This window comes from Schistocerca piceifrons, chromosome 8 (genome assembly GCF_021461385.2).
Source record: "Schistocerca piceifrons isolate TAMUIC-IGC-003096 chromosome 8, iqSchPice1.1, whole genome shotgun sequence".
In the NCBI taxonomy this organism is placed as follows: Eukaryota; Metazoa; Arthropoda; class Insecta; order Orthoptera; family Acrididae; genus Schistocerca; species Schistocerca piceifrons.
This window is the reverse complement of record NC_060145.1, coordinates 57,423,583-57,488,280: the sequence shown is the minus strand read 5'-3', so window position 1 is coordinate 57,488,280 and position 64,698 is coordinate 57,423,583. Positions and strand designations below refer to the sequence as shown.

Here is a 64,698-nt window from a genome sequence, read left to right as displayed (position 1 = left end):
TATCTAAACTAATGCAGTATAATTCACTTACAAGGGGAGACCGCCAATTGTGAAATTCAGATTTGATTCATATTGCGCATAATAAAAGCTCATGGCCAGAGGTGTAATGTGGCAAAGCACCAAGATGCACTTCTCAGCCGTTGTCGAGAAAATCGACAGTTAAAAGAGACCGTTGCGGTGAAATACTCTCTACGATTACTAATTTTCTACAGCGTCGTGGCGCAGAGGTGAGCGCTCTGGTTCGTAATCCGAAGGTCGTCGGATCGAATCTCACGCCATGCAACTTTTTTTTTTAGTATTTGTTTTTTGTAATTCAAATGTACACACACACACACACACACACACACACACACACACACATATATATATATATATATATATATATATATATATATATATATATATATATATATATTTCGCGGCAATCAGTTGCAAGAATTGTACATATAATAAGTTGTTGAAAGTCGTTTGTCGTGGAAAGACTGGCGACTTCAAACATCATTATGTTTTCCGCAGCAAAGTTGTATTTCATAAATGTTATTAATTGTCTTCATAATGTTAACCACGTATAGTTAACGGAAGACGTAGAAACGATATTCCGAAACGAATACGTATAGCGTAAGTCAAACGTTCGGATTAGAATAGAGACCCCACGAACACAAATTTGCTGTGGCAGGTATGAAATATAAACTCCGTTACTCGCTCGTTACACTTGAAGGACAGATGCTGAATGGGCCGAAACGAGCCGCCGCATAACAGCGTAGTTGCCTGCTAACTTCGAAAGAAGGTAGATGCGGTCCCTAGCGCAACTTATAACATCGTCGAAAATCAGTGCGTACATGAGAGCTTTGGTACACCCTGTTAAACAAACGGAAAAATGGAGGCGGTACAATTGGAGAGCGATCCGGGCCCTTCGCATGAAAGTGATGTGATCGAAGAAGATTCTATACACAGTGAAGTGGCGAAACCACAATTGAAAGATGCGTTCGTGTATTTTGAAAGCCTCCTTCGTAACAGTAATCGCATCGCAGCAGAACCGTCATCATCAATCAACGAAGAAGCCATGGTAATTGGGGAAGAAATGTTCCAGAATACGCTGCAAATGCTCGCCGAAAAAACCCTCGTTCATGGTGAGGAACTGATAGACAGTAATGAAATCGACGATAATAATGCCTACGAAGACGCTGAAACGAGTCCCATTGCCAACGAATCATCAGACGAATACGAGCCGGACGAGAAGAAAAAAAAAGGGTACGACTATATTTTTCTGGATTACAAAATTAGAGCTGTCAATCAGGCCAAAGAACATCCAGGCTGGAGTCTCAAAACTCTACAAAAAATGGGTGCTCTCGTTTGACAAATATGGGCTATTTATCCAGGTGAGAAGAGCAAATCAAACGTGGCGGTAGCAAATTTGATAAATATTGTACCATCGATTCATGCGTGCATGACAAAACTTCCAGCAAGTTACTACCAGAAACCTGCAGCAGTGGGCCTTGGGTGCTGCAAGTCAGTTCCCAGATTTCAACTTCAAAGCTTCAAAAACATTGGGTCACCGAATTTGGAAAGAAGCATGGGATTCGGCAACGGAAAATCACAAAATTTGTTTCCCGGAAAGAGACGGCTACCCAAGACGAAATTTTGGCCGCAGCGGACACATTTCGGATCCAGACGCGAACATTGATAACTAACTTCGACAAAGATTTCATAATTAATGCTGATCAAACAGGTACGTAAAGAGCTGTTCACAAATGTCATATGACATGATATCAGAATATGATAATCTGATATATGATAGACAAAACAGATTTCGCATTTCTTATATAAACGATATTTTTACATTTTGTTTGTCAGGGTGCCAGTACCAGTCCACGTTCAACAGAACTCTCGCCGAAAAAAGGGTCAATGGCTGTCCTGGTAACCCGACACGATATGAACAAGGTGACGCATTCGTATACGGAACAATATTCAATCACGATGTCTGGACGAGTCTTGCCTCTTATTTTCGTATGCCTCCAAGAGTCCATAGGTACGTTTGGATCCAGAGTACAGAAGACAGTCGACGAGTACGCCAAGAAGTATACCAACGTTGTTATTACATCCTCCAAATCCGGTAAACTAACAACGGGTTTCTTCATGGACTTCTTGCGTAATGCTTTGCAACCATACGTACAAAAGAAAGAATTTCTCCTTCTGATCGACTCTTGGGGTGGGCAAACGAGCCCGGCGTTATACGATGAGATGTTCCAGGACGATAAGAAGTTAGCAACGTGCACTATAAAAGTCATTCCTCCAAAGTGCACTTCTCTCGTCCAACCGTGTGACGTGTATTTTTACCGGCAGGTAAAAAATTTGATCAAGCGCCTTCAAAATTGTGCCTTTTTAATCGATCGAAACCGTGACATCAACTCCAGAGACGAATGTATAAAAATCCAATCCATCGTCCACCACCAATTGTCTTCTCCGATTTTTGCCGATATGATACGCTACGCGTGGTATGCATCAAACCTGACGAACGATAGAAAAATTTTTCAGAATGTCAATCAGGTGTGTTTCCCAACAGATAATTTAAAAAGCAATTGTTCTTGTAAAAACGCATCGTTTATCAGATGTGCTCGATGCCGTGGTGTTTTCTGCTTTCCATGTTTCTATGATAACTATCACTCTGGTTCGTGCGATACTCCAGCTACTTCTGGTCACTAATTGTTAATTATGTGCGAGTGTATACCGAACTTTTCAGTAAATTGTATCCACTTGAATATTATTTGTGATATTACTTTTTGCACGACAAAGGACTTTCAACAACTTATTATATGCATAATTGTTGCAACTGATTGCCGGGAATTATATATATTACAAAAAACAAATAATAAAAAAAAGTTGCATGGCGCGATCTTCGGATTACGAACCCGAGCGCTTACCGCTGCACCACGACGCTGCAGAAACTTATTAATCGTAGAGGGCATTTCACCGCAACGGTTCCTTTTAACTGTCGATTTTCTCGACAACGGCTGAGAAGTGCATCTTGGTGCTTTGCCACATTACATCTCTGGCCATGAGCTTTTATTATGAGCAGTATGAATCGAATCTCAATTTCACAATTGGCGGCCTTCCCTTGTTAAGGGGTAGAATGATAGTCATTTGTTCACTGTATCTACCTAGGGGCCTAAAGATGGTGGATTAAATCATCAAAACCGGTGAGAATTAAATAAAACTAATGCTCATAACTGATGATTTTACACGTAAATAAAACAGCTGTTGCCCCACTATTTATTAAAAGATGGATGTACGGAAATAAATTGTTGTTCAGAACAACAAGCCGCAGGTCCGTTCTTACTTAATTACCGCTAGCAAGCGAGGATAACTGTTCAGCATGTCTCTCCCAGCAGCGTAGGTCGTCCGTGTTGCTGGACACCACAACGAAAAACTATTACAAAACAAACAGCAAATACATTGGGAACAACAGATTCAAATTAATAAGTTATAAATAAATGAAGACTTGTTACTTTACAATATTTATTATTAATTATTTTTCATCGTACATTGGTTACAAATAAGCCCCGATTCAACTGTCTAACTAAAATAAAGACAAATATGTGCAATTACGAAAGAAGCTAAAATTAAGTCCTGTTCATCAGCACGTCCAGACGAGAGTGTCCATTAAAAAATATAGGGATAAAACAACCGCTTCTATACAGGTTCACACCAACGATTTAATTTGTTCTTGACAGGAATTATATTCATTATAACAAAAATTAAGAAAGCAAGCAAAAATTACGTAATTTATGTCGAAATTGTGAGGGTACTACATTACGTTGAAATGAAAAGGGAAACTCGCCAGTACCAGGAATGGACATCTCGAGGGTGGTTATAATTAAAGTGCAGCTACTCACAGACGTTCAATGTGGGCTGTAGCTATCGTCTGACAGCAAAACTTGGCAGATATGCTAGTGGGTTAATGCAGAGCCGATTTACGCTGAAAAAAAAGTAGCTACAGTTTTGGACTCCAGGTGCAAATATGGCACTGTGAATGCAAGAAAGTCGTACAGAAATGTTTCCGTATGTAATGGGCTGGGAACAGGACACGGGCAGAAAAGGTGAACCAACTGAGAAAGCCACAATGTTGAGTTTATTATCAGCCGCCGCTAACAGGGTTCCCTTAATGTGACGAGATGCTATACAGCGCCAGATTTGCAGCTGGTGGCCAAGAATGGAACTAATTTTTTTCAGCATAAATCGGTTCAGCACTAACGCATCAGAATATCTACCAAGGCTGACTGCCATTCGATAATTACAGCCCACACTGGACCTCCGTGAGTAGCTCCATTTTAGTAATAACCATCCGGTTGACAGATGCGAAAATTACCGAACTATCAGCTTAATAAGTCACAGCTGAAAATACTAACGCGAATTCTTTACAGACGAATGGAAAAACTGGTAGAAGCCGACCTCGGGGAAGATCAGTTTGGATTCCGTAGAAATGTTGGAACACGTGAGGCAATACTTACCCTACGACTTATCTTAGAAGAAAGATTAAGGAAAGGCAAACCTACGTTTCTAGCATTTGTAGACTTAGAGGAAGCTTTTACAATGTTGACTGGAATACTCTCTTTAAATTCTGAAGGTGGCAGGGATAAAATACAGAGAGCGAAAGACTATTTACAATTTGTACAGAAACCAGATGGCAGTTATAAGAGCCGAGGGGCATGAAAGGGAAGCAGTGGTTGGGAAGGGAGTGAGACAGGGTTGTAGACTCTCCTCGATGTTATTCAATCTGTATATTGAGCAAGCAGTAAAGGAAACGAAAGAAAAATTCGGAGTAGGTATTGAAATCCATGGAGAAGAAATAAAAACTTTGAGGTTCACCGATGACATTGCAATTCTGTCAGAGACAGCAAAGGACTTGGAAGAGCAGTTGAACGGAATGGACAGTGTCTTGAAAGGAGGGTATAAGATGAACATCAACAAAAGCAAAACGAGGATAATGGAATGTAGTCGAATTAAATCGGGTGATGGCGAGGGAATTAGACTAGGAAATGAAACAGTCACAGTAGTAAAGGAGTTTTGCTATTTCGGGAGCAAAATAACTGATGATGGTCGAAGTAGAGAAGATATAAAATGTAGACTGGCAATGGCAAGGAAAGCGTTTCTGAAGAAGAGAAATTTGTTAACATCGAGTACTGATTTAAACGTCAGGAAGTCGTTTCTGAAAGTATTTGTATGGAGTGTAGCCACGTATGGAAGTGAAACATGGACGATAAATAGTTTGGACAAGAAGAGAATAGAAGCTTTCGAAATGTGGTGCTACAGATGAATGCTGAAGATTAGATGGGTAGATCACATAACTAATGAGGAGGTATTGAATAGAATTGGGGAGAAGAGGAGTTTGTGGCACAACTTGACTAGAAGAAGGGATCTGTTGATAGGACATCTTCTGAGACATCGAGGGATCACAAATTTAGCATTGGAGGGCAGCGTGGAGGGCAAAAATCGTAGAGGGAGACCAAGAGAAGAATACACTAAGCAGGTTGAGAAGGATGTAGGTTGCAGTAGGTACTGGGAGATGAAGAAGCTTGCACAGGATAGGGTAACATGGAGAGCTGCATCAAACCAGTCTCAGGACTGAAGACCACAACAACAACAACATCCGGTACATCAAACCAACGTTATGGTTGATGACATCTCAGCTGAATAAGCTGTAGTAGATGTTGGGTAGCGTAGGTAGGGAGGCGTATTTTCTAAAGTTTTCAGCTATATTGAGAAAAACACCATAGTTACAGTTGGAGACATTGTAACAGTTTTGTCAAAATATGGCTCTCTGTGATGCCAGGTCCCGATGTCCCGGAGGAGGGTTTGCTACTGGCCGGGGCAGGCGGACCGGGCTCGGGACTGGCTGTTTCTGAACCTGGACCTCAGCGACGAGGACCTGAACGTCGCGCGCTACACCCCGACCACGGTATGCTACGATCCGAGGCGGGTCGCGTCCGCGACTCCCGATGCTTGCTGCTGCTCGTACTATCACCAGGGCCCGGACGCTTGCTGCTGCAGTTATAGTCGACCCTGGCGCTACACGGCCCCGGTCAAGTCTGGCTTCTCCAAAATCGAGCGCAGCAAGGACGGCTTCAAGGTAAGCAGCTAGACAACATCTGCGTCCCTTCAACTGTTGTTTTCAGTTTATAAGTCAACCAAAAATTATTACCTTTACTATGGAATTAGTTGATTATCCAGGGTTGCCAGATTACTTACGCTCACTAAACAAGATATTATTGATTGCCTTAAAAGAACACGCTGGTCGCTCTCGAGCGCTGTAGATGCTGCTGAACTGCTACCAGGCGACTGTGTGGCTCTTCGTCCCTCATGTAAGTCATGGCACTTAAGTAGTGTTGAATAGAACTTAAGCTCTTACCTTTCTTACGTCTCTCTCCAACCTGCTTCTAGCAAATCAATGACGAGCTCAGTGGCCAGCCGCTGCGGCAGAGCGGTTCTAGGCGCTTTAGTCCGGAACCGCGCGACTGCTACGGTCGCAGGTTCGAATCCTGCCTCGGGCATGGATGCGTGTGATGTCCTTGGATTAGTTAGGTTTAAGTAGTTCTAAGTCTAGGAGACTGATGACCTCAGATGTTAAGTCCCATAGAGATCAGAGCCATGTGAACCATTTTGACAGGCTCAGTACAGTGCTCGTTAGTCTTAACCACAGATCAAAATAACTCATATTTAATATTTAAACAAGAAAAGCCCAGAACCTGCTTTCCATAGAATATCGTCACAGTGGCACAAACAAATTAGGAATGCAGGGCTATACACTCCAAGGGGAAAAAAAATGACGCACCAAGAAGGAATTATCCAAATGGGGCCGAAACGGGCAAGTGCGATTTACATGTACAAAGAAGCAAATCATTACGATTTCAGAAAAACTGAATGATGAGTTCAAGAGAAAGAGCTTCACAAATTGGGCAAGTCAGTAACGCGTTGGTCAACCTCTGGTCATTATCCAGGCAGTTATTCGGCTTGGCACTGATTGAAGTTGTCAGATAGCCTCCTGAGAGATATTGTGCCAAATTATGTCCAATTGGCGCGTTAGAACGTTAAAACCCCGAGCTGGTTCGAGCATCCTGCCCATAATGCTCCAAACGATCTCAATTAAGAGAGAGATCTGGCGACCTTGCTGGTCAAGGTATGGTCTGAAAAACTTGAAGAAAAGAGAAACTACCACTGTGTGCAGGAAGCCACTATCTTGCTGAACATACGCCCAGGATAGCCTGCCATGAAGGGCAACTAAATGGGGAGTAGAATATTGACGATGTACCGCTGTGTTGCGAGGAAGCCTTGATGAAAACCAGAGTGGTTCTACTATGAAATAAAATGGCGCCCCAGACCATCACTCCTGGTTGTCGGCCGTACAGTGGTCGACAATCAGGTTGGTATCCCACTGCTGTCCATTGTGTCTGCAGACACTTCTTCGTCCTAGAATCTCATTGACTGGAGTAGAATTGTCTTCACTGATGAGTCCCGCTTCGAACTGAGCCCCGATGGGTCTGGAGACGTCCCAGACGTCGCTGGGACACTTTGCCCGCCTTACAGCCCTACTGCCTGGAGTGATGGTCTGGGTGCCATTCCATTTCATAGCAGAACCCCCTGGTTCTCATCCAGGCACTCTTACAGCAAAGTGGTTTGTTGACGATATTCTGCAGCCCCTTTTGTTGCCCTTCATCGCAAGCCGTTGTGGGATTACATTTCAACAAGATAATGCCCTCTGCACATGGCGAAAGTTTCTACTACTTGTCTTCATGCTTGCCAAATCCTATCTTGGACAGCGAGATCGCTGGATCTCTCACCAACAGAGAACGTTTGGAGCAGTATGGGCAAGATCCTCCAACTAGCTCGGGACTTCGATGATGAAACACGCCAGTTGGACAGAATTTTGCACTACATCTCCCAGAAGGGCATGCAACAACTCTGTCAATCAATGCCAAGCCGAATAACTGCTTCCGTGAGGGCCAAATGTGGAGCAACACTTTATTTCTGCTCTGTTTGTGAAGCTCGTCGATGTCAATAAATCATCCTTTTCTGTCTCTGAAACAGTAATCATTTGTTTTTCGGTGCATATACATGCCATCTACCGACTTCTGTCCCATTCGGATACTTCCTTCATGGTGCGTATTTTTTTTATCTTGGAGTGTATTTGTTTTTGGATCCGAGATTCAAATCGAGTCTGAGCTTAATAAGTTGTTTATTAACTCTAATATCTCGACTCGTACCATATTAAACTGGCAGCGAATAACTTTCCACACTGCGAGCACAAAGTCACCTAAAAATTTTAAACGTTTTGCTCTCTAGAAGCTCAGTTTAATTATGAATGTCCTATTAACGTTATGGGGAGGTACCTCACCTACGTGGAAGACTGCTTGGGAACTCTATAAGCTTTCCTAATCAGCGAAGCTCGCAAATGCAAAAAACAATACAATTAATCAGGCAATGCCAGTTGAACAGCAAACCGTGCAGTGTATGAGCTGCTCAGAAAGTGGATAGGGCAAATGCGAAATTCAATACTTACTCCAAATTCTGCAGACGTGTACCCCAACTGGTGGTGGGACACGAATCTCTCTCTATCCATGGCAGGACGGCATATCTCTCCTCCTCACTGCCAGGGCGGCCAGTGTTCAAAATTATCTTCCTGTAAACCAAACTCCGTACTTTTGGAAAAACTCAGCATGGAGGGTAGGACTCTCAGCCATGGCCACAGTGACCAACACGAATCTCGTTTTACTGGCGTGAATACGTGGGAACCTTGCAAGAATTTTCCATTCTTGGTTTATAGAATGTATATTAATATGTTGATATCGGCTACTAGCTATGTTCCGCTCATTGCCCGAGCCCTTCGCACCTAAGCGTGGTGGTGGGCAAAACTTATTTGATTGGATGACAAGATCTGGCTGGAGAGGCAACGGATTTTGTTATGGTGGCCGAGGATTGTTGTGGCGGCCTGTTCTTAGATTTGTACAGGGAGGTGAATTGAAACACACAGTTGTGCCCTAGGGACTTACAGTGGCTTGATGGCAGCTGCCTTCAACAGAGACCTCTGCATTCGCCACCAAAGCGTGGAGTAGGGTTGTACCACAACTGCTTCCATGAACTGCAGTGTCCTGGGGAGCCACTTCCCTTCTCTAGAGCATCTGTGACTGACTTCTGAAGGAAAACCTGGGCCTGCTCATTTCTTAAGCAAGATAATTGGAAGCCTTCTTCCTGAGTTAGCCCGAGTTGTACTCTCCTCAAAAGTAGCTAAAATGAGTAGAATGGTAGAAAGGAGCTGTTGTGTTTCGATGTGCCCATGACCACACTGGGAATGAAGTTGCCCGATGTGTTGGTGTATCAGTGTGGACTGTCCAACATCTCTGCATAGTGTGGTGTACCAGCCACAGCCCTGTAACACCGCGTTAGGACAGGGGTCCCAAAAACATCCTATCCACCAGGGACAGAGACGCATTTCACACTGTGGTTACCACAATCGGTTTTGAACCTGGCAGATACTGCTGTTGTCAGTGATTGTAGGTCCATATCAACAGTTTCTGAGCGACCATTCGGAAAGGGATCTGCATGCAATACATATTTGGAGATTTGGAGAAAGATTCCTCTTAAGAAGCCATTGCTCACAGAACTACATAAATCTACATCTAGATCGACATCTACGTGATTACTCTGCTATTCACAATAAAGTGCCTGGCAGAGGGTTCAATGAACCATCTTCAAGCTGTCTCTCTACCGTTCCACTCTCGAACGGGGCGCGGTAGAAACGAGCACTTAAATTTTTCTGTGCGAGTCCTAATTTCTCTTATTTTATTGTGATGATCATTTCTCCCTGTGTAGTTGGGTGCCAACGGAATGTTTTCGCAATCGGAGAAGAAAACTGGTGATTGAAATTTCATGAGAAGATCCCGTCGCAACGTAAAACGCCTTTGTTTTAATGATTGCCACTCCAATTCACGTATCATGTCTGTGACACTCTCTCCCCTATTTCGCGATAATACAAAACGACCTTCTTTGTATTTTTTCAATGTCATCCGTCAGTCCCACCTGATGCGGATCCCACACCGCACAGCAATACCCCAGAATAGGGCGGACAAGCGTGGTGTAAGCAGTCTCTTCAGTAGACCTGTTGCACCTTCTAAGTGTTCTGCCAATGAATCGCAGTCTTTGGTTTGCTCTACCCACAATATTATCTATGTGATTTTAAGTTATTTGTGATTGTAATCCCTAAGTATTTAGTTGAATTTACAGCCTTCAGATTTGTGTGACTTATTGCTTAATCGAAATTTAGCGGATTTCTTTTAGTACTCAAGTGAATAACTTCACACTCTTCTTTATTCAGGGTCAAGTGCCATTTTTAGCACCATACAGATATCTTATCTGAATCGTTTTGCAGTTCTTTTTGGACATCTTATGACTTAACAAGACGATAAATGACAGCATCATCTGCAAACAATCTAAGACGGCTACTGAGATTTTCTCATACGTCGTTAATATAGATAAGGAACAATAGAGGGCTTATAACACTCCTTTGGGGAAAGCCGGATATTATTTCTGTTTTACTTGTTGAATTTCCGTTTATTACTACGAACTGTGACCTTCCTGACAGGAAATCACGAATCCAGTCGCGCAACTTAGGCGATATTCCATAGGCACGTAATTTGGTTAGCAGGTGCTTGTGAGGAACGGTGTCGAAAGACTTCTGGAAATCTAAGAATATGGAATCAATTTGACATCCCCTGTCGATAGCACTCATGACTTCATGAGTATAAAGAGCTAGTTGTGTTTCGCAAGAACGATATTTTCTGAATCTGTGCTGTCTACGTGCCAATAAATCGTTTTCTTCGAGATACTTCGTAATGTTCGAATACAGTAGATGTTCCAAAACCCTACTGCAAATCGACGTCAGTGATATTGGTTTGTAATTCAACGGATTACTCCTACTTCCCTTTTTGCGTATTGGCGTGACTTGATCAGTTTTCCAGTCTTTAGGTACGGATCTTTCTGTGAGTGAGCGGTTGTATATAATTGCTAAATATGGAGCTATTATATCAGCATACTCTGAGAGGAACCTGATTGGTATACAATCTGGACCGGAAGCCTTGCTTTTATTAAGTGATTTAAGCAGCTTTGCGGCACTGAGGATATCTATTTCTATGTTTCTCATCATGGCAGTTGTTCTTGATTGGAATTCAGAAATATACTTCGTCTTCTTTGGTGAAGGAGTTTCGGAAAATCGTGTATAATAACTCTGCTTTAGTGGCACTGTCATCAATGACTACACCTTTGTTATCGCGCAGTGAAGGTGTTGACTGCGTCTTGTCACTGGTGTGCTGTATGTATGACCAGAATCTCTTTGGGCGTTTTGCCAGATTTCGAGACAGAGTTTCGTTGCGGAAATTATTGAAAGCATCTCGCATTGAAGTACGCGCTATATTTCTAACTTCTGCAAAACTTTGCCAGTCTTGGGGATTTTGCGTTCTTTTAAATTTGGTTTGCTTTTTTCGCTGCTTCTGCAACAGCGATCTGACACGTTTTGTGTACCATGGTTGATCAGTACCATCACTTATTAATTTATGTGGTATATATCTTTCAATTGCTGTCGATACTCTCTCTTTGAAATCATTCCAAATCTTTTCTACGCTCACATGATCAGATCGGAAGGAGTGCAGACTCTCTCTTAAAAAGGCATTTTTATCAGCTTTTTTTTCTTTTTGATGGTTGTAGGAGTTACGGTATTCGGCCTAGTAGCTACTGCCTTGTGCTCGCTAATCCCTGTATTTGTAACGATACTCACTATTTGTCCAGGATTATTTGTTGCTAAGAGGTCAAGTATGCTTTCGCAACCATTCACGCTTCGAGTGGGCTCATGAACTAACTGTTCAAAGTAATTTTCTGAGAAAGTATTTAGTACAGTTTTGGATGACGTTTTATGCATGCCGCCGGCTTTAAACGTATAATTTTTCTAGCATATCGAGGGTAGATTAAAGTCACCACCGACTGTAATCGTATGAGTGGGGTACCTATTATTTCACATAGGTACCGTTTTCTTTGAACTGTTCAGCAACTATATCTTTTGAGTCGAGGGGTCGGTAAAACGACCCAACTAATAGTTTAGTCCGATTGTAAAGTATAACCTCTACCCATACTATTTCGCGGAAACTATCTACTTCAATTTCACTACAAGGCAAAGTACTTCTGACAGCAATAAATACTCCACCACCAACTGTATTTAATCTATCCTTTCTGAACACTGTTAGATCGTTAGAAAAAATTTCTGCTGAACTTATTACCGGCTTTAGCCAGCTTCCTGTACCTATAACTATTTGAGCTTCAGTGCTTTCTGTTAGGGCTTGGAGCTCTGGTTCTTTACCAACACAGCTACGACAATTTACAACTACAATACCGATCGTTTCTACAACTAACTTGCTGTGTTTTACCTGCCTCCTTTTAGACGGACGCCCTTTCTGTGGTTCCCTTAGGTCCTCTAACCTAAAAAACCGCCCAGTCCCTTCCACACAGCCCCCGCTACCCGTGTAGCCGCTTCCTGTGTGTAGTGGTCTCCTGACCTATTAAACGGAACCCGGAAACACGCACCCGACGGCGCAAGTCAAGGAATCTGCAGCCTACATGGTCACAGAACCGCCTGAGCCTCTTATTCACCCTCCACTCGGCTCTGCACCAAAGGAGCACAGTCGGTTCTATCGACGATGGTGCAGACGGTGAGCTCCGCCTTAATCTTGCAGGCAAGACTGGCAGTCTTTACCATTTCCGCTAGCCGCCCAAAACCAGAGAGAATCTCCTCTGATCCAAAACGACATACATGATTCGTACCGACATGAGCCACCACCGGTAGTTGGCTACACCCTGTACTGTTCATGGCATCCAGAAGCAGCCTTTCCACATCCGGAATAACTCCCCCCCGGTATGCACAGGGAGTGCACACTGGCTTCCTTCCACTGCTCGGCAGCCATGCTCCTAAGGGGCCCCATTACGCGCCTAACATTGGAGCTCCCAACTACCAGCAAACCCACCCTCTGTGAACGCCCAGACCTTGCGGGCCGAGAAGCTTCCTCTGGAACAGGGTGGACGACTGCACCCGGCTCAGAGACATCGTCAGCCACAGATAACACCCGAAACCTTGTCGTCAAACGAATCGTGGAGGCTGTACAATCGGCCCCTCGGAAAGTTTTTCGCTGCCTGCCAGACTCTGGAATGATCTCCCACTCGACCACAGGTGAGGGGTCAACCTCAGTGCAGGCAGTCCCCGGGGCGGCCACAGCATTTGACCGAACGGGGGACACGTGAGACGTGCTCGACGTCTCTCGCAACCCCGCGTCTGACCCCCCACAGTGCTGCCCGTTGACAGCAGATTCAAGCTGTGTGACGGAAGCCAAAGCAGCCTGGAGCTGTGAGTGAATGGTCGCCAACTCAGTTCGCATCTATACGCAGCAGTCACAGTTCCTATCCATTGTCATGGTCCTTCCCATTTGAAACTCATAAAAATGTAACACAAATGGACGGTGTACTCAGCTTATTAACAGCAGGAATTCGAAGTGCTCTCTCACTAATGGTCTAAACGACACTGAGCTACACTAATCAAAACACACAAAAGCCTGCATGGATCAAGGGTCGATATAAGGGTCGATAGCAACAGCGGTATGGTATGCTACACTGCTATTAAAATAAAATCTTTTGCCTAGTAGGCAGTTGAACAAGCAAGAAATTACAAAAATAATATAGTAACTACACAGGCATCTGTAAATAAATAAGTCGCTCCTGCTGCAAGCTCTTAAAAATATACAACAAACGATTGGTGTACTTTCCTTCTTAGCAGCAGGTACACGAGGTGCACTTCTTCAGCTCAGGAAGTGGACTATGTAGTTGATTGTAGGCATGTAATATGGTCCGACAAGTCGCGATTTTGACTGTTTTCGAATGATGCAAGAGTGCGCAGAGTTTCACAACTGGAACCCCAGGTTGTTCTGCACTGCTTATGTAGGATCTTGTTTTACAACTGAGTCGGTGTTAGTTCGAGATGGGCAATCCTGAATTGATTCAAAGAGTCACATCCTTCTAAGGACTGGGTGATGGGTGACTCAGAAAAAAATGAATGGTAGCTCATGTCATTTCAAAGTGCTTCTCTGGGGGCTGAATTTATCAGTATGGAAATTCTCCAGTAGGCTGCTACAACGGCGCCTCTTTCCACATCTTTAAGGAAACGTTTCCCAAGATACAAAAAATGTGTTATAAACCATGTGAATGTGCGGAATTGCATACCTTGTTCGTATGTGAAGTTTTTCTCACCCCGAAAACAACAGAAAATAAAGAAAGGTCCGTTTTTTCGTTTAATTTATTGGCTGCCAGGCCATACACATTCAGCTATCTCAATAGTAGTGCCAATTATGACAGTACTAAAGTAAGTGCAACACTACACTCAATCCCTGAACGGAATAAAATCCAGCAGAGAATCAAACCCAGGTCCTTTCATTTCCCAATTTGCCGTGCTGACCACGTGGCTACCAAGTTAACGACATATGCGCTGATCGCCATAGTAGATTAATGGAGAAAAATTTCCAGAATCAATGGTCTGCGTTTCATTTGAAAAGAAAACCTCAAATTTTAGAGGCTCAATAAGCGTTTACATAGTTTTTAATGAGTTGTTATTTCTTATCTTTTGACATAGCATTACACTTAGCCACCACCACATGGTAGGAGCATATTGCGAGGCGACCCAGGCATCACTCCCCTCCCAGTAGCCTGGTGCTCAGACCACTCTTACCAGTTAGACCACAAACCAACCAATAGCTCACTACTCCCCATCACTTTAAGCAATCCAGTCATAAGGTAGCTCACTAGCTGTTTGCTCCCCACCATTCTCAGGGATCAGATCACAAGGTAGCTCACTTCTCCTTACCGCTCTTAAGGATCGGAGTGGAAGGTAGCTCGCTGCTCTGCATGGTTGTCATCGATGAGATCACACAGAGCAGATCAGACAGCAACTTGAGGCGTCACTTCGTTCTCTGTGCTCTTGGCACAGTGATATAGCTTGCAACTCGCTTTCCTGACTGAACACCTCTGAGTTCTGCTTTTTATAAAAGTAATGGCATTTGTAACACATTATTATTTTGATGTATATGATAGTCCTTGCACACACGTTGTCTACGGAAGAATGGTCAATATTCTGGGTTATGACAGGAAAGATCATTTGAAGTAAAAAACTAAATATGGACATATGCACTATTCCAAAGTGCTTCTGAGATGGAACTCATTTAAAGTTACTTTGGCATGTTTTTGTTGAGTAAATCGAAATCTGCAGCCTGAAGCGAAACCATGTTGCATATCAAACATTAATTACATTAAATTTTCTATGAAAAGATCGTATTCATTCTTTCTCGAGGTCTTATAGTTTGCGCGAAGAGAGTGAGAAAATAATAAAAACCTTGTGCGACGCGCAAGTGCTGTGCTGTTTTATAAGCCAATTTTACATAGTTTCCAGACTTGATAACCCAATTGTCCTGCATCAAATTATTCGTCTCGACTTCGTCTACAGTACTGTGGTACATTATAAATAATGGCAATGTACTGAATTATAAATAAAATAAATAACGATGTACATTAAATATGTTCTGTCTCGGAAACCATTCAGAGCAGAGCACATGTCCACACGAAGTTTGATGCTTCAAATGATCGTTCCTGTCATCCCTGAATATTGGTCATTCGTCCTGAGACAACCTGCATGTTATGTTTAATTTTTTAATTATTCATTTAACCTGGACAGATTAATGCTTTTAGGGCCCCTGTTGCTTCAGACCAGAATTTTATATGCAATCACAAAACTTGTTAAAATTTATAGTTACTTAAAAAATTATAATATTTTTAATACGCTATCTCTTCTTCTTCTCTCTGCACGTATTACGCACTTGGCTGTTACACTCTCTTGGTTGAAAATGTTGATTTTCCTCGGTCTTCCTAAATATCTTCTGCCCACTGGGTAATAATATCAGCAAGAATGTACCCAGCTACTCTTCTTAGCAATCGGATCTTTAGTGCTTATATTATAATTGGAACGAGTGTTTCTACTGTGTTATCCAGGCAAGAGCTTCAAACTCTAGGGATCAGTAGTTATTGTGAGCAGTAGTGGGTCAACAATAGGATTGATTATTTGGACTATGACGCCGTCCTATACAGTAAATGCCAATTTGAAGGATTTTTCGACGGCATTGTCACCTCAAGACAGAATTTTTCGCGATTACCATCATTTATCTCTGTGTATCAATCAATAAGTCTATGTTTTGTTTGCGATTCAGTGACTGTTATCGCTAAATTCAAGTACTAGTCTAGTTCCTCAGATGGGACAAATGGATTAGCTGCAGCTCCTACTTTGCTTTACTTCTCTAGATCACACAAGCTTTTCCATAGAGCATCTGGTCTTTATGTTTTAGATTAATGTTTTAGCATGCCTTAGTTATCGTCTCTCTCAGATTGATTGACTCTGTTTGCTTTTTGCTTGTAATCAATTTTATTTTCAGTGGTAGGAGGTCACTTATAAGTCTGATGTGTAGTGTCTCCGAGATTCATGAACTGTTTTAGCTCTTGTGCTCACAAAGGTGCTAGTTTTCCCCCTCAGCTCTCAGGTATTTGGGGAGCATATTTATTGTAATCGAGTTAGTTTGGCAGTAGGTCCATAAAGGTTTTCTTTCAAGTCCAGAAATGGAATGGAAGTCGTCCTTCAAATTATTTCTTGCAGCTCCAACGCAAGTTCAAGTACACTGATACCATTGAATTCTCTGTATGTTGCCATTTACAGTTTATTCCTTGCATATTTTAGAGAGTAAGTCATGAATATGATTATGTGAGCTGATTCCAGGTACAAACATTTTTGTTTGTGGATTTCGTGCCAAATATATGTATGGCAGAGAGAGACTATTAGGCTGCATTAAGGGTAGGTGCAAGATGAAATTCTGTTACATTTGAAGAAGAAACTACACACGTGAATTTCAAAGTGAAGAGGCAGAATATCTACGTGTTACTAGCATTATTTGTGTGCTCCTAAGTCGAATCTAATTTTGGAAGATCAGTTTTGAAATAGGCTATCCCGCCTACTTTCCGAGGTTTGTAGAGGACGCAGATAGGCAAATTTTGTCAAGGGATTTGATATTTACGGACGTGTATTCGACTTGTTTGTCTTTATTACTGTTTGAAGTGAGTAGCACGGTCGGTAACAAGTCAAAGCGTTTGTATGCTGCTACTTCACCTGCTCATCTGTTACTTATGTTGATCTTCAGGACAATAGAGGCTATGTTTATGGAACTGATGAGGGTGCTTGGCTATAGCCAGGTGTCCACGTTCGTTGCAAGAAAGACATGGATGTCGATATACTGAAATATAAGACAGAGTTCGTCGAAATGAGTTGAAAGTAATAGCTAACTATGTTCTACAGTAACAGTACACAAACGCTAGTAGAACCTGCAGCTGCATTAGTAGCCAAGTTCTTAGCTCTTAATCATAGGCTTCACAGCTTATTTGCACTGCTTTTTTCCAGCCTTCATCCGCGCCAATCTCTTGTTCACACGCTATGGAACCCAAGTTCGGATATCACATTATTCAAAATTTTTATCTTTTTGCAATGAATCATCGCGTATTGTCAGACTTGTCTTCGCGTGTTCATTAATCACTCACTGTTTCAGGCTTTTTCGTATATGATACGGACTTCACGATTGTGGATCTAGCTTTCGCATATCATAAAGTCCTACGGCTCCTCTATAGCTTCTGATTAAAGAATGTGCTGCATGTATATTTGTTTTCACTTTAAGCGTCTACAACTTAAAATGCCTATGTTAACAGTAAATAGTTTAATTTTTCAGTGCTGCACAACAATATGCCAACCACTTTGCCTTCGACTAAAAGAATTTTGAGAGATGTAAGGTACCGTTATACCAAAATGGGAGAAAAACGAAAATGACGCTATTGTCAGCACATAATTTCCATGGCTTCTGGCTCATCATCAAACCAAACCTGAAGGGGCATCTAAAATCGAAGCACCCTACAGTACTTCTGGAACGATGTGGGCCAGGAAGACCATCAAGATCGCCATCAATCGACGGAAAAAAGTGAAAAATCATTTCTCGTGAACCGTCCTCACTGTCATCTGCTTCCACGTTGGGTGAAGGTATCCTGTCAGAATGGCAAATTACTGGAGGGATACTTGCCCTTGAACTGGGCCTTCAGCTTCTAACAATACCACCACTTGCAAAGTAGGTTAGAAATCAGATTAATGATGTTGCTCACGCAGCATATGTTCGCTTTATCGGGCAGCAACAAAGTTATTGACTGTGGATGGTATCGTCAGAATGGAAATAATGAAGTCACTGTACAAAAGTCATTAATTTTGGCACTTATCTTGAATGGATTCCCACGTAGATTTCGTCGAAGTTGTTATGGCTCATCTTGTTGATTCTAGGGTGATTCCACTTTGACTGCTAGAAGGTCCAGATCTGTATTTCAGCAATATTTAAAGACCTAACAAATGCGTTTTTCACGAAATTCTTAATGATCAAACAATCCCAGATCAGAACAATGATATGGTAGAAATAACTTTTGACTTGGTTTTCACGATCCACATTTTTATTAAACTTCTTGTAAATTCACATATACATCTTCTTAATTGTCACATCATCAAGAAAACACAAGACTTGACTGTTATTTTACAAAGCGAAATAACAACTTAACTTCTGCAAAGTGATACAAAGACTGCTCTGTGCGCATTCGCGCCAAAACGGTTACAAGTAAGTCAAAGATTATGACAGTCTCACAGAAATGAATACACACAAGAACCATGTTGTTGTTGTTGTTGTTGTTGTGGTCTTCAGCCCTGAGACTGGTTTGATGCAGCTCTCCATGCCACTATATCCTGTGCAAGCTTCTTCATCTCCCAGAACCTACTGCAGCCTACATCCTTCTGAATCTGCTTAGTGTATTCATCTCTTGGTCTCCCTATACGATTTTTGCCCTCCACGCTGCCCTCTAATACTAAATTGGTGATCCCTCGATATCTCAGAACATGTCCTACCAACCGATCCCTTCTTCTAGTCAAGTTGTGCCACAAACTTCTCTTCTCCCCAATCCTATTCAATACTTCCTCATTAGTTATGTGATCTACCCATCTGATCTTTAGCATTCTTCTGTAGCACCACATTTCGAAAGCTTCTATTCTCTTCTTGTCCAAACTATTTACCGTCCATGTTTCACTTCCATACATGGCTACACTCCATACAAATACTTTCAGAAACGACTTCCTGATACTTAAATCTATACTCGATGTTAACAAATTTCTCTTCTTCAGAAATGCTTTCCTTGCCATTGCCAGTCTACATATTATATCCTCTCTACTTCGACCATCATAAGTTATTTTGCTCCCCAAATAGCAAATCTCCTTTACTACTTTAAGTATCTCATTTCCAAATCTAATTCCCTCAGCATCACCCGACTTAATTCGACTACATTCCATTATCCTCGTTTTGCTTTTGTTGATGTTCATCTTATACCCTCCTTTCAAAACACTGTTCATTCCGTTCAACTGCTCTTCTAAGTCCTTTGCTGTCTCTGGCAGAATTACAATGTCATCGGCGAACCTCAAAGTTTTTATTTCTTCTCCATGGATTTTAATTCCTACTCCGAACTTTTCTTTTGTTTCCTTCACTGCTTGCTCAATATACAAATTGAATGACATCGGGGAAAGGCTACAAACCATATCACTATAATATATCGATACATCGGAGTACCTATACAATAATAAAACCAAATGTGAATATTGCCACAAAAATATGTCTGTTGTTTCACGGAAACGTAGTACGATATTACTGGTATCGAGAACTGGGGTTGGAGTGCCGTAATGATCACGTAAATAAGGAACCATTACAAGCTGTACCAGCCCATCAATGACGTCCGGTTCTGGATTAAGTCATGATTTATTTCCTTTTGTGATGCCCTCGCTCCCACAGCTTTTAATTAACAACAACCAATAAGTAAATGTTTTAAAACTATAAAGCCGCTCACATTGCTTGAAAGTGTGGCATTAAATGCAGTGCCTTTAAAAATGATTAGCATCCTTTCTCTGCAGTTGAAGACACAGAATTTTAAGAAAAATCATATGTGCTTCGCCCAAATTTTAATTTACAAAGTTGAAAAACGTTGTCAAACTCTCTAGTTTTTAGTACATATCATCAGTATTTCGATAAAATAAAGAATTTAAGAAAATATGTATATGCTTTATCCACATTTTAATTTACCAAGTCAAAAAACGTTACCAAACACTCTAATTTCTAGTATGTATCATAAGTATTTCGCTAAAATAAAAACTCATTTGGCCATGGCAAAGGTAGTCTGCCTTAGTCTGATGCGTGGACGAGTGTAAATAACATTAGTTTCTATGTTCTCACTGCACATTTCATAGATGAGAATAGTGAACTTAAGTCATACCTTTTACAGTGCTCACAATTAGAAGAGAGATGCATTGCAGAAAACATCTCAAACTGGGTAAAGTCTGTTATCACCAAATACGATATCGATTTTAAAATCAGCTACATAATAACAGAAAATGCGTCAATTATGAAATTAACTGCCACGCTTCTCAACTTCCACATATCCCTTGCTTCGCATATTCTTTTAACCTCTCTGTGCAACACGCAATTCAGAAGTCCATACAGAAAACCACTGACGAAGTCAAAAGAATGTTTTTAAGGACGGACCAACTGCTTTAAACAAACTTGTTGAAATGCAAGAAAGTTTAAAAAATGACAGACACACTGAAACAAAGTGTTCCAAACAGATGGAAATCTACTTATGAAATGTTGCAAAGATTTACTTTAAATAAGTATTTAGGTGGAAAATCGGTCACCTTAAACTTAAAAGATACCGACTGGGAGATAATGCAACAGGCTTTATAGGTTTTGAAAGTTTTTGGTGAGGTAACCAAAGAGGTATCCTCAGAGAAAACAGTCTCACATTCGAAAATGAAAATCTTACCAAGATTAATGGAATGGCAACTGAAATCTTTTAAAGACAAAAATAAAGAATGTCTTCAAGAAATAGAGCCGTTGGTTTATAATTTCCTTAAAGGGTTATCAGAGTTGTTTGTGGTTATCTTCAGAAACGAATTGATTGGTCAGGCAAGGTTACTGGACCTCCGATTCAAACGGCAAGGATTTTCAGCAGACAAAACATTTCCAGATTGCTATATGAAGGTTATTGCAGAAATGAAAGCGTTGGTTATTCAACAAGAAAACACAGGTCATTTCTCAACATTTACCACCGTAACGCCTGAGGCTCCAACCTGAGAGGAGTTAGGTGAAACTATTGGTCGGCTTCAAGCAAGTTACGACGCGGAAAGCGTGGCAAATGTCGACTTGGGCAAATATTTAGTGGAGGGATATTTGCCAAGAAACAGCGATCCCTTGAATTGGTGGGAAACAAGAAAACTGTTGTGGCCAACACTGTATCAGTTGGTTCTAATAGTGTTATGATTCACAGTAACATTGTGCCCTGTGAACGAATATTTTCAAAAGCAGGACAAATATCCACTGAGAGAAACAGACTCACATCGATTAAAATGGGTCAGATTTCCTTTACAAATGACAACGTTGATCAATTTTTCCTTTTTGGGTACATATATGGTAGTTACTGACTGTAAATGATGACTGCAGATACACTTTAATTACAGTTATAATTTTTATATTGTATTATTTGTAATAAAAGTATCAAAATATTACAAGAATCAGCCTTCATTCTTAAAATTTTTCCACTTGATAAAAAATATTTAGGATTTTGTTGTAATATTTATGAATTTTTCAGCAAACAATATTTAAAACTTTTATATTTCAAAATTAATAGCGACATAACAGAAATTTATTACTTCCCTTTATATGTTTTTTCAAAATAGGACCAAACCAGATAAGAGTACAGGTTTAGTGACCTGAATTAAAGTTAACGTGCCTTCCTTTTACTTGTTTTGTGAGTGAGTGGTTGGTCATGAAAAAAAAACTAGTTCATTCCAGTGAGTTACCAGTTCTGATCTGATCTCTGAAAAGAACAATTTTGCTCATATCTAGTGTAAATTGATTCCTGATTGTTGGAGATGACTGGGCATGGCTGCTTCGCTCACCTGGCTCAAAAAAATGTTCAAATGTGTGTGAAATCTTATGGGACTTAACTGCTAAGGTCATCAGTCCCTAAGCTTACACACTACTTAACCTAAATTACCCTAAGGACAAACACACACACCCATGCCCGAGGGAGGACTCGAACCTCCGCTGGGACCAGCCGCACAGTCAATGACTGCAGCGCCCCTAGACCGCTTGGCTAAATCACCTGGCTCAATCAGTAGCATAACACGATTTTGTAAACATCTCTATGGCAATGTCTCACTGTTGTCAAAACTCTGTAGACCGTTATTGTTTTCGTGTTTACGCCTGCAGCCGTTTGCGCTTCGCCGTTGAAAACTCGCAACAGTGCTATGAACAGTCAGGGATCTTCTTATGCTCAACTGTAGGTCCTATCTTCGCTGCAGTGTTTTGCAGATGAGTAGGACATTGTCCGGTCCAATGAAACGACTACATATTGGGAACTGAATGTGATGAAGTAATCACCAAAATGGACTTGGAGTTGTTTATTCGCCACTGTATCGCACGAATGAAAGCAAGCAGTCTATATTTTGGTGGGGTTTGGTTTCAGTCTCCATCTCTGAATGTATGTTCCAGTTATTACCAGGTCAGACGTTAAGATGGCTTCTGTTTCTTCAAAACTTCGGTGTCCCACTGCCAGCACCCAGTCATCGGCATACACAAACTTAAGAGGTCTACTTTCAAGCGTATTGGATAGGTATAGATTAAAGAGCAGTGAGCGAGGACATATTCCTGAGGTAGTCCATCTTTTAGCGTCATTGAAGAGCTTATGTTGTTGCCCAGTATGTTTCGAAATGACTTTCCGGCAAGCATGATGTTAATAAGTTAGATTGTTTTTCAGAGTGGGATTATATGAATGAGTTTGTAGAGAAGACAGTGTCTCCAGACTGTATCGTAAGCCGCTGTGAGACGTTTTAAGACCAACAGTTACACCTTGCTTCAAGTCTTCAGATATATATAGTGGAAATTCTCGTCGCTGCGCAGCATTTGTGCACCGCCGCCGTCAGTGTCAGCCAGTTTGCCGTGGCATACGGAGCTCCATCGCAGTCTTTAACACTGGTAGCATGCCGCGACAGCGTGGACGTGAACCGTATGTGCAGTTGACGGACTTTGAGCGAGGACATATAGTGGGCATGCGGGAGGCCGGGTGGACGTACCGCCGAATTGCTCAACACGTGGGGCGTGAGGTCTCCACAGTACATCGATGTGGTCGCTAGTGGTCGGCGGAAGGTGCACGTGCCCGTCGACCTGGGACCGGACCGCGGCGACGCACAGATGCACGCCAAGACCGTAGGATCCTACGCAGTGCCGTAGGGGACCGCACCGCCACTTCCCAGCAAATTATGGACACTGTTGCTCCTGGGGTATCGGCGAGGACCATTCGCAACCGTCTCCATGAAGCTGGGCTACGGTCCCGCACACCGTTAGGCCATCTTCCGCTCACGCCCCAACATCGTGCAGCCCGCCTCCAGTGGTGTCGCGACAGGCGTGAACGGAGGGACGAATGGAGACGTGTCGTCTTCAGCGATGAGAGTCGCTTCTGCCATGGTGCCAATGATGGTCGTATGCGTGTTTGGCGCCGTGCAGGTGAGCGCCACAATCAGGACTGCATACGACCGAGGCACACAGGGCCAACACCCGGCATCATGGTGTGGGGAGCGATCTCCTACACTGGCCGTACACTACTGGTGATCATCGAGGGGACACTGAATAGTGCACGGTACATCCAAACCGTCATCGAACCCATCGTTCTACCATTCCTAGACCGGCAAGGGAACTTGCTGTTCCAACAGGACAATGCACGTCCGCATGTATCCCGTGCCACCCAACGTGCTCTAGAAGGTGTAAGTTAACTACCCTGGCCAGCAAGATCTCCGGATCTGTCCCCCATTGAGCATGTTTGGGACTGGATGAAGCGTCGTCTCACGCGGTCTGCACGTCCAGCACGAACGCTGGTCCAACTGAGGCGCCAGGTGGAAATGGCATGGCAAGCCGTTCCACAGGACTACATCCAGCATCTCTACGATCGTCTCCATGGGAGAATAGCAGCCTGCATTGCTGCGAAAGGTGGATATACACTGTACTAGTGCCGACATTGTGCATGCTCTGTTGCCTATGTCTATGTGCCTGTGGTTCTGTCAGTGTGATCATGTGATGTATCTGACCCCAGGAATGTGTCAATAAAGTTTCCCCTTCCTGGGACAATGAATTCACGGTGTTCTTATTTCAATTTCCAGGAGTGTATATATATATATGACTTTTGAACACTATTAAGGTAAATACATTTTTTGTTCTCTATCAAAATCTTTCATTTGCTAACTATGCCTATCAGTAGTTAGTGCCTTCAGTAGTTAGAATCTTTTATTCAGCTGGCAGTATTGGCGCACGCTGTATTGCAGTAGTTTGAGTAACGAAGATTTTTGTGAGGTAAGTGATTCATGAAAGGTATAGGTTATTGTTAGTCAGGGCCATTGTTTTGTAGGGATTATTGAAAGTCGGATTGCGTTGCGCTAAAAAAATATTGTGTGTCAGTTTAAGCACAGTCATTCATAATTTTTTTAAGGGGACGTTTCAACGTTTCCATCATCAGGTCGGTTAATGAACTGATTGCCTAGGAGCTGGCGCAGGCCCGTTACGTCCAAATCCCTGCCTACAACCTGGCATGCTGTGTGTGGCCGGCACCGAGCAGTGAGCGCACATCCATCATCTCCTTTCCCCACTCCTCCTCCCGTAGACACGGCGTTTCACGCCCAAGGAGGCATCTTGGCTATTGCTCCCTCCTGTCCATGAAATCGGTTCGGTGTGGGATATCTCCTCCCTGTTGTTAATCAGACTGACAACGTTAGTGCAGGTTTCCAGGACTTACTAAGGATGTATCCACTATCATGACTGGCCACAGTTCCCTTGCTCTCCCCATAATCTCGATTGATTCTCTAATGACAGTCCCAAAAGTTAGATAGCTGTGTGAGTAATTTTGGTCGTAATGCTGGTGACTGGTGCAACAAGATAGAGTTAATGGTACAGATGTCATAAATTATAACTAACTTAAGCAATGCAAGCTGCATGGCGAAGTAATCAATTAACGAGCTGCTCTTATGACCCAATTGTGATATTTACATTTCCCTAAAATTGACATACCGGGCACCCTTCAGTAGTAAACAGTGCCCAGGAGATGACTGACCCTCAGTCAGGCAGTGACTGAATGACCCAGCAAGGAGGCCCAGAGCAGAATGACCCAGAATCTTAATTCACAGCCCTCAACCACCTTACTTTCTAAAATACTATATAAAGGGGACGACTTCTTGCTGTTGCCAATGCGACAGCCGAGAATGTAGCTTATTTAATGAATGAACGGGGGAATGCTGCAGAAACTTCGCACTCTTGGGGTTCAAAACGCACTTTAACGAAGAAGAAGTTGGTAGTCTGATGGAGCAGTGTCCCGTCAACCAAGCGGGGCGGCTCAGTTCGACTGGGTGCACTAAATTTTGGATTGAAAGCAATGGACCCACCCATGCTGGTTGGGTGATGTCTTGGTGTCTCGTCCTTTGATATCCCACCAGAATAGACAGAAATGTCGTGCTCAGTTATCCTCTGAGGATGGTGGTGGCAGCACGGCGCCCACCACTCAAGGTTAGGAGAGGCACCGGCTCCGGCAGGCTGCAGCCTTAGGCCGGTATCACACGGACCGTGCTGTCGAACTTTAACGTTGAGCGTGCCAAGTTCAACGTGCTGCTGAACGCTCAGGAACGATGCGACTTGGTGTTCCCCTCAGTACTCACAATCAAGCGCGGCGCGCTTTCTGATACTGGAACGGTATTATCGCGCTGAAATTGTTCTAGAAGGTACTAGAAACCTATCATTTTCCCGCCCAGCTGACACTCACGTCTACATCCGGCCACGTCAACCAGTGCGCCTTTCTCCTCGAGATGACTCAGAGCCCTCTATACCGATCGCTCGACGTATGCCTGCCCATTGCCTTCTGCGTACTGACATTTACATTTACTTTGATTAATAATGAAAACGTATTAATTAATGTCGCCTTAGGGGAAGCGTGAATTGCTTTGGTTTAAATTTGGGCGAAGCCCTTGCGTTAGTATTATCATTAAAATTACTGTTGAAGCCTTTAAATACACTACTAGCCATTAAAATTGCTACACGAAGAAGAAATGCAGATGATAAACGGGTATTCATTGGACAAATATATTATACTAGAACTGACATGTGATTACATTTTCACGCAATTTGGGTGCATAGATCCTGAGAAATCAGTACTTAGAACAACCACCTCTGGCCGTAATGACGGCCTCGATACGCCTAGGCATTGAGTCAAACAGAGCCTGGATGGCGTGTGCAGGTACAGCTGCCCATGCAGCTTCAACACGATACCACAGTTCATCAAGAGTAGTGACTGGTGTATTGTGACGAGCCAGTTGCTCAGCCACCATTGACCAGACGTTTTCAATTGGTGAGAGGTCTGGAGAATGTGCTGGCCAGGACAGCAGTCGAACATTTTCTGTATCCAGAAAGGCCCGTACAGGACCTGCAGTATGCGGTCGTGCATTGTCCTGCTGAAATGTAGGGTTCCGCAGGGATCGAATGAAGGGTAGAGCCACGGGTCGTTACACATCTGAAATGTAACGTCCACTGTTCAAAGTGCTGTCAATGCGAACAAGAGGTGACCGAGACGTGTAACCAATGGACCATGCTGCTGCAAATGTCGTCAAACTGTTCGTGCAGATGGTTGTTGTCTTGCAAACGTCCCCATCTGTTGACTCAGGGATCGAGACGTGGCTGCACGATCCGTTACAGCCATGCGGATAAGATGCCTGTCATCTCGACTGCTAGTGATACGAGGCCGTTGGGATCCAGCACGGCGTTCCGTATTACCCTCCTGAACCCACCGATTCCATATTCTGCTAACAGTCGTAGGATCTCGACCAACGCGAGCAGCAATGTCGCGAAACGATAAACCGCAATCGCGATAGTCTACAATCCGACCGTTATTAAAGTCGGAAACGTGATGGTACGCATTTCTCCTCCTTACACGAGGCATCAAAACAACGTTTTACCAGGCAACGCCGGTCAACTGCTGTTTGTGTATGAGTAATCGGTTGCAAAATTTCCTCATGTCAGCACGTTGTAGGTGTCGCCACCGGCGCCAACCTCGTGTGAATGCTCTGAAAAACTAATCATTTGCATATCACAGCATCTTCTTCCTGTCGGTTAAATTTCGCGTCTGTAGCACGTCATGTTCGTGGTGTAGCAATTTTAATGGCTAGTAGTGTAAAAATGCAAAATAGAGTGGGTATATTTATACAACACTATGTAATGTAGTTGCTACATTACAAAGTATATCGATCTACTGTATGTTCACTGTATCGGAGACGCATGGGCACTGAACAGCCCTCGCAAGAAGGATGACGTTAAGTGACTCGAGGTGACACTCTGCTTTGTAGACGACATCCTATCCACCCTATTGCATACTAGGACAACCAGCTCTGATGCTTTTATCTTTACCTAAGCAGGCGTGGACCAGTTACGTATCTCAAATGAAACCGTCGCAGAAGGGAAACGGTACGTTTCCAGACATGCGTTTCTATTCAAAATATTATGCAATCACTCGCCTCTACAAGTCACGAAGTTTGTAACGGGAATTTCCGAACACGCTGAATAAGGACTGTTTTTCGAGTTCAGCGTTAATGTTATACATTTTTTACTGTTTTAAGTTTTAACTTTTTAGTTGAATTATGACTGCATTGTCAAAGATTACATTTACTCTGTGTTCGTGTCTCACTCTTGATGAATAACATCTTTCAATGTAGTTCACGAATATTGCACCTTAGTTGACGACTGTAGTCATTTAACGTCTGATGATGGCCGATATAAGCCGAAAACGATTGACTAAATAAATTAATTCTGTAGCACATAGACAATAATGAGCTTTGCATTTATAAAAATACATTGGATTTCGTTTCTTTTTCTGTTTAATCCTTGCCAATTTTTTCTAGAAGAACCTGTTAGGAATTACGTATCATTCGCCTCGGTAACTTACACTAAGGTATGATCTTTGTCGTTTCTAATATCTTATGCAACGCTTCGCACAGAAAAACAGTAGTTTAGTTTTGGCGTTACAGTCACACTGAAATCTCCCATTATCATCCTGTAGTGGGATTTGCTGTCAGTTAGCGTTTCTGCAGCTCCTCATATACTGAGGTGACAAAAGTCATAGGATACTTCCTGACACCATGTCATAAGATACCTCTTAACACCTCCTTCTGCCACGTCATCCAGAAAAATGAAGTTGGTGAATGACTGCAAATGGTCTCCAGGCAGTTGAACATAACCATTTCCAGACAACGATCGCTGCACTTGGCCTAGAGGATGCAGTCCATACCATGTAAACACAGCCACACCATTATGGAGTCACCTCCAGCTAGTGCAGTGCCTTGTTGACTGTTTGGTCCATGGCTTCGTGGGGTTTCGCCAACCTCGAACCGCAACTGAAATCGGGACTCATCTGCCCAGGGCACGTTTCTCCAACTGACTAGCGACAACCAATATAGTCACGAACCTGGGAGAGGTGCTACAGGCGATGTCATGCTGTTAGTAAAGGCACTAACGACGGTCATCAGCTGCCATATCCAATTAACGCCAAATTTCGCCTCACTGTTCTAAAGGATACGTTCGTCGTACGTACCACATTGATTCCTGCATGTAGTTCACGCAGTGTTGCTTATCTGTCAACAACTGTGCGCAAAGGCCACTGCTCTCGGTCGTTAAGTGAAGGACATCGGCTACTGCGTTGTGCACGGTTGGAGTAATGCCTGAAATTTGGTATTCTCGGCACACTCTTGACACTGTGGATCTAGGAATATTGAATTCCCTAATGGGTACCGAAATGGAATGTCCCATGCATCTAGCTCCAGCTACCATTCTGCATCGAAAGTCTATGAATTCCCTTCGTACGAACATAATCACGTCGGACACCGTTTCACATGAATCGCCTGAGTACAAATAACAGCTCTGTCAATGCTCTGTCTCCTTATTCCTGGTGTACGTGGTACTACCGGCATCTGTATATGTGTCTATCGGTATCTCGTGACTTTCGTCACCTGAATGTGTAGGTCTTCCTCATTAGAATGTATGTTCGTTGATGCATGGCATTCAGTAACTTCCACAGTATTTTTTTCCTGTTCTTTCTCAGCCTACTTCAATATTTGTAAAATGTCTTGTTTAAAACAAAGCATACACGTTAATGACATCATGCTCCCTGTTTCATTCTTCTGACAGAGTTTACTTAATTCAAATTGCTTAAAGGTTACCTTGGACGTCAAACATTTCAAGGAAGGGGATGTGAAAGTGAAGGTGGTTGGCAACGACGTGGTGGTTGAGGCGGAGCACGATGAGCGTCAAGATGAGCACGGCTACATCTCACGCAGTCTGAAGCGCAAGTACCCGTTGCCGGATAACGTGGATTCTGATAAAGTGAGGACAGAACTCTCCTCAGACGGCATCCTCACAATTACTGCTCCAAAGAAGGTAAGCAAACAGGCTGCAGAACTTTTTAATCTCGAGTTAATTTTTCAAAAACATCCTATTTGTTACAAAGATAGAAATTCACGACTTACATTGTGATACCCTTAAGGGTGAGATTTCTTGTGGGCTACTAGCCACTGAAACTGCAGCACCATGAAGGCGGCGTGCAACAAATGTCAGTATGGCGTTACGTTTACTAAACACTTCGATATACACTCCTGGAAATGGAAAAAAGAACACATTGACACCGGTGTGTCAGACCCACCATACTTGCTCCGGACACTGCGAGAGGGCTGTACAAGCAATGATCACACGCACGGCACAGCGGACACACCAGGAACCGCGGTGTTGGCCGTCGAATGGCGCTAGCTGCGCAGCATTTGTGCACCGCCGCCGTCAGTGTCAGCCAGTTTGCCGTGGCATACGGAGCTCCATCCCAGTCTTTAACACTGGTAGCATGCCGCGACAGCGTGGACGTGAACCGTATGTGCAGTTGACGGACTTTGAGCGAGGGCGTATAGTGGGCATGCGGGAGGCCGGGTGGACGTACCGCCGAATTGCTCAACACGTGGGGCGTGAGGTCTCCACAGTACATCGATGTTGTCGCCAGTGGTCGGCGGAAGGTGCACGTGCCCGTCGACCTGGGACCGGACCGCAGCGACGCACGGATGCACGCCAAGACCGTAGGATCCTACGCAGTGCCGTAGGGGACCGCACCGCCACTTCCCAGCATATTAGGGACACTGTTGCTCCTGGGGTATCGGCGAGGACCATTCGCAACCGTCTCCATGAAGCTGGACTACGGTCCCGCACACCGTTAGGCCGTCTTCCGCTCACGCCCCAACATCGTGCAGCCCGCCTCCAGTGGTGTCGCGACAGGCGTGAATGGAGGGACGAATGGAGACGTGTCGTCTTCAGCGATGAGAGTCGCTTCTGCCTTGGTGCCAATGATGGTCGTATGCGTGTTTGGTGCCGTGCAGGTGAGCGCCACAATCAGGACTGCATACGACCGAGGCACACAGGGCCAACACCCGGCATCATGGTGTGGGCAGCGATCTCCTACACTGGCCGTACACCACTGGTGATCGTCGAGGGGACACTGAATAGTGCACGGTACATCCAAACCGTCATCGAACCCATCGTTCTACCATTCCTAGACCGGCAAGGGAACTTGCTGTTCCAACAGGACAATGTACGTCCGCATGTATCCCGTCCACCCAACGTGCTCTAGAAGGTGTAAGTCAACTACCCTGGCCAGCAAGATCTCCGGAGCTGTCCCCCATTGAGCATGTTTGGGACTGGATGAAGCGTCGTCTCACGCGGTCTGCACGTCCAGCACGAACGCTGGTCCAACTGAGGCGCCAGGTGGAAATGGCATGGCAAGCCGTTCCACAGGACTACATCCAGCATCTCTACGATCGTCTCCATGGGAGAATAGCAGCCTGCATTGCTGCGAAAGGTGGATATACACTGTACTAGTGCCGACATTGTGCATGCTCTGTTGCCTGTGTCTATGTGCCTGTGGTTCTGTCAGTGTGATCATGTGATGTATCTGACCCCAGGAATGTGTCAATAAAGTTTCCCCTTCCTGGGACAATGAATTCACGGTGTTCTTATTTCAATTTCCAGGAGTGTACAAATGCTTAGCATTTCACAGCAACTGCAGAAAGAAGGTAGGAGTAACAGCATCTGCATTCCACATGCGGAGTGATTTTACTAAGTGGGTGAAACTGCGGGACATGTTGCCTGAAGTGTGTTCCAAGGGAGACATATCCTCTCGAAAGTAGACATCAGTGACCTTGTCAGGACCAGGCAGACAGACCACCGGCATGGCGTGAGACGGACGGCTGTGTGGAACATTCATTCCTCATGACAGGTGACACTCTGTATCATTATGGGGTGTGCAGGCCTTAGTACCTAGGGACCTGGCTCCGTGGCGACGATGTACCGCAGAGGCCACCATGCCGCTGGGATTTCTGTCTAATCCTATGCACAGATGAGGCTGTCTTTACGAGGGTCGATATTGTCAAACTTCACCATACCGGCCTGTGGGCTACAGATAACCCCCATGCTACTATGGTGACAGCAAACCATCAGCACTGGTTCAGTCTCAATGTATGGGCGGGGATTATTGGTGATTGCCACGTGGGACCAGTCATCAATCCAGAACGCCTCATAGGTGAGACGTGTCTGCTCTTCCTACAGGTGGCACTGCTTCCCTGCTGGAAGATGTGCCTTCAGTAGTTCAAAGAGTAATATGGCTACTACATGTTGGTGCTGGAACTCAGTGCCCTCTTGAGCGCAGAGCTAAAACACGAGTACTGACAGAACATTTCCATTTGTATGATGTGTTCCCGTGTGGCCTTTCAATCATTGAAACTTGGCTTGCCAAAGATCTTTTATCTCCACCTTCAAGTGGATATGCCTCCCTTGGAACCCCACTCCAGTCATATTTCCATAAAACCTTTCTTGCCCATTACCATCTAAACAGTTTGTCCCCCTTCAGCAAAATCATACTGTATAAGAGTAGATTACAAGTCGGGACTCTCCATCAGAAAGACGCTGGCGTGGAAAAGTTAAAGAAAGTAAAGTTTGCATGATGTGTCATTGCCAAGTGACATAGCTCGATGAAACTTGTACGGTACATAGAAAGAAGAGCTATAGAGCAGTACAAAGGACGACTGTAAGAAATATGCTATGAGACGAACAGAAAGAACGTTTTCATTCAAACACAAGAATTACACTGGAGACACCGTGATTCATGATGGTCCCCTGGACATTACAAAAGATGGGACGTGGTTCTTGAGAGGGTGAGTGATCAACACGGACAACAGTGTATCCTCTGCACGGTGCTCCCATGCTGGCCACGAGGGTGGTGGGAGTTGTTGCGGTAGGGCGTTCCATTCCTCCGCCGTTGACAAGTGCTGGACGGTCGCTGGTGCGTGTGGACATGCTACAACATGTCCCCCAGCGCATCCCAGATATGTTCGATGGTTTTCCCTTCAGGGGAACTGGCATACCAGTCCACTCCTGTCCATTGGCTCGTCCACGTGCTCTCTTAAATGCGGTCACGAATCGTCATCCATAAAAATGAAGTCCGGTCCAAATGGACCCCTGAAAAGAGGCACATGGGAAAGGAGTGCGGTGTCAAAATAACGTTGAACGCTGAGTCTACCGTATCGTGTTCGAACAGTTGGAGGTCAGTACTCCTTTGGGACGTTATGCCTCCCCACACCACAATATGTGGACCACCAAAGCGAGCATGATCGACAATGTTGCTGGGTGCTTTACGTGTTCCCCCGTCTCGCCATATTAGGTACGTCCGAAAATACTAAACAGATTATATTTGCTCTCATGCGCGAAGAGCATGAGACCCAACTATTCTCTTTGAACCAACGGAAATCTTTGAACAAGGTACAATCACTGGTCAACGTTACTGTGACACTGTACTTCATCTCTACATGTATAATTTTCAGTGGCGAATTCGGCCCTGACTTCATTTTTATGTACGACAACGTGAAATTGCATCGCACACCACAGGTGGAATGGTAGGATGTTGACTGAATAGACTGGCCTCCAAGTTGCTCTGATTTGAATCCCAATGAGCACGTGTGGCATGCGTTCGGGAGATATACTGCAGCATGTCCACGTGCAGCAACGACCCTCCAGCAACTGTCGACGGCACTGGTGGAGAAGTGGGACACCCTGCCACAACAACTCCTCAGAAGCTTGTGGCCAGCTTTCATGAACACATTGCACAGTATGTCCCACCTCCTGTAATGTCCACAGGACCATCATAAACCGCGGCGTCTTCAGTGCAGTCATCGTCTTTAGAATAAAAGTGACATATCTGTTCGTCTCATTGCGTATTTCCTTCAGTTACCTTCTGTATTATACTATAGCAGTTCTTTCTGTGTATGGTCCAAGTTTCAACAAACTATATTTCTTAGCATTGACACATCATGAGGAAGTTACTTTCGTTCTTCAGTTTTATACACCAATGCAGTATTTTAATGTGGGTTGTCTCTGAGAAATCGTCTTATGCCTCGTCTAAGAAGTAAGAATGTACCCCAACATGAGTCGCCATTCGACATCAGTAAGTTCGTGACCTACTGTAACTGCAGTTTACTGTTCTGGGATATTGCTGCTCGAATTAATTGGTTCCTCAGGACTGTGATGCAAATGTGGAATCCGTTAGTGCAGGAAATCTGTACTCTGCACCATACCGGTTCTCAACGAACCCATGTGAGTAGCACTAGAGAGTGAAGGCATACTGTTCACCTGTAGACGAGGAATTGTATGGGCTCATCACATACCTTGGATCAGGAAGTGGGCTTGTTTCCAGCAAGACATATGGACTGTAAGACAACGTCAGGTGGTGCACTGTCGACTGTCATCGCGGCAACAATTTTTTTGGCTTCCCTTGACGTGGAAGCAGAGAGAGGCACACAGGAGTGGAATCAAGCTGCTTTCTCAGATGAGTCCTGGTTCTGAGTGCAGCTTCCCATAGGTCTATCTATGTGTGGAGCCTCCGAGGAGAACGAACATTGCTAAATAGTCTTTGTCTTCATCATACATAGCCAACAGCCTTGCCACAGTGGTAGCACCAATTCCATCAGATCACCGAAGCTAAGTGCTGTCCGGCTTGGCTCGGACTTGGATGGGTTACAGTCCAGGTCTGCCGAGCGCTGTTGGCAAGTGGGCTGTACTCAGCCCTCTTGACGCCAGTTGAGGAGCTGCTTTATTGAGACATTGAGGCTCTCGTCTCGTAAACTGACAACGGCCAGCCATATATACGTCCACTGGCGACTATGAGCTGAGAATGACACGGCGGTCGGCCAGTACCATTGGGCCTCCAAGGCCTCTTGAGACTGAGATTAGATAGCATCGTCATACGACAGCAGCACCATACGTGATGGTTTGTTTTTATTATTCATCAGTCTTCTGATTGGTTTGATGCAGCCTGCTGCGAATTCCTCTCCTGCATCAACCTCTTCACTTCAGACTAGCACTTGCACTCTACGTCCTCAATTTTTTGCTGGATGTATTCCACTCTCTTCTTCCCCTACAGTTTATTAAGCTCTGCAGTTCGCTCTAGAACCAAGGAGGTTTTTCTCTCAACGCTTAACACATATCCAATCATCCCATCCCTTCTTCTTGCCAGTGTTTGCCGTATGTTTCTTTCTTCGCCTATTTTCCTTATTATGTTTCTTTCTTTGCCGATTCTGCGGAGAACCTCCTCGTTCCTTATCTTATCAGCCCACCTAATTTTCCAGATTCTTCTATAGCACAACGTCTCAAACCCTTTGATTCTTTTCTGTTACTGTTATCCTACAGTCCATGATGCACCACCTGCTGTAAATGCATGGTCTGAGAAATTTATTACTCAAATTACACTGTTGTTGTTGTTGTGGTCTTCAGTCCTGAGACTGGTTTGATGCAGCTCTCCATGATACTCTATCCTGTGCAAGCTTCTTCATCTCCCAGTACCTACTGCAGTCTACATCCTTCTGAACCTGCTTAGTGTATTCATCTCTTGGTCTCCCTCTACGATTTTTACCCTCCACGCTGCCCTCCAATACTAAATTGGTGATGCCTTGATGCCTCAAAACATGTCCTACCAACCGATCCCTTCTTCTAGTCAAGTTGTGCCACAAACTTCTCTTCTCCCCAATCCTATTCAATACAATACCTCCTCATTAGTTATATGATCTACCCATCTAATCTTCAGCATTCTTCTGTAGCACTACATTTCGAAAGCTTCTATTCTCTTCTTGTCTAAACTATTTATCGTCCATGTTTCACTTCCATACATGGCTACACTCCATACAAATACTTTCAGAAACGACTTCCTGATACTTAAATCTATACTCGATGTTAACAAATTTCTCTTCTTCAGAAATGCTTTCCTTGCCATTGCCAGTCTACATTTTATATCCTCTCTACTTCGACCATCATCAGTTATTTTGTTTTCCAAATATCAAAACTCCTTTACTACTTTAAGTATCACATTTCCTAATCTAATTCCCTCAGCATCACCTGACTTAATTCGACTACATTGCATTATCCTCGTTTCATTTTTGTTGGTGTTCATCTTATAACCTCCGTTGCTGTCTCTGACAGAATTACAATGTCTTCGGGCGAACCTTAAACTTTTTATTTCTTCTCCATGGATTTTAATACCTACTCCGAATTTTTCTTTTGTTTCCTTTACTGCTTGCTCAATATACAGATTCAATAACATCGGGACCGAGCGGGGTGGCGCAGTGGTTAGACACTGGACTCGCATTCGGGAGGACGACGGTTCAATCCCGCGTCCGGCCATCCTGATTTAGGTTTTCCGTGATTTCCCTAAATCACTCCAGGCAAATGCCGGGATGGTTCCTCTGAAAGGGCACGGCCGGCTTCCTTCCCAATCCTTCCCTAATCCGATGAGACCGATGACCACGCTGTCTGGTCTCCTTCCCCAAACCAACCGACCAACCACCCAATAACATCGGGGAGAGGCTCCAACCCTGTCTCACTCCTTTCCCAACCACTGCTTCCCTTTCATGCCCCTCGACTCTTATAACTGCCATCTGGTTTCTGTACAAATTGTAAATAGCCTTTCTCTCCCTGTATTTTACCCCTGCTACCTTTACAATTTGAAAGAGAGTATTCCAGTCAACATTATCAAAAGCTTTCTCGAAGTCTACAAATGCTAGAAATGTAGGTTTGCATTTCCGTAATCTTTCTTCTAAGATAAGTCGTAGGTTCAGTATTGCCTCACGTGTTCCAACATTTCTACGGAATCCAAACTGATCCAGATCCCATCTCCTTAAATTCCCACCTTTTTGCAGTTTCTTCAGTTTTAATCTACAGTTCGTAACCAATAGATTGTGGTCAGAGTCCACATCAAATTGCACTGAGGTCACAAAATATAAGATATGAACATATACAAATGGCGTTAGTATCGCGTACACAAGGTATGGAAGGACACTGCATTGGCGGTGCTGTCTGTAGTATCCGGGTGATTCATGTGAAAAGGTTTCCGATGTGATTATGGCCGCAAGACGGGAATTAACAGACTTTGAACGCGGAATGATAGGAAATTAACAGATTTTGAACGTGGAATGATACTTGAAGTTGCCCGTATTGTACATGCTATCTCGGTAATCGTTAGGGAATTCAATATTCCATGATCCACAGTGTCAAGAATGTGCTGAGAGTACAAAATTTCAGGTATTGCCTCTCACCACGCAGTCGCCGGCGGCCTTCACTTAACGATCGAGAGCAGCGGCGTTTACGTAGAGTTTTAAGTGCTAACTGAAAAGGAGCACTGCGTGAAATAGCCGCAGTAATCAATGTGGAACGCACAACGAATGTATCTACCAGGACAGTGCGACGAAATCTAGTGTTAATGAGCTATGGCAGCAGATGACTGATATGAATGCCTTTCTAACAGCACGACATCGCCTGTACCGCCAACCTGGGCTTGTAACCACATCAGTTGGACCTTAGACGACTGGACAACCATGACATCGTAGATGAGTCCCGATTTTAGTTGGTAAGAGCTAAAGGTAAGGTTCGTGTGTTGCGCACACTCCACGAAGTCATGCACCCAAGTTGTCAACAAGACGGTGTGCAAATGGGTGGTAGCTCCATAATCGTGTGGGCTGTGTTTACGTGGAATGGACTGGATCCTCTGGTCCAGCTGTTTCGAGAACATTCTCAGCCATTCATGGACTTCATGTTCCCTAACAACGATAGGATTTTTGTGGTGAAATTGCGCCATCTGTCCGGGCCACAGTTGTTCACGATTGGTTAGAAGAACATTCTGGACAATTCGAGTGAATCATTTGGCCACCCAGGTCGCCCGACATGAATCCTCTCGGGGGACATAATCGAGAGGTCAATTTGTGCACAGATTCCTGCACCGGCAACACTTTTGCAATTATGGACAGCTATAGAGGCAGCATGGCTCAATATTTCTGCATGGGACTTCCAACGATATGTTGAGTCCATGCCCCGTCGAGTTGCGGCTCTACGCTGGGCAAAAAGAGGTTGGACATTATATTAGGAGACTGTCTTGTGTTATTTTTTCCAAGGTAGCAGAAGTCCATATCCTTGACTACTTCGTGACCGCCAGTTCGATATTAAGTTTCTTGCTATTCTCATTTCAGCTACTTTCTTTTACCTTGTCTGTCTCTAGTTTACTCTCTATCCACATTCTTTTTTCATTAGACTGTCCTTTCCATTCAACAGATCCTGTAATCCTTCTTCACTTTTACTGAGGAGAGCAATGTCATAAGCGAATCTTATCACTGATTTCGTTTCACCCTGAATTTTATTCAAAATCTTGAAACATTCTTTTTTTGCCGCCATCGCTTCTTCGATGTATAGATTGAACAGTAGGGGCGAAAGAATGTATCACTGTCTTCCACTCAGGTCGGCCATTGTGGCCGAGCGGTTCTAGACGCTTCAGTCCGGAACCGGGCTATTGCTACGGTCGGAGGTTCGAATCCTGCCTCGGGCATGGATGTGCGTGATGTCCTTAGGTTAGTAGGTTTAAGTAGTTCTAAGTCTAGGGGACTGATGACCTCAGATGTTAAGTCCCATACTGCTTAGAGTCATTTGCCATTTTTTCTTCTACTCTTTTTAATCCGAGCTCTTCTTTCTTTGTCTTCCAGTCTCATTGTCCCCTCTTGGTTCTTGGACATATTGTATATTACCCATCTTTTTTCAGATTACTCCTATTTTCCTTAGAATTTCGAACATCTTGCACCATTTCAAAGTCTTGTAAACATTTTCTACATCATGAAAACTTTTCAACAATCTTGATTTTTCTTCAGTCTTGATTCCAATGGTAGCTTTACCATTCCTAAAGCCAAATTATCACCAATAGTGGGAAGGTAGAGCGCTGGCACAATTTTGATATCAAATTGATATGCAAATTAATTAACTTCATCCATTAACTTCCTTCTAACCACACCCCACCCCACCCCCACCCCTCACCCTCACCCCCAGATGACGTCATGTGTTTTCCTGAGCTGACATGTGGGTCCCCGCCCCCATCCCCAACACCTTCCCCTCCTCCACCTGGCCTATTGGTGGGAATTTCGAATGTAGGCGGGAATTTCAAAAGTCATTGGGAATGAATTTATGTGTCCCAGGACTGTGTCAGCACAGTCCTCCCCCCCCCCCCCCCCCCCCCCCCCCCCCCCCCCCGGGGCACTTGCTGGAAAGTAATAATGGTGGTGCGCTTTATGGGGCTCGAACCATGGTACATCTTCCTCCGACATATGGAAACTGTCCAGATGCAGGAGAGAAAGGTTAGGTTAGCGTATTTTATTTATTTTGGTTGAAAAACTGAAGTAGAGATCGGTCCTATTTACGTAATTAGTCACAGTGATTGGGCCTATTTACACAACTGTATGCACAGCGGTACACAAGGACAGTCTATAGCCGCAGTACACCTCAAAAATTTATGATGCCATACATCTGGTGTTATCCTGCTGAGAAAAAATTCACAATACGACTCGAAACTAGTAGCAAACGTACTCAAAGTGTAGCCTTCACCTACGAGTTGGCAGGTAAAGTGCTTGGGTGTAAGGTATTATCCTTAATTTTTTTTTTTTTGGCAGGAAATATATTCAACTGATGGGATGCTGGTGTTGGACAGAGATGAGTTTAATAAGTGCATTACCTATAAGCATATAGCTGAGGACTGTGTCTATTGCTGTTTGATTTCAGAGTTTGTTACAGATGCCTGCTCGCCAATCACCATGCAGCCCAGATAATTGAAGCCAATACATGCTACCAAAACTGATGGAAAATGTATCACTGTTCTAACACACACACACTAGACCGTCCCCCACGCATATTTCCATAAGCAGAACGGCCGCCACTTGCAATTGAACCTTCTATAAGATTTTACCATGTCTCTCTCTTCTGATAAATTCAAATATGATCTACCTGGTTAAATTTGACATTTTTGATCCATAACTCACATATAACGACATCTCTGTAAAGTTTCTATCATACACCAGATTCTTGCATTCTAGTTTTACAAGCATTTTGATCATCACAGCCTGTTTCACGCAATCTACTCACATGTAGGGAAAAAGCACTATCATTTCTAGGTTCCACAATGAGCTATAATTCTGTTAATCACAAGCGAGGGTTCCTGCATTGTTTCTTCATAAGCAGTTTAATACATTGTTTTTTCGGCTGTAACACATCAAGCAGTGTATGACTAGAGCTTTGTACACTGCCACATCCTTTGTTTTCTAACTTGACTTCGAGGTCTGTGTCAGGTGCTAGACTGACATTAACACTTTTCGATCCAAGGCTCTCACAGAAAGCTGAAATCGCATGGGGTAAACTATGCAGTTCCCAAATCCACAGGTTGGTAGAAGTAAAACATGAGTTCGAGCCTGTGTGTGCATCCACACAGAAATGATCCTTGGCTTGTGATCGCCATAATTATATATGTATGGTGTCTTTTCTTTCGGACATGTCCCAAGGGACAGACACCATGATGTATCACCACAGCCGTGAAGAATGAAATTTCATTGAATTACAAACATCAGCTGTGTGCGGGATGTTGATAGAAAACAACGGGAAGAGTTGAAAATGTTTGACCAATCATGATTCGAATCCGGGATCTGCTGCTTTCAGGACGGCCGCTCTAACCACTGCAAACATATGCTCTAACTCATGTGGGAATAGGCCTTGCCACAACACAAGCATTGAGGTTATTGGGCAGGGAGCACTACTTCCGTAGTACTTGGAGTAAGTTGAAAATGTGTGTCTGCTAGGGGGGGGGGGGGGGCATGCTTGGGGTAAGTCCGCACAGCCATGCTCATTCCTGTGTCCTCACTGGCTTAGGGGTAGCCGGCACGGTAGCTCAGCGTGTTCAGTCAGAGGGTTAACAGCCCTCTGTAATAAAAAAAAAACTGAGCTAATCGATGAACAACGAACTTGAACGGATGTCTTACGACGTCCGCCCCGAGCAGATGCTACGAACAAAAGTGAAAAAAATGAGATTAAAAAAAAGGGTTAGAGCGCCTGCGTAGAAGGCAGGCGATCCTGGGTTCGAATCCCAGTTGGGCACACATTTTCAAATCTCTCCATTGATTTCTATGAACGCCCTGTATACAGCTGATTTTTGTAATTCTATGAATAATACAGGGAGCGAAAGGCTATTTACAATTTGTACAGAAACCAGATGGCAGTTATAAGAGTCGAGGGACATGAAAGGGAAGCAGTGGTTGGGAAGGGAGTAAGACAGGGTTGTAGCCTCTCCCCGATGTTGTTCAATCTGTATATTGAGCAAGCAGTAAAGGAAACAAAAGAAAAATTCGGAGTAGGTATTAAAATTCATGGAGAAGAAATAAAAACTTTGAGGTTCGCCGATGACATTGTAATTCTGTCAGAGACGGCAAAGGACTTGGAAGAGCAGTTGAATGGAATGGACAGTGTCTTGAAAGGAGGATATAAGATGAACATCAACAAAAGCAAAACAAGGATAATGGAATGTAGTCTAATTAAGTCGGGTGATGCTGAGGGAATTAGATTAGGAAATGAGGCACTTAAAGTAGTAAAGGAGTTTTGCTATTTGGGGAGCAAAATAACTGATGATGGTCGAAGTAGAGAGGATATAAAATGTAGGCTGGCAATGGCAAGGAAAGCGTTTCTGAAGAAGAGGAATTTGTTAACATCCAGTATTGATTTAAGTGTCAGGAAGTCATTTCTGAAAGTATTCGTATGGAGTGTAGCCATGTATGGAAGTGAAACATGGACGATAAATAGTTTGGACAAGAAGAGAATAGAAGCTTTCGAAATGTGGTGCTACAGAAGAATGCTGAAGATTAGATGGGTAGATCACATAACTAATGAGGAAGTATTGAATAGGATTGGGGAGAAGAGAAGTTTGTGGCACAACTTGACCAGAAGAAGGGATCGGTTGGTAGGACATGTTCTGAGGCATCAAGGGATCACCAATTTAGTATTGGAGGGCAGCGTGGAGGGTAAAAATCGTAGAGGGAGACCAAGAGATGAAGCACTAAGCAGATTCAGAAGGATGTAGGTTGCAGTAGGTACTGGGAGATGAAAAAGCTTGCACAGGATAGAGTAGCATGGAGAGCTGCATCAAACCAGTCTCAGGACTGAAGACCACCACAACAACAACAACAACAATGAAATTTCATACTACACGGCTGTCATGATCCATCATGGTGTCTATTCCTTGGGACATGTCCGAAAGAAAAGACACCACAAATATATAATTATGGCGATCACAAGCCAAGGATTATTTCTGTGTGGATGCACACATACTTTCGAACTCATGTGGGAATAGGCCTTGCTGTGAGCATTGAGATTAATGATTAATGGGCAGGGAGCACTACTTTCACAGTGTGTGGAGTAAGTTGAGAATGTGGGTCTGCTGGGTGGGGAGGGGGGGGGGGGCGGTGCATGGTGTAAGCCCGTGCAGCTATGCTAATTCCTGTGTCCTTGATGGCTTAAGGGAGCCGGGACAGTAGCTCAGAGTGTTCGGTCAGAGAGCTGGTTGGCCTCTGTAATAAAAGAACTGAGTGAAAGGATCAACAGTGAACTTCAACGGATGTTACGTGACTTGCGCAACGACCAAACACAACGATCAACAACGAACAAAATGAAGGGAAAAAAAGTGTTAGAGCGCCAGACTAGCGAGTACGAGATCCCAGGTTCGAATCCCAGTCGGGCACACATTTTCAACTCTGCCAATTAATTTCTATCAACGTCCTGTACACAGATGATGTTTGTAATTCAATGAAATTTCATTCTTCACGGCTCTCTCAATCCATCATGGTGTCTGTTCCTTCCTATATGTCCGAAAGAAGACACATTATACACATATAGAACATAAACACCCACTCCTATGGTTATGTGGTTCTGCGCCTAAAAATGTAGTATTGTTAAAACCATATGGTTACCTAGTACTAGTCATGGTAATGTAACACTCTGAATACTCTGATGCAGAATATATTTGTCCAACATCAGATGTACAACTATCCCACAAGTTTCCTACCCAAATAACTATTGTGACAAACTTTAAAATGATAAGACTGCTTCCTTCTACACTATTCTGGAGTCCTCAAAAAGCATCATCAGTGTATGTCCGCCGCTCGAGCTGCTTACAAACCAACCAGAACAAAGTCAGGAGACTGCTGTTCTGTCTCTTAGGAAATCAATGGATTTATGCCTAATCTAAAGTCAGAAACGTATATACCCTCAATAACACTTTGTACGTCAGTCGTACTTATCATTAGTAGTAACAGTATCGGTTTTGGTGGAAGCTCTGTGTCCCACTAGGAAACAGAGCGAGGAAAAACTGACATGAATATTTTCGATAGCTGATACATTGAGGTACCACCCACTCCCTGCTGCACGAAAATACACACAAAGAAGCAGTAACTACTTAAAAGGGAGTAAGCAACACAATGAATAGCCATAGGAGATGTAAAAGTCTTATTTCTGTTTACAGTAGCATCACCACAGCTCTAGTAGCAGTCCTCTTGCACACAGAAGTCCTGATCTGATGTTAGGTAGTTTTGCTCGTGTGCAGGATAATATAGCAATTCCGTCCTAACACCATGTCTCTCGAGTAGACTACCCTCACAACGCCGACTCTCCTACAGAACGCTCTAGGGAATGGCTTGAATTTAGTAAACACGTTGATTCTTCTCCTTACTACTTACGGGATAACATTTATTGTGAAAATCAATCGTAATTCGGTAATATCTATATTCGACTGCACATGTGAGAACACAGTTATGGATTGGGATACATATGTTTTTCCTGCTTTAATATAGCGCCTCTGTATAATACTTAATGTCACCTTCGCTGAAGAAAGTGTTACGAAAACTCACGTATGGGAAGGGGGAGGGTTAAAACTGAATGCGGCCAGAGCATAAATTTTAAGCTTTTCTCGATCCTGAGTGTTCGGGTACACCCAACCCACCTCAATTCCTCGCATTTCATGCTACTGTTTCTCTGATTTTATGTATTCTCAATCAATTTACGTAATTTTGCAAGTTTTTTGCCGATTTTGCACATTTCGTCGTATTTCCCTCAATTTTACGTATTTCCCATCAATTTATGTAATTATACCAGGTTTTCCTTAATTATACCAGGTTTTTCTTGATTTTTACCGATTTTATGTCACTTTTCTAGTTATTTGATACTTTTCTATATGTATACAGTCATATTACTGGCATACCCCTGCATTGTTTGATTTTATATGAGGATATTTGCATGTCCTATACACCAGCCTACTAAAAAATCCAACGACTTCCCCTCTTCGCGATGATCCATATGCATGCATTTTGGATAGGAAGATCATGAAAATTATAGTAAAACTCGCCTCGTATCTAAATGAGACTCAATGTGAGGTGCAGATCGGAAACTCGACGTCTGGAAACAAAGCGGTGTACTGCTACGGCACATCAGAGAGCTTGTCTGCAGACTCAGGCAGCGATGCACTTGATGGAAACTCAGTGTCTGGCGTAGTTCTACACGTTCATCTGACTTCCACTCTACTGTGCAGGGATCTGCAACAGGGAGCTGGCATGTGTACAGAGTTGATTTCTGTTGCTGCTTTGATATTCTTTTCTCTTAAGTATATGCCCTTATTGCTTTCCAGATGAGTTTTGCTACCTTTTCTTACACCTTCCAACTCTGATACGTCCCCACGACCACGTCAGGACATCTACAAACTGTAGACTTCTGTTTTTTTTTTAAATCATAGTAATATGTTATTCGTTAGTTGACAGTGTGTCGACTCCACTTAGCATCCTGGAATGTGAGAGTTTTCCTTGTCCGTACCTACAGAGTGCTCTCCCCTGACAACATATTTCGTAGATGAACAGTTAGCAAGTTGTGCATCCGAACCGCAACTGTCCCCCGCTGACAACTCTACACACATACATATAGACACTCTGCATGTATATTACCAATCGGAAAGTCTCGATTTAAACTACTTGTACGTTATTTTAGACTGTGCTGCAGCCCTGCAAGTAGCGAAAAACTCTTCTCAAAACAGTTCTGTAGGGGATGTAGGCACATTTAAATTAATCCAACTGAAGAGCATAACATCTTTGATGAAAGTCATATTGCCGGTATTTCGTAACAGTATTGTCTAGATTCTCCAGTAATAACGAAAAACCACGGCATCCTGTTGTGCCTATCAGACCTCCTCTTATACTCTTATAAATCCACAATGATGGCACATAATCATACCAATCCTGCTGTTTTATGTGCTAGACGTCCGTTGGATGGAGGGAAACAGACCTTCGTGAGTATTATTCTTATGTACGGTACAGAAGAGTCGGATAGTATATTACTGTACTCAAATGCGCCCAGTCACTCACAACCAAATATTCTACAGGTGCAATTCATTTGCTGTATTCTACGAGGGTTATTCGGAAAGTCGCGAAATGGAAACCACAGCGAAAATCCGATTATGTTTTGCACATGTGTGTTGGGCAGTGTCTCTAGTATGCCCGTCGATCGCATTACGCCCTTCTTTTTAGTTCTGAGCACACAGGGAGCACATAAAGATACCTAGAACAATAGTGTCTCCAGCCAAGTACGGGGGCCTGTTGAGAAATTTGCTATGCAGCCAACATTACATAAGTGTCGTGCGTTTTCTTCTTCAAGACAGTTCTCAGCCGCATTCTGCAGAGGCAATGAAAATGTTCTTGCATCGTTTTTAATTGGAAATGTTTGATTACTCACAATACAGCCCGTAATTGTCTCCCTCTGAGTTTCATCTCTGCTCACATGGAAATGGAAATGCCGTGTGGCCAGGTCCTATCGTCGGGTAGACCGTTCGCCTGGTGCAAATCTTTCGAGTTGACGCCATTTCGGCGACTTGCGTGTCGATGGGGATGAAATGATGATGATAAGGACTACACAACACCCAGTCCCTGAGCGGAGAAAATCTCCGACCCAGCCTGGAATCGAACCCGGGCCGTTAGGCATGACATTCCGTCGCGCTGACCACTCAGCTACCAGGGGCGGACTCTGCTCAAATGAACCACTGGCTATGAAGACAACATTTTGGCACAGACAACGAGCTGTAGGCCAGCGTAGAGAATTGGTGGAAAGCACTGGCGGCTGCCTTCTATAACGAGGGTATTGGAAAGTTGGTACAACGCTACGACAAACGTCTAAGTCGGATCGGCGACTATGGAGATAAGTACCTGGAAGTTGTAACTAACTGTTGCAAATGAAACAGTTTTGATTTTCACTGTGGTTTCCATTTCGCTACCTGTCGTTCCTTACTTTCGGAATAGCCCTCGTATGTATATCTATGACCTTGCGTGTTCATTCGTGACACTCACTAGATTGAACTGTGCAAAAACTGGACTGTGTAAAAACTGGGACTTTGTAAGGGCGCTGATGACAGCACAGTTGAGCGCCCCACGAACCAAACATCAATACCATCATCATCCGTGCGTGTGTTGGATTGCTCCAACAAACCAGACCCATTCACCCCGCTGGATACATTGCGCATTATACCCAGCACAGTGTCTAGAGGGTAATCCACAATCCAGTACGTCCGGAATAGCGTTCGAAGGTCGATCCACGAGAGAGAGGATTGAGTGAGGTTTATGGCAGCCATCCATGACACTCGGATAGACACATGGAAAATCGGTCAGATGCACTGCATCTGTACGATATATGATAGTGAATGACTGGGTGCATTCGAGTACAGTGCTATCTATACCTTCCGACTAATGTGCCATTCTGTACTGTACATATGAATAACACTAAGGAAGGACTGTCTCCCTCCATCCAACAGACATCTAGCACACAAAATAGCAGAACTGGGATGATTATGTACCGTCATCGTGGACCTCTAAAACTATAATATGTGGTGTGATAGGTGCAGCAGGGGCCCTGGTTTGTCGTTATTGCTGGAGAATCTAGACCATACTATTACGAAATATCGATAATAAAACTTCCATCAGAGATGTTATGTTCTTTAGGAGGATGAATTTAAATGTGCTTACATCCCCTACGGAATCGTTTTGTGAAGAGTTTTCCGCTACTTGCAGGGCTGTAGCACTGTCGAAAATAACGGACAAGCAGTTTAAATCGAGTCTTCTTGACTGGTAATACGAATGCACAGTCTCTCTAGGTATATGTGCAGAGCTGTCAACGGCGTACAGATGTAGTTCGAATGCGTAACTTGCTAACTGTTCATCTATAAAATACGTTGTCAGAAGTTCGTACTTTGTTGGTACGGGGAGGGGAAACACTCATGTTCCAGGAAGTGCAGTTGACACACTGTAAACTAACCAATAGCTTCTTACTAGGATAAAAAATACCCGAAGTCTACAGTTTGTAGATGTCCTGACATGGTTCTATGGACGTATCCCAATTTTACGCAGGGTGAACATGTGTACGCCTCTGCAGTCTGATCATTTGTAATCGGTGGCGGTGCACTTCGTTGGATGTCACAAAATAATGAGATGCGAATTGTATCCTGCAGTCAAACGTAAAAAATATACCGATTTTGCTCATAAAACTAAAAGAAAATGGACTGCGCATTTTTCATGGAAAGAGGACTTTTATTATCATCGCAATAGTGTTTTCCTTTGTAGCAGGGGCTCGATTATAGGAGGTGCATTGACGCTAAATGATTCCACATTCAGAACGGTGGGCACTCGCATGGGGAGGTGTGGGTATAGTCCAGTATGTGTGTGTGTCTGATTGTGTGTGTGTGTGTGTGTGTGTGTGTGTGTGTGTGTGTGTGTGGTGGGTATAGCCCAGTGTGTGTGTGATTGTGTGTGTGTGTGTGTGTGTGTGTGTGGTGGGTATAGTCCAGTATGTGTGTGATTGTGTGTGTGTGTGTGTGTGTGTGTGTGTGTGTGTGTGTGGTGGGTATAATCCAGTATGTGTGTGATTGTGTGTGTGTGTGTATGTGGTCGCTCTAGGCAGCTGTGCTCCGACCAGGGCACGGCCATTAGAGTGGGGTGGTGCTGCTAACTTTTCCTTTTGTGTTGGCAAAGGGCTGATTTTTAGACCGTCGCCTCAAGGAGATCGCGAGACTCCTCTGCCAGGGGGATGGCTGTAAGCTGCAAAGCAGGGCACAGCTATAGCAGCTGGCCATTGGAAAACCATGTGTCCCCCGATAGGTTGGAGGAGGGAGGGAGGGATGGGAAGGAATCAGGGGAGAAAAGAGTGTCTCCAATTTCGGCAATTTCCGATCGTATATCGAGGAGAACGCATGTTCAACTGCTGCCGCCCGTGCAGTCTCATTATGACTCGTTCATTACGAGTGCTGGTTTTTTCGCGAGAATTTCATTGTGTAATTAGAACAGTGATGCATTTTGCATCAGTTGAGGTAGCGTATATTGGCTTTGATTACCTGAGTTGCAAGATGTTTGGCGAGCAGGCATCTGTAGCAAACTGTGATGTCAAATAGCGGTAGATACAATCCTCAGCTGTATGCTTACAGGTAGAACACTTACTAAACTCCTCTCTGTCCAACACCAGCATCTCATCAGTTGAATATATTTCCTGCCAGAAAAAAAAGCCTATACTTCTGTTACGCACCAAAAGGAAGGAAGTACACTAACCTAACCTTCTTCTCCTGCATCTGTACAGTTTCAGTGTTTCATGGAGGGGCGGGGGGCCGGGGGGGGGGGGGGGAGGGAGGGTGTGGACTGGCCTTAGGGTTTCAATTCAGAAGGACCAGGTTCGAGTCCCAGAAAGGGCACTGCCATTTTTAATTTCGCGCTAATTCGCGGTTGTGAAGACGGGGTGGAATGTCAGCACAGTCCTCGGACAAAAAAATTCCCACCAAAATTTGAAATTCCCGCCAAAATTCGAAATATCCGCCAACATTCCAAATTCCCGCCAAAAATTTGAAATTCCCCCAATAGCGTTGGTGGCGAAGGGGGAGGGGTGAAGAAGTCCGGAATCCACTGGCCGTCAGAGGAAAACACGTGGCGTCATCTGAGGGTGGGGGTATTTTATTCATCAATTTAATGAATTTGCAATTCTATTTTATATCAAAATTGCGCGTTCTACTATCATCATATAACAGATTCCCAATTTTCTTCTCCAATCTTCTGACATTGTTTTTACCAGCAACTTGGATGCACAAGCTGTTCTCGCACTTGCTCTCTTCGAAATTGGTTCAAATGGCTTTGAGCACTATGGGACTTAACATCTATGGTCATCAGTCGCCTAGAACTTAGAACTACTTAAACCTAACAAACCTAAGGACATCACACAACACCCAGTCATCACGAGGCAGAGAAAATCCCTGACCCCGCCGGGAATCGAAACCGGGAACCCGCGGGAAGCGAGAACCGCACGACCACGAGCTGCGGACACTCTTCGAAATTGTGTGGATGATTTTTTGCCTATAGTCTGATGGTACACTGACAGTCTCATACATTCTGCACACCAAAGTGAATAGTCATTTTGTTACCTCTTTCACCAATGATTTTGGAAATTTTGGTGTCATGTTATTTTTGCCTTCAGCTTATTTTTATATCTTAAGTCTTCCAGAGCACTTTTAAATTATGATTCTAAACTGGATCCCCTGTCTCTACCCTATCGACCCCATCTTCTGGCCGGCCGGGGTGGCCGAGCGGTTCTAGGTGCTACAGTCTGGAACCGCGCGACCGCTACGGCCGCAGGTTCGAATACTGCCTCGGGCATGGATGTGTGTGACGTCCTTAGGTTAGTTAGGTTTACGTAGTTCTAAGTTCTAGGGGGCTGATGACCTCAGAAGTTAAGTCCCATAGTGCTCAGAGCCATTTGAACCATTTTGAACCCATCTTCTGCTTCTATCACGCCATCAGACAAGGCCTTCAATGTACTCTTTCCACCTATTTGCTTCCAGGCAAATGCCGGGATGGTTCCTTTGAAAGGGCACGGCCGACTTCCTTCTCCGTCCTTCCCTAACCCGATGAGACCGATGACCTCGCTGTTTGGTCTCTTCCCCCAAACCAATCAACCAACCACCTATTTGCTCTCTCCTCTACGTTTAACAGTGGAATTCCCATTCCACACTTGATATTACCGCCCTTGCTTTTAAATTCAGTGAAAGTTGTTTTGACTTTTCTACTTGCTCAGTCAGTTTTCTTTACAATCATTTCCTTCTCGGTTTCTTCACATTTTTCGTGCTGCCAGTGATTTGTATTGCTGTGTTCCTTTGTTTTGGCACTTCCTTCTTTCTTTCATTAGTTGAAATGTTTCTTCTGTTACCCAAGGTTTCTTTGCAGTTGGATTCCTTGTGGATGTGACTATTCAGCATCTGTGATTGCCCTTTTTAGAGACGTCCACTCCTCTTCAACTGAACTGCCTGCTGTAGTGTCCCTTACTGCAGTACCCACATCCTCAACAGACTTCAGTATCGTACTTCCTTCAACACTGATTCTTCGTCTGATTTTGGAATCTCTGTCTGACTGTGATGTAATCCAGCTGGAATATTCCCGTGTCTCCAGGTCTTTCTCATGTATACCTTCCCCTCTTGTGGTTCTTGAACCGAGTATTCGCTATTACCATCTGAAATTTATTGCAGAACGCAATTTGTTTCTGTTCTCTCTCATTCCTATTTCCAAGCCCATATACTCCTGTAACTCTATAACCACATTCCAATCCCCCATACTGACTAGATTTTCATCTCCCTTGACATATCAAGTTACCCGTTCAGTATCCCATATACTTTCCTCTATCTCTTCATCTTCAGTTTGCGACGCTGAACTATCGTGGTCGGCGTGGGTTTGCCTTGGAATCTGATGAGAACAACCCTACCACTGAACTCTTCATAGTAGCTCACTCTCTGCCATACTTTCCTATTCATAACGAATCCTACTCCTGTTATATCATTTCCTGATGCAGTCGATATTACCCCATATTCGTCAGACCAGAAATGCACATCTTCTTCCTGTTGCAGTTCACTCATCCCCAGTATATCTAGATTGATCCTTTGCATGTCTACTTTTATATTTTCTAGCTTTCGTACTAAGTTCAAACTTCTGACATTAAAAGCTGCGGGATGGTACTGGGTGTCATTAGGCACACAACACGATCACCTCTGCTTTGTATAGCTGGTAATATGGACAGCATTCCCTACAGTTCTGACGTGTTAAGGCCGGTGGCTGTGCCCTGTCTTTGAAGTTCAATGATGTCAGCTTCTAAAAATATAATGGAAGACTATCTCTTTATCCTGCTGTCCTGATATAACATGATGCAGACGATGTTCGACTTCTGCCCTGTCCAAAACATTTACGTCTCATGAAGCCACCTGGTCACGATTTCCCGATGGAGTAGTCACAAACAGCAGTGTCGATTTACTATCCTAAGACTTGTCGTATCTTGGATTTCACTGGAAGAATACCATTTAAATATAAAGGTTGTGTCGAAAAGTACATAAAAACTTTGGAATGGTGTAAAAATTTATTGAGAATCGTTATATGTCATGTTGTTGCAAACATCCTCAAGTCATAAACAAAAGCGTCAAGTAAAACTACCATTTGTGATGTGGCAAATATCCCAGCAGTAATCAATTTCTCCCCGCACCGTCGCACCATATCGGGAGTAGCTTGTGCAACGATAGCGTAGATTCGATTTATCAGGTGGTCTAAATTGTTTGATAGGGGAGGAACATACACACGGTCTGTATTGAAACCCCAGAGAAAGAAAGTCTGGGGAGTGAGGTGGATATGTGATTGGCCCTTCATGGCCAATCCATTGCTCTGGAAAGCGATTATCGAGGGAACCTCGAACTACTGTGAAGAAATGAGGTGGTACACCGTCTTGTTGGTAGTAAACCATCTCATCTCGGTCATTCTCATCGATATGCAGAATCAGAAAGTTTTCAGGCACGTACACGATATATGTAGCCACGAAGAAGAAAAGGCCACACACTCCAATTTGTTAAGGACACAAAACACATAACTTTGGGGTTATCAAGAACGTGTACCAAGGTGGTATGTGGATTTTCGCTGCTCCATATTCTACTGCATTTGTAAGTAGTCACCATTCCACTGATATGAAATATTGACTCAACGCTGACGATTACTGTGTTCGGGGATGTGTCATCGCCCTCTATCCGAAGCAACATTTCTACACAGAATACCCCACGAGCAGCCTTATCTGCATCACTATTGTGCTGTGCCATTGTGAATCAGTATGGTTTCAAGTGTAAACTTCTACGCAGTACTCATTAAACAGTCTTTTGTGGAATGCCAGTCCCATGAGACACACGTCGCGTTGATTTTTGTGGACTGCAGGCAAGGCTCTCCCTAACTTTCTCGACGTAATCATCAACACATAGGCTACCTGGTGATTTTTTAAGTCGCCGTGAACAATTCATAAAGTTATTGTGCCAAAAGTGAATTGTAGGCCTGCTTGGAGGTACTTTAGCTTAGTCGGTTAGAAATTAGCGCCGAATAGTTGCAGAATTTGTTTTATGAAACCAGATCACACAGCGAATTCGCTCCGCACAAGTGAAAGCCATTTTAACAGTTGTGTGCGCTTGCGCTCCTGATAGCTGAACGGGTTACTGATGCACTACATGTATCAAACTTGAGGTTGTTTGGTACAATATGACACATCTACCGATTCTGTTAGTTATGTCAATAAATTTGTACATCATTTCAAGTTTGTAAAATCCTTTTTTACTCACCCTGCACCGCGGGACCACAGTCTGTATATTCATATTTGCTGCTCGGCTCCAGGTCAGAGGAAGATACAATCACTGCTTTAGTTATTTTTTTGTAAGCGGCTTTAACCAGCAACGAGAAAAGAAATACATCGCTAGTGAGATAATTTTACGGCAGTTAAATATTTTTCGTACCATCAGTGAGCAATGTGGGAAAGGTCTTGATTCTTTTATATATTTGTTAATAAAGTCGATGAACGCCACTTCTGCAAGAGGGAATTGCCGACCACTGCCACGATGTGAATTTTATCATTACCTGATTTAATTTCTGTCTGTAATACGGGTGCTATACATGTATGTAAATGAATCTAGGAAATCATTATAGAAAATAAATTCCATAGGCGTTTTCCTACTCAGCTTTCCCTACAGTTGAGTCTGATAACAGGCCAAGATTACAAAACAGGATTATGTTTTATTTGAAAAAGCAATACTATTAAATAACTGCATTTATATTTTTCTTAAAGATGTAATCAGTAAGAATATTCACATCTCCTTTCATTCATTACACGAGAAATACCGAGACGAACCTAACATTTTTACTTTAATCCTTCGGCGCACATTAACAGTCAGCTAAAAATCTGTATGTGTTTTTTAACTTTTCCTTTCTCAACGATTCACGTCCAGCATAACATTATTCTTTGTGCCGCTGGGTATTCTTTTCACACGTTGTCTTTTATCAACATAAATCATCAACATGATTTAAAGGATAAAGAGAAACGTGCGACACGGGTCGTCGGCATTGACCGGTGACATAGGAAACGTGCGCGAAACGCGACAAACAACATGTCGACTATAACGTGATGTTATTTGCGATTTTTCAAATGGGCTAAGCTACAGTTCAATCTGTAACCATAACCAAGATTTTTTAGCATCACATTCGTTGGCTTCACCGACTCGCAACCAGACTGTTACATTCCAACCTATCCTGTACCTCGGGCTAAGCTACAAATCAGTCTGTCACCGCAACTAGTTTTTTTTTTTTTTTTTGCTTTCAAATTCTTTGGCTTCGCCACCTAACAACAGAACTGTGAATATATGCGCCAAAAGGTGAGGTGTCAGCAGCCACTAACATTACGTCACTGGCAAAAGCCGACTACTCGTATCGAACTTTCCTCTTGACCCGATTTAAATTGCAAGTCACATACTGCCATCTGTAAGCCAACGACTACACTCGGTCCACCAAGCCGTCTCTCGCAGTTACAAAGGACCACAAGAATGTCTTTCAAATAGACTTTGGGTCCTGATGTATTCCTCTCACGAAGAGGAGTATATTTCCGCTGATGATCTTAGCTGTATTCGTACTTCGATAATTTTGGAGACGCGATATTTACTTGCGTCTCATGACAGTATGCTGTACCCCCAAGACCCTAACGTCTATAACTGCAGCCACGAATGTTGGCGTTCGAGTTTAGGCTTGTTCTGCGCATCTGCGACACGCGGTGTCCGACAATCTATGAGCGTAGTCCTCTCAGCCCTACGATGTGGATATCGTAGCCATTGCGAGCATTAAACGTGATCGTAGCGAATTATTTAGTGAACTTTTATTCCATTTGCTGGGAGCTGTCACAGCTGATGTTGATGGTATGCGAAAAATTCTGCACAAGAAAACCAGAGATATAACTTGCAGTATATACGCTTTTCTCAAGCGCAGAGCACGTGTGTGCACTTACTGCAACCGTCGCTTGGAACCGGCAACAATGCAATCCACATCCGTGTCTCGAGCTGTGCGAACCGGCGTCGTTCGTGGATCGGGCTATAGCAGTATGCTGCTTCAAGGTAACAGCACATCGAGGTTTTATCACAAACACGCCACCCTTATAACTAAATGTCTGTTAACGACTTAGCGAAGATATGTCTTCAAGAGATACTGTGATAAACGACACAAAAGAGGAAAAATACACGTCGTTGCGTAGCATACTGAAGAAAAACGTGATTTATGGAGACGAAGAAAGCAGGTTGGCGCTCTGCTGTATGCTGTTTTTTTTTCGGCTTAGCGTTTTCACCATATACTGGGTCTTTCTTATGAATGTAATACTAATATGTTCTGCAATATTCGATGTTCTTGCATTTCCGCCTTGTCAGAAGAGAAGGAAGAAATAAATTTCACTCGCATCAATAAAATTCATATTCTTCCTTGTCATGGCGTCTCCAAACTTGTCCAAGTTACGAGTACAGCAAAGACCAACAGCAGAAATATACTCTTCTGTCTGAAAGGAATTGTATGAAGACTCTACGTCTAGTTGTCTCGCATAGTATCGTTTGGCCAGCATGAATCTCGCAGTTTTCATGGAAGAGAAAAGGGAATACTCACTTGTCAAAAACTAGTCTGGTGTGGAAGGGAAAGCATAGCTTGTTAGTTCAAGGGTCAGAGCCTAATACACTCTGTACACACAACAGTAAAATTCACTAATTTGCTGGTCATGCCGTCTCCAAACTTGTATTTGTAGGTGTTAATACAAGGGTTGAAACTTTAATAGTGGCAACTATTTATTTACAGCTCGTACAAAATAGATACGTTTTTCAAAGCTTTACTGACCTTCAGAGTAGTCACCAGCATTGTATATTGCCATCGACGTGGAAGTCGTAGGATACTCTGCTCAGTGCCAGTTGTGTTGACAGTTCGAGCGGCGCGGTCTGTTGGTCTGTTGCCCGACGGATTTGTAGCAGTTCTGACGCGAAATGCCGTGAAGTGTTTGCTTCAGTTTAGAAATCGATTTAAACTCACGAGGGCTTAAGTCAGGGGAGTGCAGTAGGTGGTATAGCACTTAGCAGCCCCATCAGTCAAACAAATCAGTAACAGCTTGCACTGTACGTGCTTGAGTATTGTCCTGCAAAATGATGATCAGGTTCTGCAGAAAATGTCATCACTTCTGTCTCTAAGCTGGTCGTAGGTTGTGTTTCAAAAATTAACAGTATAGAGACAGAAGTGATGACACTTCCTGCGGGACCTGACCATCATTTTGCAGGACAATGCTCAAAAACGTACAGTGGAAGCTGTTACTGATTTGTTTGACTGATGCGGCTGCTAAGTGCTATACCACCTACTGCAGTCCCCTGACTTAAGCCCTCGTGAGTTCAACTCGATTTCTAAACTGAAGGAAACACTTCACGGCATTCGCTTTAGAACTGCTACAAATTCGTCGGGGAATACACCGCGCCGCTCCCACTGTCAACACAACTGGCACTGCTAAGAGTATCCTACGACTTCCATATGGCTGACAACAGGTTATACACAATGCTGGTGACTACTTTGAAGGTCTGTACAACTTTGAAACACGTATCTATTTTGTACGAGCTGTAAATAAATAGTTGCCATTATTAATGTTCCAACCCTCGTGCACGGTGATTCAACTGACCTTGCCAATGTCATTTACGCAACCCACCATGTTAATAATCTGGCCATGCGCGAGATTTTCATAGTGACTCGCTCGCTTCATGCAAACTATTAGTCTTACAGAAAAAAATTAAGACCTTTTTCATAGGAAATTTAATGTAATTAAATTTTCCACCAGGATTCGGTTTCGCTGGAGGCCACGGTTTTCGAGTTATTCATTAAAGAAACGTACAAAAGTTGTCTTCAAACGCATCTCCACCCACACACTCAACCCTCACCAGTCAGGATTTCCAGTATGTTTCTCGTGGCAGTCCCTCCTACCACTGTACAAAAATTCCCGAATTCACGAACTATTCCACATATTCGAATATTTCGTCTCTGTTGATTGGGCTGTTACGGCGCCAGCATAGTCGACTATTTCGTTAATGTTATTTATTTAAACATACCCTCAGGGGTAATGCAAGGAAAACGGCTACTGTAAACACTGAAACTAATGGCGTTGACAATTTGATCCAAGCTTAACCCTTACAACCACAGTAGTTTCGTAGCCAGAAGGCCTAATGAATACAACGACTTATTTATTTAATGCTGTTAAAATTCACATAACTGTCGGGTAAAATTTACACATACACCAACTTTCCAACCTGTAAAGCCAGTGCGCCGGCGGCATAATAAAGTTAGTCAGTGAAGACCAAAAAAACTCGAATATGGGAAATAATTCGTGCAGTCACAAACATCTGTGCAGCGGTAGGAGGGAGTGTCAAGAACAACATATTAAAAATCCTGACCGATTGGGGCTGAGTGTTGGAGTAGAGGCGCGTTTGAAGGCCACTTTTGTACATTTTTCTCGAATAACTCGAAAACAACGTCCTCTAGCGAAAAGGTTTTCACGCGTAAGCTACATTAAATTTTCTACAAAAGGGTCGTGTTCGTTTTTTCTGTACGACTAACAGTTTGCACGTAGCGAGTGAGAGAACATGATAATCTCGCGCTTGTTTTTTGAACGCCGGATATAACATCGGGGGTTGCATAAAACGACATCGGCAGGGGCAGCTGAATATCCTGTATAATTTGGTTTGCATTTATAGCTGCTTCACTTGAAGCAATTGTATGTCTCGCTATGCACAAAATTAACATTAAATATTGAAACCTTCCCGTCTCCTTTATATCTCTTTTGTTAATAATAACCTTCCCTTTTACAATAACCTATGTAACCTTCCCTTAGGATTTCTATCTCTTACTTAATAATAACAAATGAAATCTCCCCTTTGAAATTTATTCTCCTTCTCTATCTTCGCATACAAATTTAATTGCTGCTTATTAAAAGTGATTTTCTTATTATTTCGACGAAACATAGAATGTGTCGTCGTCGTGGCCCTCAGTCGTTATCTGCCATAACCCAAAACTGTTCCTTACCTTTTTTACTGTTACTGGATCGCCATCTGACTGCTACATCGAACTGTGACATGAATATACTTACTCTGTTTTACTATACTCTATCAGCTGCTGGAGGGCTTTCATAATAAATGGCTGTATTTATCACCAAAGCTGACGTTATTCCTTAAGAGCAAAGCTGACGTTATTCTTTAATAGCAAAGCTGACGTTATTCTTTAATTAATTTGACTTAAGTTACGTAATTCATAATTAAACTTTTTCTTGACAAAAATAAAATTTTGCAAAGTTTTACGTTGATGGTTTTTGGGATGGATTATAATTAGAAACGCAATATTACTGGCAAAAGTTAATTATATTCTGAATGAAATGATTTTACAAACGTTGAAATGGGACTTACTTTTTAAAATAATCTTACAACTAGCAATGCGCAAACATACCTTCAGTAGTCTTGAGTTTCTCAAAAAATTAATTCAATAGTATTAGTTCCTCTTATTATAATAGTTAGCTGATGTCTCTGTACATCCGTTTATAATCTCTTGTAAATCATAGCTGGTGGCTGGCAGGCACACCGCTCCTCTCAACAACTCGCTTCAGGCCTGCTACCGACTCGCCTCACTTCTCGCTTACTACTGACTTCCTACGAACGCTAAAGTGCGGTCTCTGCTGCCAGCAATGCTTTCTGGTGCAGACAATCCCTGCTACCATTACAAAATGTATCAATGCGCGGTCTTTCCCGCTCTTTTCTTAAAATGTATCCATACGCGGTTTCTCCCGCCCTTTCTAAAGTTATATCAACAATACTTTGGTGCAGAGATTCCCTGCTACCACAATTATTTCCAACATGACAAATATTAATTATTCCTACTTAATCCTATTAATAAAATACAAACATCTTTCATAAATTGTGATTTGGCAATGTTGTTGTTGTTGTCTTCAGTCCTGAGACTGGTTTGATGCAGCTCTCCACGCTACTCTATCCTGTGCTAGCTTCTTCATCTCCCAGTACCTACTGCAACCTACATCCTTCTGAATCTGCTTAGTGTATTCATCTCTTGGTCTCCATCTACGAATTTTACCCTCCACGCTGCCCTCCAATGCTAAATTTGTGATCCCTTGATGCCTCAGAACATGTCCTACCAACCGGTCCCTTCTTCTTGTCAAGTTGTGCCACAAACTCCTCTTCTCCCCAATTCTGTTCAATACCTCATTAGTTATGTGATCTACCCATCAAATCTTCAGCATTCCTGTGTAGCACCACATTTCGAAAGCTTCTATTCTCTTCTTGTCCAAACTATGTATCGTCCCTGTTTCACTTCCATACATGGCTACACTCCATACAAATACTTTCAGAAACGACTTCCTGACACTTAAATCTATACTCGATATTAACAAATTTCTCTTCTTCAGAAACGCTTTCCTTGCCATTGCCACTCTACATTTTATATCCACTCTACTTTGACCATCATCATTTATTTTGCTCCCCAAATAGCAAAACTACTTGGCTACTTCAAGTGTCTTATTTCCTAATCTAATTTCCTCAGCATGACCCGACTTAATTCGACTACATTCCATTATCCTTGTTTTGCTTTCGTTGATGTTCGTCTTATATCCTCCTTTCAAGACACTGTCCATTCCGTTCAACTGCTCTTCCAAGTCCTTTGCTGTCTCTGACAGAATTACAATGTCATCGGCGAACCTCAAAGTTTTTATTTCTTCTCTACCTACTCTGAATTTTTCTTTTGTTTCCTTTACTGCTTGCTCAATAGACAGATTGAATAACGTTGAGGAGAGGCTACAACCCTGTCTTACTCCCTTCCCAACCGCTGCTTCCCTTTCATGCCCCTCGACTCTTATAACTGACATCTGGTTTCTGTACAAATCGTAAATAGCCTTTCGCTCCCTGTATTTTACCCCTGCTACCTTTAGAATTTGAAAGAGAGTATTCCAGTCAACATTGTCAAAAGCTTTCTCTAAGTCTACAAATGCTAGAAATATAGGTTTGCTTTTCCTCAATGTATTTTTTAAGATATGTCGTAGGGGTCAGTATTGCCTCACGTGTTCCAGTATTTCTGCGGAATCCAAACTGATCTTCGCCGAGGTCGGCTTCTACCAGTTTTTCCATTCGTCTTTAAAGAATCCGCGTTAGTATTTTGCAGCTGTGACTTATTAAACTGATAGTTTGGTACTTTTCACATCTGTCAACACCTGCTTTCTTTGGGATTGGTATTGTTGTATTCTCCTTGAAGTCTGAGGGTATTTCGCCTGTCTCATACATCTTGCTCACCAGATGGTAGAATTTTGTCAGGACTGGCTCTCCCAAGGCCGTCAGTAGTTCTAATGGAATGTTGTCCACTCCCGGGGCCTTGTTTCGACTCAGGTCTTTCAGTGCTCTGTCAAACTCTTCACGCAGTATCGTATCTCCCCTTTCATCTTCATCTGCATCCTCATCCATTTCCATGATATTGTCCTCAAGTACATCGCCCTTGTATAGACCCTCTATATACTCCTTCCACCTTTCTGCTTTCCCTTCTTTGCTTAGAACTGGGTTTCCATCTGAGCTCTTGATATTCATACAAGTGGCTCTCTTTTCTCCATAGGTCTCTCTAATTTTCCTGTAGGCAGTATCTATCTTACCCCTAGTGAGATAAGCCTCTACATCCTTTCATTTGTCCTCTAGCCATCCCTGGTTAGCCATTTTGCACTTCCTGTCGATCTCATTTTTGAGACGTTTGTATTCCTTTTTGCCTGCTTCATTTAATTCCTTTTTTATATTGTCTCCTTTCATCAATTAAATTCAATATTTCTTCTGTTACCCAATTATTTATACTAGCCCTCGTCTTTTTACCTACTTGATCCTCTGCTGCCTTCACTACTTCATCCATCAGAGCTACCCATTCCTCTTCTACTGTATTTCTCTCCCCCATTCCTGTCAATTGTTGCCTTATGCTCCCCCTGAAACTCTGTACAACCTCTGGTTCTTTCAGTTTATCCAGGTCCCATCTCCTTTAATTCCCACCTTTTTGCGGTTTCTTGAGGTTTAATCTACAGTTCATAACCAATAGATTGTGGTCAGAGTCCACATCTGCCCCTGGAAAGGTCCTACAATTTAAAATCTGGTTCCTAAATCTCTGTCTTACCATTATATAATCTATCTGATACCTTCTAGTATACCTTCTAGTATCTAGTAGATTTGACAGTAGACAATAGAAATATATACGTCTTACAATGTGGAGAAGCGCAGTATAATGGCGCTCAAACACAGAAATTTTGCAGCAGACGGACCGACTCGGGCGAGGGAGTGAGCGTTTGATTCCCATCATAAAAGTTAGTAGGCCTGCCCTCACAAGCAAGAAGAGTGGAGGTAAAAGGGCGACCCCTGCCTCATCGCGGACTAACGTAGCGTCAGACAACGACGCCGGAGACGACGACGACGACGACGGCGACTCGGACTAGGGGATGCCATTCTGACTTGAGTTCAGATCTGATTATGTACTTTCAGTGTAATAACTGTAACTTCTAGTTTCACTAGACATAGATTCAGTAAATACAGTGTGACAAAAGGAGTACCGTAGCACCGATTTTGTTGGCTGCTCCTGAAATACATGTGTATGAGTAACAGCAGGTGTGACTTTGTAAAGAATGATTTAGATCAGGGCTTCCCAACATTTTCAGCTAGCGGACCCCTTCTACAGTCGAAAATCCTTGGCGGACCCCTAGTCATTCAAGAGCACAGTAACTTTAAATTTCAGAGCGAAACCCATGGGAACTGAAAGCTTCTTCATCCAAGTGCCATGCTCCCAATGACCCCCCCCCCCCCCCCCCCCCGAAGTATCTATAGTCTGTGGAACTTCTTGTGATTGTTCTTCCTTTGGTCGTCCTCCCTCCACATTCATTTCAATTGGAAACTTCCCTCGTTGTGAAGGCAATGGAGAAACCGCACTCTTCTTCAATGATCCTGACTTCAGCCACGGATCCATGTTAGAAGTAATAACCTGGTCAAAAATCGACTTATGATATAGGTAGTGCACTGACAAAGCAAGTTCAACATTTAACGATGCCTGGAGCCGCATACGTGCCATCGAGTGCTGTGATTGGTCGACAAAGCTCGCTCCGCGCATGCGTAAAAGGTTTCAGCGCATCTAGCGCCGTGAGCCGGCGCACAAACGACCCCCGTACTGTTGCTAAACAGTCGACCAGAGAAGCTGCATTCACCGGCACTGAACTGCGTATGCGTTCTCACTTAGGAACCGCAAAGGCTGCTTGGGAATACGACCTGAAGTAAAAGTACACGTTTTATACACGAAAAAAAAGTGATGAATTTGATATTCACATTTTTATTCAATAATTTTACTCATTATTTTACACGATTTGGTCAAAGGTGGCTGCGGACCCTCTAGAAAGAGCCGGCGGACCCCCAAGGGGTCCGCGGACCACACGTTGGGAATCCCTGATTTAGATAATTAGAGCTCAGAACATAAAAGCTACATGTTTATTGTACTTCATTAGAAAAATAAACATACAGTCATCATCATTAGTGGCGGCTGCTGTACAAGAGCACACGTGAACACCCTAACTTTCCACACCTTGCGGATTTATTGGTTAGTTTTCTTTGAACACTGTTAAACGCAACATAGATGCTGCAATCTGAAAGGAACGGCACTTAAATCTACGGCGCTGCTGTCCCTCTAGACTCCATGAAACTCGGCATCAGGGTCGCGAGCACACCCTCAGCTGTGCACGTTCTAAGGAGCCTTTGCGCATGTCTGTGACTCGCCTGATGTGATTGCCTTACGGGCCAAGTACAAACGGATTTATATGAATGCATGGTCTGTTCTTTCGGACATGTCTGAAAGAATAGATACTATGGGAATCTGCAGCTTTTATACAATATATGTAAACTGAAGGTGCAGAAGGGAAGGAAGGAAAGGTTTCAGTTCATTCGGCAATGAATCCATCTTTTTCAGCGCAGGTGCACACATACATCCGTCCTCCTGTGGGAATCTCGGAAGAGGGAATATGGAAGAAATGGACTGGGGCTGCAGATAGTGCATGGGGGCTTAATTAAAAGGGAAAGACTACAAATGCAATAATTTTAGCAGCTGTGTGACCGGTTACGATGTCTCGTAACTGGTTGGCCGTGACTAGTATTAGCACGCAATCTGACTGCATAAAATAAAAATAAAGAATGACAAGGAATTTCCATTAACACAATTGATTAATTAAGTCCCCTGCAACTATAAAAGCTACGAAACAACAAAGCACAAGTTTAACTGTTCTGTGTGTGGTAGTGTGACTCAACGTTCATGTATCTGGCTCGGTTCTTTCTCAATACGACAAAATATTTTAAACACCATTTACAATGAACTAATTGAAAAACCAGAAATACTATAATTGCACATAGAAACCAGAATTACAAGCGTAATAAATGAACACGAGCCAGATGCTTTGTTGACTGTACCTGTGAGCAAGAGGCATTGTCATTAAAGAAAACTGTAATACCTTTTTACCTCATTATATATTGACGAAAATTTTCCATTACACCAGCATCATAAATCAAAAGCCCATTTTCTTTCTCAAATACACTGTGACAATTGCAACATCTTCCATCTATACATTACACCAACCGAACAGCATCTACTCTCTCGCCCAACAGAACAACAGGTGCCCTCGACATCCCCTGAACTACTACTGCACCAGTGGAGGCGGCGGAATAATAATCTTTGGCGCAATCTCTGGCGCTCTGACTCTGTGTAGCCACCTTTCAATAGGTGGCGCTCGATGGTAGTGTGGGTCGGCTGTGAGACGGGCCGAGACAGTCCGCGCAGTTGCGATAATGCTGTGTCCCGGATGGCGCGGTGGTTGCCGCACCTGCTTAGTAAGCAGGAGATCCTGGGTTCGAAGCCCCGTTCGGTACACGTATCACTCGTCGCCGCCGATTCCGCGTAATGTCCCAGCTGACAGCAACGATCCCTCTGTTTCCCTTGCTGCCTTAGTCTCTCCTCCTTCAACTTACGTCTAACATACGGATTTGATAAACAATGTGCCCAGTTCACGATGTGTATCGTGTGAGTTAACGAGCATTTCGCTCTCAGTTAAGTATGTGGCCGGAAGAGTCAGCCTTCAAGAATTGTCAAATGAACCCTGTCGTTGACGACCGTGTACCACAAAGAGCGCAGATTCGCCACGAGGTGGGGAAATTCACAGGCGTCTATTGTGCTGTAGTGTGCGAGTGAAACAGACGAGAACCTACGCCATAGGGAAACCCCGTAGAAGCCATTTGTGGCCAGAGACGTAGCAGCGTCAAATATGGCGGATATAAGATCAGCTGTAAAGGGAATCATTTATGGAAATTATTTAATTCTGTAGTAATTCAGGGAATGAAGCCACAGTAATGTTAATCTGCCATCCTCCATAAAATTTCGTGGTGATTCCAATAAAACTTGAATATTGATCATAGCTATTATAGTTTAGGATTTACTATTAAAGTGAAATTAACAAGTTTTGTAACAATGACCTGAAGGCTAAAATCCGAAAGCGTTTGTTGATCTTAACGATCGACATTTCATAATCAGAGTCACCTAACGTTACCGCTGGATATATTTCGTAAACCACATCAAATACTGACGAACCGATTCCACAGACCGAACGTGAGGAGAGGGGCTAGTGTTATTGTTTAATACAAACCATACAAAAATGCACGGATGTATGTTTTTTAACACAAACCTACGTTTTTTTAAATGGAACCCCATTAGTTTTGTTAGCGCATCTGAACATATAAACAAATACGTAATCAGTGCCGTTTGTTGCATTGTAAAATGGTTAATTACATCCGGAGATATTGTAACCTAAAGTTGACGCTTGAAGCCTCCGACGTTCAGTTGCGTGTTGTAACAAACACGGGCCACGGTCGGCGAGCAGCATCTGCAGGAACATGTTTACGATGACGACCGTGTTTACGAGTGTGGCTGTAGTGCACTGTTGTGGTTTGGTCTAGCTGTCGCAGTGTCCGCATGTAGCGCTTGCTGCTATTGTTATTCTGCATTCGTCTCCGCACGCAGACCAACTGTAGTACACCGTGTTACAAGACGTCTGTGATAGTGTAGTGTTGTAGGAACTGTGACCACGGTGTATTCGAACTCTGAAAAGGCGGAGATGATACTCATCTATGGCGAGTGTCGACGAAATGCAGCTGAAGCCCGCAGGGTGTATGCAGAACGGTACCCGGACAGAGAGCATCTAACGTGCCGCACATTGCAAAACATCTACCGCCAACTGTGTGCAACAGGTATGGTCGTAGCACGCAAACGGGTCCGTAACAGGCCCGTCACAGGAGCAGCAGGTGCAGATGGTGTGTTAGCTGCTGTTGCCATGAACCCACACATGAGTACACGGGACTTTGCGAGAGCCGGTGGACTGAGTCAAAGTAGTGTCGTGCGCATACTGCATCGTCACCGCTTTCACCCGTTTCATGTGTCGCCACATCAGCAATTACATGGTGATGACTTTAATCATC

General features: G+C 43.4%; 1 protein-coding gene across 1 annotated transcript; it reads left to right on the top strand.

Moving 5' to 3' along the window:
• Nucleotides 1–5,836: 5,836 nt before the first annotated feature.
• Nucleotides 5,837–60,638, top strand: LOC124712072 (alpha-crystallin B chain-like). Its single transcript, XM_047242367.1, has 3 exons — nucleotides 5,837–6,127; nucleotides 29,523–29,744; nucleotides 60,462–60,638. The coding sequence occupies exons 1-3, from the start codon at nucleotides 5,837–5,839 to the stop codon at nucleotides 60,636–60,638; spliced, it is 690 nt and encodes a 229-aa protein (XP_047098323.1).
• The last annotated feature ends 4,060 nt before the right edge of the window (nucleotides 60,639–64,698 follow it).

Coding starts and splice junctions, on each gene's coding strand:
- LOC124712072 (XM_047242367.1), top strand. CDS start 5,837: ATGTCCCGGAGGAGGGTTTGCTACTGGCCGGGGCAGGCGGACCGGGCT. Junction 6,128..29,522: donor GCAGCAAGGACGGCTTCAAG/GTAAGCAGCTAG, acceptor AATTGCTTAAAG/GTTACCTTGGACGTCAAACA. Junction 29,745..60,461: donor CAATTACTGCTCCAAAGAAG/GTAAGCAAACAG, acceptor ATTTTGCAGCAG/ACGGACCGACTCGGGCGAGG.